The following is a 72,089-nucleotide window of genomic DNA, read 5'->3' on the forward strand; positions in this document are numbered from 1 at the left end:
CTCATTTGCGATGGATTTTGGCCGATTTGGGGCATCGAAACGAAAAAATTGCGGAAAAAAAATTATTTTTGATTTATCGAACTTAAAACGATATTTTTGTAACTAGTGCCCGTAGGACTTCATTCTGGGCGAGTTTGAAGAAATTCGATTTTTTCGCTATTTCCAAGTCTAGTTGATATTTAGGCGAAGCTGCTCTTAACAGCTACTAGCAGTGAGTCGGTTACATATGTGCTGACCGCAACGAGTATCAATCGAAGGAAGGCCGAAATGTATTTCGGATAGTGTAACGTTAGAAAATCGATGGTCGTTGACATTTCAACAACAACAACAACAACAACATCTTCTATTTAAAACACGGTGGGTTTTAAAGCTACAACCGCAGTTCATATATGAATTTTTTCATATAAACTTCACATCATTTCACTCCTCACGGGAAGATATGAACTCAACTAATTGACCTCGCTCCCAATGTGTGGCTTCATAGCTCAGTTGGTAGAGCATCGCACCGGTATCGCGGAGGTCACGGGTTCGAATCCCGTTGAAGCCCTGATTTTTTCAGGCTTCTTCTTTCCAATTGCTTAAATTGGAAAATTAACTACGATGATCATTCTTCACTTTCATCTACAACCGCAGTTCATATATGAATTATTTCATATAAACTTCACATCAATAAAAAGTAAGATATGTACAATATCGATTTGTTTACATCTAAGTGAGGGACAAATTGGCATGTTGTGACCCAATCGATATTGGTCGTTGACATATCGATTTGTGTTCATTTACTGAGTGACAAATTTGCATTTCTAACCCCTGACAATAGTCGTTTCTACGCTTCGCGTGAAACATGACATTCCCCACGCTGTATTCGTTACGTTATGCGTTGATATTATTACAATCACATCGCAATTTGTGTCAGTTACTCAAGTTTCACAACGTCTACTGCAACAGCCATAGAAAATTTACATTGTTCAGACGATCTGTTCCTTAAAACAAGGGGGAAATATTCAAATACAGGTCTTCCTTTTTCTCCGTTTCTCGTTTGCAGTAGCCCTTTCTTACTATCCAGTTGTATTTTTCTGGGTGATCTACAGTGCGATGCCTCTTCTACTGGGTTTTTTTCCCCGGAGCTTACATCTGTTTACATTCAGCCTCCCATAGTCTTTCTAGCAACGATCAGATTTTCACTCACAGTGAGCTTTGGCCACGGGGTGTACTTACGTACAAAACTAAAAAGTCACGAGTAACTCATGAACCGGGTTCGGCCTAGGCCTAGTCTCCTCCGCAGTCGTTTTTGGGATGTCACGCAACGTTCCCCCCCCCCCCCCCCCCAAAAGAAACGGCTTCTCACATTTGAACAACATTCCTTTCACGAAATTAGCCAATCGCTGCATCCGTTCCATTTTCAAGAACGTTTTCGCACCAAATTCGCCCTTTGAAACTTGTCCAATCAGAGAATGTTTTTTATCTTTGTATCCCGTCGTGGGAGATGTCACAGATAAACATACAGATTTCCGGCTTTTTATTCTATTTTCGGTCTGAATCTTAGAACTGATCTACTTGCTGAACTTTATTTCCTCTATGTGACTTCCTCTTTCGTGTTTATCTGTCGGGAGTGAGAAGGTGGGGTCGACCCAGGAAATATGCATTCCATGTTATTGCAAGCAAATCTCTTTCGTGTCATTAAACAACATAGGATGAGGCTTGTGCTTTGGTGCTGCTTCTACACTGATCTAGCCAAGAGGAGTTAGGAAATCTCTCGGTGACCCTACATTACAATGCACAATACAAATGAATATATAAAAGATCATGTATTTGAACTGCGGAGAAAGATATGAAGACATGATTGATCATCGCAGTTGTACAGACAACTTCCGCAGTTGTGTGTATAATTGCGATGATTAATCATGTCCTCGTATTACAATGTACAGTGGAATTTCGCGTTACAGACAGTTCATTATGCTGAGTGACACCGTGTTTGTTTTTGCGTGACTCAAAGGCATGGAAACAACCTCCTCTCTATTCAACTTCCATCACACGAAAAGAGAAAGTATTTTTTTATTATTATTATTATTTTATGGATACATGATAATAGCTGGTTTTCACATGACGTCACCAAAATTCGAACTACAAAACTATTGATCTTCCTGAGATTTTACTTGAATGATGTATAAGAGCAGCTGAAAACTAATATTCATACATATTTTCGCTCCGAATGGGTTCTTGGTTTTGTGATACGCCGGCTCTTGAATTTCTAAGTTTTTGCGTGACGCGGCATTTACATGACGGCCTAGAGAGCTATCATGATGGTTAAAAAAGTGACTTACTTCTGGTAACTTGGCTATCTGAACAGTTCATGTCTTAGAAAAAGTATTATTTTAATGTTTTAGAGTTTCTCGAGGGATAAATTCACGTTTTTGTACCAAAACTCAGTGACAGATGTTTCTGTTGGTTTCCGGCCGCCATGTTGGTGCCCATACGGATGGGCACCAGCATGGCGTCTCCATACAAATCTCTATAAATTTGGGTAAAACATTTCAGCGCATATCCCGCATAAGAAAAATTGCTGTGACCAGAATTTTGGCGAGAGTCTTTGCATATTTACCTTCTTTCCTTTCCCAGATTCTGGACTTTATCTATTGACCGGTTTGATTTTTATTTTGATCTATTTTGAATTGCGTGACACTGAAAACCAGAAATTATTATTATTGTCCATAAAAAAGTTCGCCTGATATAATGACAACATATTTAACAGGGCTGAAAATGTTTCAAAAATGGCTAACAAAAAAGTAAAAAACTAAACGTTTTCGACATAATGTCATCTTCAGGGTAAAAAAGCCGTCCGCTACTCGCATAAATTATATCCGTTAGGTAATACCCGATGAGAACAGTTTCGCCATGTAACAGTGAATTTGTTTTTTTTAACTGGGTTGCCATTGTTGGATCAGTAGGCCTTCTGGGATTCTTTGCTTGTGAAAAGATTGGGCAATGCAGAGTATGTGCTAGGTGACGTTCAAGTTCAGAGTCACTGCATGTGTTTTAATGGTCCACAATTCCCACCTGCAGAAGTTCCTCATGCATGGTCTCACCGATTACCTGTCATCGCAAGAACAGTATCCTTTATAGACCCTTTTCATAAATGGCTGCCAATTATAATTTCTTTGGTAGATATTAAAACTAGCCTGACTAACCTCGTTCTTGAGTTGATAATTTAAAAGAATTTTTACTCCCAAACGAGTTTAGTGAGGCTAATTTAAATACATACAAAATAATTTTAAGTTGGTAGTCATTTATGAAAAGGTTCTATAGACCATCCGTGGATTATGAGTGTTTTTGTCTTTAAGGTTGAAAAGGCTTTTGGTTTGTCTAGTTTGTCGAAGGGCAATTGCAATTGATTTGGATAACGATGTCAAAACAATTGAAACAATCTCTCTAAGTGCGGAATATCAAAGATCGTTTTAATTCCCAAAAAAGTGAACCGTAGTTTTCCGAAACCTTCAACTGAAGACGATAATTTGATTCCTAGTTTCCCGTTCGAAGAGCGCAACGAGATTTTTGACCAAACTTCCTTACTGCAATAGAAACGAACGACTTGGCAAAACTTCGCATGTGGTCTCTAGGGGAATTTTGTTTTGTTTTGTTTTCTGTTGTGGTGGTGGTGATAGCTACATCGGTGAGAACACGAGGAGACGTGACAGGCAGGTTCAGAGTCATTACATGTGTTTGAATGTTCCACAATTCGCACCTGCATATTCCTAATGCATGGTCGCACCGATTAGCTGTCAACGAAAGAGCAGCATCCTTTACAGACCACACGTGGTTCATGAGTGTTTTTGTCTTTATGGTTGAAAAGGCTTTTGATTTGTCTAGTTTGCCAAAAGGCAATTGTGATTTATTATGACAACGATGTCAAAACAATTGAAACAATCTTTCTAAATGCGGAATACCCAGATCGTTTTCATTCCCAAACAGGGAACAGTAGTTTTCTGAAACCTTCACCTAAGGACGATAATTTGATTCCTAGTTTCCTTTTCGAAGAGCGTAACAAGATTGTCACCAAACTTCCTCACTGCAACAGAAACGAACGACTTAGCAAAACTTTCACATGTGGTCTATATCGGTGAGAACACGAGGAATGTGCACGTGCGAATTGAGGAACAGTTTCAAATACATGCAATGACTCTGAACCTGCCCATCACCTACGCGAGAACTATTTGCATTCGTTTAGCTGGCGCATACTCTGCATGGCCCAATCTTTTCGCGAGCGAAGAATCCTATAGAAGGCTTAATGATCCAACAATGGCAACCCAGCTTAAACATGGCGAAACTCTTCCTATCGGGAATTACCTAAAGCGTAAAAGTTATATGAGTAGCGGACGGCTTTTTCATCCTGAAGAAGAAATTTTGTCGGAAAAGTTTGGGTTTTTTAACTTTATAGCCATTTTTAAGACACTTTTAGCCTTTGTCATTATTCTTCTTGTAATCGTGCATTTAAAATAAAAGCAATATTGGTAAGACAGTATCCAGTTCTCGACTTTTCCATACATAACGCACAAGCTGATATCCTGTTTAAATCCCATTTTTTTCGTAGATTGGTAAAACGGAGTCCACTTATCAACTTTCACGCACAAAGCTTGCGGGTTTACGAATGGCTGGTCAAGGTCTAAAGATAGTTGAGGGTTTTTCCCAGTTCCCAATATAGCAACGTAGTTTACATTTCATCTATTTACTCTTTGGAACGTAAACTGGTGAAAGTTAAACAATGCCACACATAAGGTAGTCATGTACCTTACTGCATTAGTGGCCATAAATTTGGTTTGAAAACAACCGTCCTTTGAAAAGCCTTAGGGTTTTGATTAAATCAAACAACGCAACCTCACCACGTGAAAGTACTTATTCAAACGTGATATTATCTACCTCACCTTCAAGGATGAGCGGCTTTGTTATCAAAGAAACGTCACTTGAAGCCATTGAGATTATTAAAATTTCCGAGTAAGGGTCAAGACGGCTATATGGTTATAAATAACTCATTCTGCAACTGATAAACAAAAGACAAGTCATATCACGTATCGCTTTTACGATATATATTTTGCTTCGGGCGCCACGTGCTCCAACCAGAAATGACGTTTGCTCATGGCCAATGATGCCAGACCTAAGCGAAAGAGACTACTTAAGTTTGAGTGGAACCGTCACAGTGGCTTCACAACATTTGGGCTGTAACGTTCAGATCAGTAGTTCAGCCATGAACTTTTCTTCAGACATATCAGGCGAGTTTGTTCTGGCCATTAACAGCAGCTACTCAACAGAACATTGTACGATAAACGAGGGACCAAGACCAGTTACCATAACAATACATGCCTTTACTCTGTTGGCATCTTTGGTGGGTAACATTCTCCTTATTACTGTCTTCATGAGAATAAGAGAATCGATCCTGCTTCTTATTGCTAACATGGCCGCTTCCGACCTTCTGGTGGCAGTGTTTCTAATCCCTCGTCTAATTACCAGAGAAATCATCGGTTCTAACGCTTTCCTAGTTCATGGAAATGGAGGCACGTTTCTCTGTAAGATGTGCACTTTCCTTGCCGACATATCATTGTCGGTTTCGACTCAGAGTTTAGTATTGATTGCCGTTGAGAGATTCCTAGCGATTGTGTTTCCAATATTGTATAAGAAACTCACCGTGAAAATACGTCGTGTTCTGGTCGCCTCTGCTTGGATCATGGCTGTAGCATTTCACTCGCCATATTTTTACACGTTTCGACTGGTAGCCGCTGATCCTAAGAATCCTGACTATCAAGAATGTCAATCTCGCTGGGATCCGGCTTTCGATCACAAGTCAGCAGAACTTCGCTACATCACATTTCTATACCTTACAGTGTTGCTTATACCATTGCTTGTAATATTAGTCTTGTACATTGCAATCCTAATCAATCTTCGAAGCGACAAAATGGAGACTTATAGAAGTGACAAGGGAGTGAGACAATGGAAGGAACGCAATAGAAATTTTAAAAGGATGGCTGTAGCTACTTTAACAGCGTTTTTAATGTGCTGGGCCCTCTTCATCGTGATTTCGTTTATCAAACTCTTTTCTCCGGAGGTTGTTCCTAAATGTTATAGAAGTTTCATGGTATTGGATTACATTTCTCGCGTATTGGCGAGCTCCTACTGTGCAGTTAATCCATGCATTTGCTTCATATTCGTGCGGAGTTTTTCTCGCGAATTGAGAAATATGTGTAAAAGAAAACATCAACAGCCTGTGATAACAAGCAGAAAGTTAAGGGTACAATCCAATTTGAGCAGCCGCGGTACATGTCAGACTGAGTTAATACGGTCCTATTCTCAATCCTCGCAAACAATGACGTTACTACTGAGGATTGACAACCATCATTCTAATGTCTCCACGCCTTCCTTTGCGGCAAACAGGGCAGATTCTTCTGTCTCCACCCCTTCTCTTGCGGCAAACAGGGCTTCCCATTGTACCTGAAGAAGACTGGTTTGGCCAGCCGAAATATAGTACACTTTCAAAAAAGATCATCCTACGTTGTGTCGGTTTCTTCTTTTCCATTCTACTTTTAAAACTGATGACTCAGCAGCGTAGAAGTAATCACACTTTTTATACTATTAGGGCCTGGGACTTTCAATCGACACTAGCTCTAAAAGCAATTTACCACTATGCAGCTGGAATTGTAGAAACTCATCAGATCGATAAATGTCTTGGAGAACAAAACTTATTCGACACTTTTTTTAAAACTTACATGTATGCTTTAATTTCTTATTCCTGTCTTTAATGGTACAGATAAATTGCAGATAAATATTGCAAAGCTCGTTTCAACCACTATTCCACTCAGTTTACATTTGATGCAGCATAATATCATAATCGCCTCCAACTTAAGGCTACCTCAGTTCTTACATGTAATGAACGAGTAGAAGGTAAAGTAAAGGCAAACCTTATTTGTTGAATCATGGCTAGAACGTGGCTAGAACGTCTCAATAGGGTTTGAACCTATAACTGTCAGCTGAGATCTGACGAGTTTTTTAATCGAGATAGCTGGAATATCTGAGATCTTTAAATTTACTGATAGGCAAAAAAAAATTAGCTGAAGTTTTAACTCATGGCCGCGCACGTGGGAAGTTTGGAGGGCACGAAAAAAAAAAAAGCCTAACAATTGATTGCGGTGCAGCCGAGAGTAACTCTCGAAGTCCAAAGTGCATCACAACTCGAGGAGGGTGGCAAAGGATTTTCGCTTGACGCGTGATGGCCCCAATATTAGCCGCGTGATGTGTGATGGAGCCCAAATTGGCCGCGTGACGCACAGCGTGATGGGTGATTTGCTATTTTTCAAGCGCGTGACGCGTGATTTACTAAGTAGATTTCCGTGAGTGAACGTTCTTTGACCTTTAAGGATACCATTCATTCAAAGTAAATAAACTCTTATAAAGATGAATAAACCGTGACGGCCATGAAACCGTTTTGCGGTCTTTCCGTCCTTTCCTTGACCTTTGATGTCTTTGAACTTCGTGGTAGGTCCAAAATATCGTCACACAATAGGCATAAGTTTTAATATAGACAATAAAATTATGTAGTTAAAACTTACGCAAGGCCAGGATTCGGAGACTTAAGATCTTCAGTGTTATTTTTGTCGAGCGCGTGGCTGTGGTATTGCGTCGAACAAGTCGGACAAGAACTCCTAAATTAAAGACTCTTTGATATACAGCAAGGTGGGTGTATAATTCAACAACAACAACAATATATTTCAGTGTTCCCATATGAGTACATGGTATTGCCTATTATAATTCTTTTTATTGATATACCATCTTGCACGAGGGTTTCACGCTCAAGAAGTGTTTTTCTTCTGCGAAATGTCAAAATTCCATTCCGTCTCATTTTGTTATATAAATACATTACATTTATGCCTTGGACTTTTTTTTTCCAATGCCTATATAAACGCAAACCATCGGGAGGAAAAAATAAACAGAGAAAAAATTTTCTTCAACTGGATTTCGAACTGCATGTCGCCGTCAGTTTTACGTGACGCGTGATGGGCTAAAAAACAAATTCAATAATGCGTGATTGCCACCCTCCTCGAGGAGACACAGCTAAAAGTACGAATCAATTGATTTAAAATTTTGACAATGGAAATGGCGAAGCGAAGTTCACTTTTCTCACGTCATGAACGTGCATTCTTGCAGATTATTATGCACGCTTACGCATACCGAGTTTGATAGCGCGACTTTTCTAGCTTTGTTGTAATGATATATCTTCAAGAAATATCACCCTCTTTCATTTTGCGTCTCAAAATTATCTTCCGACACTCAACACGAACATCTGTCACAAACTGTGATTTCTCAGGGTTAAACCTATCAGTGATTTTAAATACTGAGAAACCCTCCGATGGTTTCTAAAAGGGTTCGATTTGGCCGGATAAAATCACACACACAACAACTGCAATTCAACATAGCGAACCCTGACAAGAACTGGGCGCCTGACTTTAACGCGCATTTGTTAAACCGCTGACAATACATAACAAGTGAGTTCTCAGAATTTCGTTATACCCTGTTCTCCAGATTAAACGCCACTGGCGTTTAAATCAAAACAAGCCTTTATTTCATTCGTGCACATTCTACAAGCCCAGCTTTTAAAATAGGAAAGGGTTTTTATTGACCATTTTGACAATCGTATATAACTTATCATTATGTCCCTGAGATTATTACGCCTTGTATTTATGTTCGGAGGAGCTTGTCCGCAAATCCACCTTGGAACTCCGGACCCGGCGTTTGATCGAGATAAGCTATACCTAGGTTAATTAAAAATTTCTATCTGTGTTCGCATAAAAGGATAATTTTCCTCGAAAATTATTTCTAAGATCTTTAGTGGTTCAAAAACAATTCAGAAAATGACACCCCACCAACCAGATCTCTCGACAGGTGGAGAGAATATGCAAAGAGGAGATTAAGGGAGGTCGACAAAAACGTGCTTGAAACATGATACAAAAACTGAAGTCGAATACATTTGTATAAATAAACACTGTTTCATTTTCCCAAACTTGAAGATGTAGGCTCGTTGGCTAAAAGTGAAAAAACTAAAAGCATCGAATTGTCTCGTGAAAGATCAATTTTGGACTAAACCAAACAAAAAACTGGACCGGATGATCTAGTTGCCATGATTTATAACTTGCGGTCAAAACATGACATTTGAATATTTGAAAATAAACAGGCTCTTTAATGAATGCTACTTTTAAAAGGGATACTGTACTGAATAAATTTGAAATTTTTGCGTTGCAACTTATCTAATAACGAAACTGACCAATAATTTCAAACTGAGCCCCAACTGTCTACATGGTGTCTCCTATATAATTCCTTAAATTCATTGCGTGAAGAACATGTGACGGCATATTAACGAGACAAAGCGCTTATGATAAATATATTTCTCAAATTCTCGAAAAAAAAAAAAAAACTAAGGCCCAGTTCAGACGCCGAACTTTTCATGAGCCGAACTTAATTCGAATTTGGACCGACCCAAATTATCAAAAGCACACCTGTTGATTCAGACGTCGAACTTAATTCGCCGAACTTTATTTAGTTTAAACCAAAACACATCGAAATGTCAGCGATTTTCAGGCTAAGTAAAAACTGCTTGTAAAATACGTTATAATAAGTTATGCATTAGGTTCGGCTCATGAAAAGTTCGACGTCTGAATCAAAGCCGTTCCAAAGCCGAAATTCCCGGCTGAGCTAGGCGGGAAGAACGGCTGGGCCGTTCCAAATTCAAATAGCCGTTCTTAACTGATTCAGACGCCGAACTTTTCATGTACTTGATTCAATATATTTGGTTCGGCTCATGAAAAGTTCGGCGTCTGAACTGGGCCTTAGATTAGAAAGAAAAATTAGCAAAACCCCAGGCAGGATTTTTTCCCCTTTCCTTTGTTAATTAACTTCGATCTTCACATAGAACTGAAAAGAAAGCCTGCTTTTCATGAAGGCCTTTCAGATAGTAGATTCTGAAAAGGCTATGAAGTACAAGAGGGGGGATGTTTTCAAGACTACTGTACTTTCTATGGCGCCAGCTTCTGTTACACATATCATTGGTACTACATATATTTACATTATAGTGTTACGTATTTTGTTTAAATTATAATTATAGGACTTCTCTCGCTGCTGTCGCTCGCTTCTGGATGCCTCATTGCGGCAGCAAAATAAAACACAAAAATGGGAAACAATTTGCTGTCTGCAAGTGATTATATGAAAGATCACATATTTGAACTGCGGAGAAAATATGAAGACATGATTGATCATCGCAGTTACTAGTACACAACATAAGCAGTTAACTGCTTAAGTTGTGTATAACTGCGATGATCAATCATGTCTTCAATTTCCTGTTTCTCTTTTTTTCCACCTGATATCTTCATCTAGGAGATATAAGAGTGTTAATTAAGCTGTGCGAGCAAAGAGTCTTCGTCATAATTTTCCACCTGTTAAAACCAAAATTAATACGGAAAAAAATTGACTAAAAAGTTTCCTCTTTAAATGTCATAAAACTGTTTCGTTAACAGATTGTTTCATCAACCTAATGGATTTTAGCCCAACACGAATCCGACGCATAAAAATGAAGCAAATACATGGATTCACTATACTATGACAAAACGAAAGCAGAATAGCAAACTGTCTAAATATTGTAAAACGTAGACTGCAATGTGGGATTAAACTCGAGAAGAAAAGAACGAGAAATTGAAAGGCAATAAAAGGTAGCCAGCATAATGCAAAGGCCAAACCGATCACTACAGACATCTTCAGCAGTACTCTGTTCCTTTTCTTGTGTCGTTGACTGGCAGTGGAAGTACGAAAAGACCCCATTTTGTCGTCTCGTAGTTTCAACAGCGTTATAGTCTGAAGTATGCCCACTGTTATCAGCGGCACAATCAGAACAGTAACCAGTAACGCAGTGTAGTAGCGAGTATGTGTAGACTCGTGATTGAAGGCCGGCTCCCAGTTTGTGATACAAAAAGTTTCGCCATTTATCGTATCCAAGCGGAAAGTGTAGAAATATGGAGAATGAATTGCCATCGATAAAATCCAATTGCAAAAAATGAGAAACCGTCGCTTTTTGACCGTGATTCGACGATAATGGCTTGGAAATACAACTGCCACCAACCTATCAGCGGCGACCAAAATCAAGGTCAGTGTAGACACAGCAATGGAAACATCCGTGACAAAGACACAGATCTTACAGAAGAGCGTTCCAATCCATCCATGGACTAGAAAAGCCGTCGAGCCTTTGATTTGAGCCACAATCTCACGAGGAAAGTGAACAATGGAGACCAAGAGATCTGAAGCAGCTATGTTGGCTATCAAAAGGTTCATCACCAGTTTTGATTTTAGAGAGGCGAAGATAAGCAAGGAATTCCCTGCGAGTGAGGCAATCAAAACGACACTGTATATTGAGGCGTAAATCATCATCATAGCCTTAAAATCAGTCGACAGCAAACACGTTCCATTTTGGTCCTTATGGCTCTCAGTACCGTAAGCACTGAAAGAGAGTTCTGAGCTATTGTTGACGAACTTCATTGAAACAGGAACGAGCTCCTGAAAAGAACACCAAAAATGGTCAGCGAAACTGTAATGACAAGAACAGGCTATTTTCGATTCAAAACAGCATAATTTATCATCTTGGCGTTTTTGGAATTGATTATATACCTACAGCAGGTGTGATGAAAGACGAAAGTAGCCACATTATTGGTTCAGTATCATATTATCAAGATGACCATATTTGTTTAAGGGAACTTAGCTTGAAACTATTGAACTTTTTGCTCTGGTTGATTGTTTTACTTGCACTCCTATAAAACATAGACTTGAAGAGTGGCGCACGCTAGGTTGTGCCCACTGTCGGTGGGTGAAGAACGCCTGAAATAGTATTGGTGACACGGAGGATGATGTCCGAGGACAAAAGCCCACATAGCAGGAACAAATATGGTTTGACGGCTTTAGGTAGAAAAATTAATTGCTCTGCTTGTATTCTTACATGGTGACAAACGATAACGTACACATGTCAAAACTTCGAAGGGCATACGACTCGACAATCGTGCGTACGTGAACGCAGATGCAAAATTGTTGAATGAGAATTAATGTTCTTGTCAATTTTATGTCTTAATTTGTGAACCATCCAAAACATTTTGCTAAAAGCTTTCCTGTGAATTAATATACATGAGTGTTTTAATTTTTCATAACTGCATTGTATATGTGGTTCTAGAAACGCCTATATAGGAAAAGACTCAGGAAGTGGGTAGTGTTTCCACATGAAATCATAAAAGAGTTGAGTTTTGTATTTGTATTTTGTATTTGTAGTTGATTTTTCTTAAAATAAGCCACTTGAAAGAGCGATCCGATATATTAGCAATGAGAAACAGGTCGCCTTTTCTTTGAAGCATGCGTAGTAGGACTAGTGCGGCTATTGCAAACAATTACAACAGAGCCAATAGTCCTGTTTTTAAAGTAACTTGCCTTGGTTGCCTTGGAACCGCAAGAATGCTTAGGCCTATTATTGTGAAATTTAGAGAGAGATTATCGCTGATTGCACTAACATCATCGAAAGTTTCTTTCCTCTATGCACGTTGGCATATGTTTGCTAACTGGAAGCTTGAAATTCAAATGCATGGGCCGGGGCACAGGTGCCTAGATCTCAAATATCATTCTGTCATTGTGTCTTTTCTTACCACTGACAAGAAGAGCAACGATTGGGGATACAGTTACACAACGGTATATTCTTATGGGCTTGAATTCAAAGACGGATACAGAATGGCGTTTATTACAGATCTCAGCGCTCTGACATACAAAAGAGGCAACAGAATAATTCTGCACTGTGTTTACTAGTCTGTTGGCCCTTTCACCTTCAGTTTGTGTGGCTTCTCAATCGTTTCTAGCCTTGAAAGGCTGATCTTAATTGTTCATCACTTTGACACCATCTAAGCTATACTTGTCAAATTTTGCGACGTTCCCTAATGTTTAACAGAAAACATTTTCTATCGATTGTCACGTGACTCAACGTGTCTCTGGTAACAGCGTTTCAAATTGGTGTGTTGCCAAAATTTATGGTTTTTGAACCTTAAAACCCTATTTTAGTAAGATTTTGGGATTTTATTTCGAATTAGTCTCATTTCTTGACCTTTTAAGTTTTTTGTGATTGTGTTAAACCAATTTACTTGCCCTGGCAATTCTTAAAAACTTTAAAACTCTAAGATGGTGGACCTAGGATGTTGGACATTTTAAAATGTGACGTTATTTAGGGGTGATATGATATTACGACGACACGTAATTTCGTCTCAACTAGGCACGTCAAATTAGCTTGATTGCTATTGAGGAAAATAATTTGGAAATACTGATAGCGGAGAACAAATAGCCCCTTCCTCATCCCACCCTTTAAAGCTCAAGAATTCGAAAACAATGCAGAGACTGAAAAAGAATACATTATTGTAGGATCAACTGCAATAACACTCTTTCATAGGCCAGAGGGGGATTTTTAAGCCCCGCCAACTTTGAATGCTTGTGACTTTAAAAGTACTAAGGTAATGAACTCCAAATTTGATGACCTGTCCCAAAATGTATCTTAAATAACCTGGTTTGACATGCCATGGACGTTCCTATGGCAACCGTATTTTGATTTGCGTTCTTTCCAAATTTTAAATCTCGACAATCAGAGTGCTTTACATTAAAGGCAACAAAGCCAGGAATGGTAGTAGTTTGTTATTAATTTTTCAGTTTATTTTTCGTGATTCAGACCAGACCAAAACTTTAAAAATGAACTCAAGGGTGACCATCGCGTCCCAAACGTCTCCTTTGAGTAAAGCAACATGGGATTAATATATAGATTTAGCCAAGCTTAAAGCGGAGCTCCTAGACCGGGTTGTTAAGCAAGAATTTTGATTTGAATTTTGTAACTTTGCAGTGAGGTTTTCTCTATTTTGTTTGGCCATCTGTCTTGAGTTTGAATAATCTCAAAATACACAACACAAAAGCAGTGAAAAACATTTGTATACCAGAACTACTTATACTACTGTTAACTTTAATCCTGGGTTAGCATTAACCGGCTTCCGAACAACCCGCCCTTGTTTACAAAAAGTTAACCTGATATGAGCCCGCGATCCAATAGGAAACCAGCACTTGTGAGCGGCCAACTTAAAAAAAAAGCACGACCTCAATGAGCTCTAACCTTGAGCCCGCGACATGGTCACATGATACTGGTCAGCGGATACTTTGTTTTGAATGATGTCAATTGACCATAGCATGGATGTCCAATATCAAAGAAAGAGGCTATAAATCAAGGCTGTATGTTTCTGTCAACCTTTTAGCTGGAGTATGGCCGCCATCTTGCGCGACTCCGTCGTCGTCGTCGCTGTCGTGCGTACGCGCCCACGAGCAATACCGCTAGCCATGATAACCATGAAAAAATCTATTTATGTGTTTCCTTTCCTTTCCTATATGGGTATGGGGCTCCGCTTGACGGCCCTTGGGCCCCCAGGGCTCTGCTATGACATCATATCGGCTAAGAAAAGTTTTTACTTCCTATCAAAATACATAACCGCTTTGTCGGTTTTTAATTATTTCTGTTTCTACAATATCTTTACTACGATGAAATTCGGATCCGTCCAATCTATAAGCCATTAAAAACATTAACAAGTAGTCTATACGTGTTTACAGTCTGATGACGGCCAGTTATCAACGTCAACACTGAGCTTTGAAACTCGTTTTTGTTCCAACAATTTGCAGACGTAACGAGCTATGTTACAAACGTTAACTGGATTCTTTTGTTTTTTACGTTCAAGTGGCTGCAATTATTTCTGACGAATAAGTGACTCTTGTTCCCTCCACAAACAATACCCTATCGAGCGACACACCTAAAAACTTCAACTTCCGAAATGAGCGGACAGACATACTTCCTTTTTTATCTACGTTTTTTCCCCCAAAAAGCGTCGGCAATGACCATGTGACAAGCAGATTTCCCAAACACTAAAATGGCTACAGACTTCGAGGCACCAGTAGTAATGGACGCTCATATGAGCGGTAACCAATCAGGAGCCGAGAAAGACAATAGGCTATTGTTTGGAGAACAATGGATACTATTGTTCTCCAAATCCAAGATGGCGCCTTGAAAAATCGGACCAATCAGGAGCCGAATTAAGAATTCAAGAAAGCGGCACCCACGAAAGTCGGCCATGTTGGAGAACAGCCCACCCAGCCTCGACGGAGGGCTGGGATCGGTCTCACGGATTTCCATGGCGACACAAATCACGCCAGGGTCACGCAAAAAATGTCATGCAACTTCAAAATCGATACTTACAGTGTCCTGTGGTCCTAAATGACAGTGGTTCGTCCGACAAGTGGCCATGATGAAGACTGAGAGACTTGGGTCCGAGTTCTGACTATAAGGAGGCTATTCGAAAGCATCATGGGACGATGACATCAACGGGAACCAATCAAAGGAAAGAAATCAGAATGAATTAAAGTACTTACAGTGGTTGGCTTCCCCAGTCCCCCTCTCTTAAAGAAAGCACTAAACCCCGAGCGTGTCGATAAGTGAGGCACTCCCCTAGGTATTTCTAGGTAGAGATGAAAAAAGGAAGGAGGTACCCCCGAAAGTCAATGATCACACAGAATTGAAAACGAAAAAACTATTTTTAATCACTGAACAAGAGGTAGCAAATCCCAGTAACGTACTTGTTTTCCCTTGATCTCTTCCATTACGAAAGCAGAAGTTTGCGCTCAATACACATCCGAGGATTTAGAGTGAAGTGACGGGTCTGACACTTATGTACCTTTCTATTCGTTCCAAAGCATCCTGGGACGGTGACCTCATCGCGAACCAATCCTAGACTTGCCCCACTCCCTTCGCAGTCGAAGGGGTAAAAAATAGGGGTGCGGGGGTACTCCCCGTTCCAAAGCATCGTGGGACGGTAACCTCATCGGGGAACCCAATCCTAGACTTGTCCCACTCCCTTCTCGGCCGAAGGGGTAAAATAGGGATGAGGGGGTACTCCCTCTTAGCCTGCTATATATAACCTTCACACGTTTTGAAAGGGAGCAAACAAAGTTGTTGACTTACGAAATGGAAGTTAGAAGAAGTTGAAGACTACTAGGATTGACCCCCGAAGTAGATGAGTTCAAGGACAAATGTTTTATCTGTCAAGGCGACCTTGTCATTGACTCCTTGACTCGATGAAGTGCGAAAACTTATTGCTGTGGAAAATTTTTGCACAAGAGATGTTTGCGACAGGAGTTACAATATTCAGATAAGTGCGGACATTGCAAAACCTCAAATCCTCGGGGAATGAAGATGAGGAGCAACTTTCACCTTGGGAGGAGGTGGTACGCGCGAGGATTACCAACGCAACGAATGCCATCAATAGGTATCGGCAAGGGGGACGGCCTTATGATATTCACAATCGTAATATTGTTTCGTGGAGGACCTTGCCGTACCATGTGAATATTTCCATCTGGTTTTAAATTTTACAGTTGGTTTTCAGATGACGTCACTAAAATTTGAACTACAAAACTATTGATCTTCCTGAGATTTTACTTAAATGATGTATAAGAGCAGCTGAAAACTAATATTTATACAATTTTTTGCTCCGAATGGGTTTTTGGTTTTGTGATACACTACCCTTGAATTTCTAAGCCTTTGCGTGACGCGGAATTTACATGACGGCCTAGAGAGCTGTCATGATGGTTAAAAAAGTGACTTATTTCCGGGAACTTGGCCATCTGAACAGCTCAGGTCTTAGAAAAAGTATTATTTTAATGTTTTACAGTTCCTCGAGGGATAAATTCACGCTTTTGTAGCAAAACTCAGTGACAGATGTTTCTGTTGGTTTCCGGCCGCACATATGTTGGTGCCCATACGGATGGACACCAGCATGGCGTCTCCATACAAATCTCTATAAATTTGGGTAAAATATTTCTCCGCATATCTCGCATAAGAAAAATTGCTGTGACCAGAGTTTTGGCGAGAGTCTTTGCATATTTACCTTCTTTCAGTTTCCAGATTCTGAACTTTATCTATTGACCGGTTTTGATTTTTATTTTGATCTATTTTGAATTGCGTAACACTGAAAACCAGCAATGCAAGACACCATCTTCGTGCAGCAAAGGCGAAACGCTACCCTGTACATTCATGCCTATGTCAACTTGCCGTGGATGACCATTACGCAATCAATAAGACAGACAGTGTATGGAATGTTCAGTAGAAACATCCCCACGGAATTAATGCTCTGCGTACGCGAAGTAAAGTTTAAGTTATTGTTCCTGTCGTGGCTGCACTACGACGCTGAGGATGAAGTGATCATTAACAGATTAACTCTTCAGTCATCTTTTTCACCCCACCCCCCCCCCCCCCCTCCATTTACCCTGAAAGCACAGCTTGGGTGTGACGTGTAATTGTTATTGTAAATTAAAAAACTCGTAAAAAAAAACAAAACAAAAAACAAAAACAAAGCGTCTGAGTCTATAACGTTTATTGAATAATGATAATAAAAATAATAACATGAACTCCGAAAGAGAATAGGCCCTTTGCAAGATCCAGTCACATGGTACAAAATAACACATGCCAGTGAGCAAGTTGCGTAGTGGGACTTCCAAAACAAAGGCAGGTCCAGGTGGACTGGTACGAGTTGCATTGTTTTGGAAGTCCCACTGTGCAACTTGCTCACCAGCATGTGTGATTTTGTACCATGTGACCGGATCGTGCAAAGGGCCTATTGATTGCAATTTTAACTCTTTAAGTCTTAACCGTCGGTATTCCACAAAGTGTTGGGAACTAAACTCGTTTCCAGTTTTACAGACTCTTGCTCCCTGGCCCCAAAACGCACGATATTCTGCCCTAGTTTTCTTTGCTTTTGGTCATGAAGTCTTTACCTGATCCGTTCCTTATTCTTGGCATAATAACTTCTCCAATATTCGTTGATCCGCTCCCTGTTGTTTTTTACAGTATTGTCTTCGGTAATTTCTGATGTGCTCCTTGTTCCGTTGACAATAGGCTCTCTGGCTGCTGGCGAGTCGTTCCTTGTTGCTTTCATACCATCTTTTACGACACCACCACCACCGCATCCACCGTCACCACCACCACCTACACCACTACCACCACATTCACCACCACCACATCCACCACCACCGCCACCACCATCACCACCACATCCATCACCAACACCACCACCACCACATTTATCACCACATTCACCACCACCACACCTACCACCACCGCCACCACCACCACCACCACATTTACCACTACCACCTACACCACCACTACCACATTCACCACCACCACATTTACCACCACCACATTCACCACCACCACATCCACCACCAACACCACCACATTTACCACCACCATATCTACCACCACCACCACCACATCCACCATCACAACCACCACATACACCACCACCACAACCTCCTATACCACCACCCCATTCACCACCACTGCCACATCCACCACATTCACCACCACCGTTACATCCACCACCTACAACACCACCACCACCACTATCTACACCACCGCCACCACTGCCGCCACCACCTTCACCATACTCATCAACTCCATCATTAATCATGTATAAAAATAAGGATTAAATTGCCTCAATTCATTTTGAGTCAAACTAGCAAGGAGTCATGTCCCTTTATTGTCGATATTGTCATAGACTATTCTCTCGTGCAGACAGTAGAATTCGTCACGAGAAACATAGTTGTTAAAGCAGTGGATCAGAAAAAACACGAGAAGATGTCCCAAATATCACATTTCCTACCGAAAAGCACCATGTGATCCCTAGTAGAATAGAAATGGGAGAACCGTTTCGGTTCAAGACACCCTCCAGTATTTTGATCGTGGGCCCTTCTGGTAGTGTTTTACCGAATCGTTATTCTTGGATCACTTGGAAGAATTGTTTGTAAACTCTCCCCCTACGATTCATTATTGTTACGGTGCGTGGCAAGACGGATTTAGAGACATGGAAGACGCTGGTGTGCAATTTCAAGAAGGGATTCCAGAGTCAGACCATCCCAAGTCATGGTTTAATTTCCGAAGAGTGGATTACTCGTATTAGACGATCTGATGACAGAGGAGGTGACGACAAAGCGTTGCTAGACTTATTCACCAAACACTCTCATCATCAAAATATCACCGTGTTGTACTTGTGCCAAGACATGTTTCCACCAGCGAAATACGCCAAGAGTATTTCCAGGAACGCCCACTACATCGTAGCCTTCAAAAATCCAATAGATCAATTGAGGATAAAGAATTTACTGCTTGGAGCTTTTCCCACTTGCTGGCAAGACATGATGGGCGCCTATCAAAGAGTGACCGAACGACCGTTTGGGTACACGGTCCTGGATTTATATCCCGCCAGTGATGACAGGAAACGCGTGTTTAGTCACCTCCTGACACACGAAGGATACCCGCGCTGGCACCGAAGAAAGAGAGAGGATGTCTGATCATTGCCCAAAATGGTATTTTAAACATCAGTTTAATCGACTCTATTGGCCCTATGGAAGATAACAATGATGAGAACGTAGAAGAGGAAGAGGAGGTGGAAGAAGAGGAGCCTGAGGAGGAACAGGAAGAAGAGGAGGATAGTAGCAGCTCCGAAAAGGAAGAAGAAGCCGACGACGATGAACCAGATCCGTGGAGTCCGTTACCTCAAAACGTCGGGGAAGATCTCAAAGAACCCTACCTGAAAGAAGTCAGCAGTTCCTGGATAAAGGAAAATCCCAAAGCTATGCCGAAAATGTTGCTTTCAATGCCCTGTTACCTGTAAGTAAAAGAAGACTACGAAGGACTTACTTAGAGCGTCTGAAATGGTCTCACCGTATCAAACACGCGCAATACACCGTAGAGTCATGAAGACTCTTCGACGCTTTATTGAGCAAGACGACATGGATTTTGACGAAGCGGCCGAGTCGGCAGTGCAAAACGGAAATTCCTGTTAAACAGACTAATGCGGAAGAAGTTACTTCCCGACGATGATGACGAAGAGGAGGTAGAAGAAGAGGTTGAGACCTGAATTAGCCATGTGCCCCTAATAAGAGTGTGTGATTCTAGGGTTTTAGTCATTATTTGTAAGACGCCACACATGCAAGATGAATTGCTCCAATCAACTGTCAGGGAAAGACCAGAGGGTTGTCTGGGCCTAGCACAAAAAATATTATGCCAAGAACAGACAGCGAATCCTGGCCCAACAAAAGAGATATCGTGCAGAGAACGTCAAGATTCTCAAAACCCGTCGTAAAAGATGGTATGAAAACAATAACGAACGACTCGCCAGCAGCTAGAGAGCCTATTGTCAATGGAACAAGGAGCACATCAGAAATTACCGAAGACAATACTGTAAAAAACAACAGGGAACGGATCAACGAATATTGGAGAAGTTATTATGCCAAGAATAAGGAACGGATCAGGTAAAGACTTCATGACCAAAAGCAAAGAAAACTAGGGCAGAATATCGTGCGTTTTGGGGCCAGGGAGCAAGAGTCTGTGAAACTGGAAACGAGTTTACTTCCCGACACTTTGTGGAATACCGACGGTCAAGACTTAAAGAGTTAAAATTGTAATCAATTTTCTTTCGGAGTTCATGTTATTATTTTTATTATCATTATTCAATAAACGTTATAAAGACTCAGACTCTTTGTTTTTGTTTTTTGTTTTTGTTTTGTTTTGTTTTTAGGAGTTTTTGGAGTTACAATAAAAGTTACACGTTACACCCTAGCTGTGTCTTCAGGGTAAATGGGGCGGGGGGAGGGGGTGAAAAAGATGACTGAGGGGTTAATCTGTTGATAATAACTTTATCCTCAGCGTCGTAGTGCAGCCACGACAGGAACAATAACCTAAACTTTACTTCGCGTACGCAGAGCATTACTTCCGTGGGGATGTTTGTACTGAACCATCTGTCTTATTGATTGCGTAATGGTCATCCATGGCAAGTTGACATAGGCATGGATGTACAGGGTAGCGTTTCGCCTTTGCTGCACGAAGATGGTGAGTCTTGCATAAAATTTAAACCAGATGGAAATATTCACATGGTACGGCAAGGTCCTCCACGAAACAATATTACGATTGTGAATATCATAAGGCCGTCCCCCTTGCCGATACTTATTGATGGCATTCGTTGCGTTGGTAATCCTCTCGCGTACCACCTCCTCCCAAGGTGAAAGTTGTTCCTCATCTTCATTCCCCGAGGATTTGAGGTTTTGCAATGTCCGCACTTATCTGAGTATTGTAACTCCTGCCGCAAACATCTCTTGTGCAAAAATTTTCCACAGCATAAGTTTTCGCACTTCATCGAGTCAAGGAGTCAATGACAAGGTCGCCTTGACAGATGAAACATTTGTCCTTGAACTCATCTACTTCGAGGGTCAATCCTAGTAGTCTTCAACTTCTTCTAACTTCCATTTCGTAAGTCAACAACTTTGTTTGCTCCCTTTCAAAACGTGTGAAGGTTTTATATAGCAGACTAAGAGGGAGTACCCCCTCATCCCTATTTTACCCCTTCGGCCGAGAAGGGAGTGGGACAAGTCTAGGATTGAGTTCCCCGATGAGGTTACCGTCCCAAGATGCTTTGGAACGGGGAGTACCCCCAGACCCCTATTTTTTACCCCTTCGACTGCGAAGGGAGTGGGGCAAGTCTAGGATTGGTTCGCGATGAGGTCACCGTCCCAGGATGCTTTGGAACGAATAGAAAGGTACATAAGTGTCATCCGAGACCTGTCACTTCACTCTAAATCCTCGGATGTGTATTGAGCGCAAACTTCTGCTTTCGTAATGGAAGAGATTAAGGGAAAACAAGTACGTTACTTTGATTTGTTACCTCTTGTTCAGTGATTAAAAATAGTTTTTTCGTTTTCAATTCTGTGTGATCATTGACTTTCGGGGGTACCTCCTTCCTTTTTCAATCTCTACCGAGAAATACCTCGGGGAGTGCCCCACTTATCGACACGCTCGGGGTTTAGTGCTCTCTTTAAGAGAGGGGGACTGGGAAAGCCAACCACTGTAAGTACTTTAATTCATTCTGATTTCTTTCCTTTGATTGGTTCCCGTTGATGTCATCGTCCCATGATGCTTTCGAATAGCCTCCTTACAGACAGAACTCGGACCCAAGTCTCTCAGTCTTCATCATGGCCACTTGTCGGACGAACCTCTGTCATTTAGGACCACAGGACACTGTAAGTATCGATTTTGAAGTTGCATGACATTTTTTTGCGTGACCCTGGCGTGATTTGTGTCGCCATGGAAATCCGTGAGACCGATCCCAGTCCTCCGTCGAGGCTGGGTGGGTTGTTTTCCAACATGGCCGACTTTCGTGGGTGCCGCCATCTTGAATTCTTCCTGATTGGTCCGATTTTTCAAGGCGCCATCTTGGATTTGGAGAACAATAGTATCCATTGTTCTCCAAACAATAGCCTATTGTCTTTCTCGGCTCCTGATTGGTTACCGCTGATATGAGCGTCCATTACTAGTGGCACCTACTGGAATTCATCAGTCTCGAATCAGTCTTTCAGTTGTTTGTTTCTTTCAAGCTCAAGTCTCAATTTTAAGTGAAACTGTTTACCTTCAATGTCTTCTCTTTAAGTTTCTTTGTTATCAAATCGAATAAAATCTTATCAATGGTACCTACAGCATATGGCCAGCAGTATAGCATTACCTGACAGTGTTTTAATTAAATAAATTAGCTTTTGGTTGAGGAGGTCAAGGACGGCATTACCCAAAATCAGCACCAATCTTCTTTTTGAGGTAGGATGTGTTAGTTAATCTCTCTACTATTACAGGTTCCTTAACTTTTAGATGTCTTGCTTGGAACACTCCATTTAAAACGTAACAAAGAAAGCTGCTGATACCATTGTTAAAACACCACAACAATATCAACAACAAAATCAATTTATTTAGGTATTTCCATAGCAATAAATGGCATTACCTATTTAAGCTAATGAAAGAAAAATTCAAGTCTAGGCTAGGGACATTGTTTGGAAAACGAAAGCAGCAGTGGATCGACGTACAGTAGAACCCATGCCGTTAATTAACGAGGAACAAGACTTTAGCGTTAATATCTAACTCATCAAAGTACTACATTTGTTAGTTATTTCAATAAAGAACTTTAAACGTAAATTTTCATATAACTGGCATGAGAAAAGAAAGTGCAGTTCATTTTAACATTATTTGAATAGCAGAAAGAGCAGATTCTCTAATTAATGGAAGTCTTCAGTGTTGTGTGTCTACCCGTTTAAATAGGTAATTTATGATTCCCTAATCAAAATTTATAATAAAATGACAATAAAACTTCATGCACGAGAATTTGAAAAGCGATAAAAATATCTAAATATGCGAGTGTTAGACGTTTCGATTTCTCTGAGATCAATTTCAAGTTTTAAAGGGTGATTAAAGGTTTTCCACATATGGTTAAATTGAAGACATGGGAATTTGAAAAGCGATAAAAAATATGTAAATATGCACGCAGCACTATAATAAAACTAGTTGGGTTAACCTAACCAATACAGGTAAAAGTATACTGAAATGCTCCCATCGCTTTCGATTCACAAAAATCAAATTCTACGGGCAATTTCTGTACGAGCTAAGAGGGACTTAAATATAATTTTAGCACTGTTTTGATACAGACTTGATAGTTCCCCATTTAAACGTCGTAAAACTGTTTCCTTACGAGACTGTCTCATCGACCATCTTAATTTTAGCCCAGAACGAATCCGGTGCATAAAAATGAAGCAAATACATGGATTCACTATGCAATGACACAACGAAAAAAGAATGGCAAACTGAGTAAATATTGTAAAACCTAAACTACAATTTGGAATTGAACTCGGAAAGAAAAGAAGAATAAACTGAAAAGCAATAAAAGGTAGCCAGCACAATGCAAAAGCCAAAGCGATCACTACAGACATCTTCAGCAGATTTTTGTTCTTTTTCTTGCGTCGCTGAGTAGCGGTAGTGGAACGAGCAGACCCCATTTTGTGTTTTCGTAGTTTCAACAGGATTATAGTCTGAAGTATGCACACTGTTATCAGCGGCACAATCAGAACAGTAACTAGTAACGCAGTGTAGTAGCGGGTATGTGTTGACTTATGATTGAAGGCCGGCCCCCAGTTTGAGACGCATACAACATTACCATTTTCTGTTTCCAAACGGAAAGTGTAGAAATATGGAGAATGAATTGCCATCGCTAAAATCCAAGTAAGGAAGATGAGAAACCGTCGTTTAATGACAGTGATTCGGCGGCGATATTGGTCTGGAAATACAACTGCCACCAATCTGTCAGCGGTGATTAGAACCAAGGACAGTGTGGACACCGCAATGGTAACGTCAGCAGTGAAGTTGCAGGTCTTACAGAGGACATGTCCAATCCGTCCATGGACTAAAAAAACCGTCGAGCCTTTGATTTGAGACACAATCTCACGAGGGAAGTGAAATATGGAGTATAAGAGATCTGAAGCAGCTACGTTGGCTATCAACAGATTCATTGTGATATTTGATTTCAGAGAGGCGAAGATAAGCAGGGAATTCCCCGCGAGTGAAGCAATCAAAAGTACACTGTATATAGAAGCGGAAGTTCTCATGACGGCCACAAGATCAATCGACAGCCAACACGTTCCGTTTTGCTCAGGACTGAGAGAGAATTCTGAGCTGTTGTTGACGATCATCGTTATTGAAACAGGAACACAATCTGGGGAAAAAACAAACTGATGATTAACATACCTGTGAGAAGGATTGACTATTTGGCTTCAAAGCAGCATAATTTATCATATTTCATAAAATAACTGACATACTACGCGCTCTGATTGGTCAAAAAACCTCTCACTAATTGTACCGATAAACACATGGTTTCCGATACGCAGCACTACTTGAGAACTAGAGAACTCAGAGCACTAGTGAAAACATATGCTGTATATATTTTTTTTTCGCCTGAGATATCAATAACACGAATATCTTTGAATTCAACTTATACATAGAAATTTGTAAGAAAAGCAGGACCAGAATTTGAATGTTATATAATGCTTGATCTTTTTCAATTTACATGGCTAAAATTTTTACGCCGATTTTGTTCGCGCTTGACTTTAAAAGAAAGTAATAAGCGCTTTCAGTGCTTTCCAAGGTCTGTGGAGAACGCAGTTCAGACTACAGCTGGGCTTAAATGATGAATTCGGGTGGCTAAAAAAGGAAGTAAAATATTTCTTTTGAGTTACCATTAAGCTTAACAGTACTTTTAAGTTTAAGCTTAAATCAAATCCATGAATGCATAACACGATAAATGAATTTAGCCGGCCCAAGTAATGGTTATCATTCAGCAAAATACGGCGAAACACGGACTTCGTATCCTTTAATATAAGCAAATTAATTCGGAATAAATTTCAGCAGCAACTTTTCTAGCACTAACGTATCCTTCATTCCATTCGCAAACTTTTGGAAGTTGTCATTGAATCACTTCCCCAAGCGCATGAACTTTGTACTACTTGCAAACTTTTCGCAGAGTCTGTTACTTTCGTGATACTGATTCCGGCTACATATTCCTGCATTTGCCCGTCAAATTCCTTTTGAACTGATTAATACTCTCTCTGTCTTTCAGCAATAAACTTTTCCTTTCCTTTCCTTTCCTAGAATATTTATAGCGCTAAATGTCTTCGCGGCTTTGCTCTGCGGATTTTGTGCTGTGTTTTCATTCTGTCATTGATTTTCCTGCGTCATATGACGAATTTGTTGAGAATAAACAACTTGATCACGAAAGTAAAATAAATTTTCTTTTCTTTGGCAAACATTTTCCATAGCTGCTGTTCTTAAAAGCAATACACCACACTTTATATGGGTTTGTGGGGGTAAGAACCCTTGGGATGTTGGGAGAACACTCAAAACGCGTTCAAACACGTTTGTAAATCACTCGCCTAAAGGCTCGTGATTTGCCAACTTTTCTCGTCTTCTCCCAACATCGCGCGTGGGTCATTATCCCTCGAAACCTATAGAAAGTGTGGTCTATTGGTTAAATATAGTTTGCTCTGTGAGCGGGCAAGATGAACCAAATCCTGCGCTGTAATTGGCTACCCGAGCGGGCAAGATAGAGCTACAAAGGCTGAAAATATTCTTGTGAATATTCATGGATGATTGAGTATGACATTTCTGTTTTCGAATGTATTTGGTGCCTGGAAAGTTTAAAAGTAATTTGGGGGCCAGCCTACAGGCATTAAAACCTGGTATGACGCGCATAACTTCTTGCAGAAATGTTATTAACATTGAACATACGGCTAGTGCTGCTTTTGGTGCTTTTTGGCTAGTTTTGCCGTTCACAGAAAGGAAGAATTTCATTCGGTTTAGTTAAAAACATTTAATTGTATTATATTTTTAAATTATCAATACACAAAATTATATTTTTATCAAGACCTCAGTCTCTGGTTTATTCAAATTTCGGCCTCAATATATTCTTATAGAATGTATTCTTATATAAAACAAAGGGTGTAATTAAAAGGATTAATTAAAAATGATTATTTACAGTTCTAGTCGAAAGAAAAAGAAAAATATCAAGACCCATTCGTTATAAGCAACTCTAAATAAAAATGTCTTCAATTTGGACTTGAAACGTTCAAAATTGCCCTCGCCCTTATTGCTCTTCGGCAGTTTATTCTAGAGGGATGGCGCAGTGGCAGTAAAAGCTCTGTCGCCAAGTGTCTTCTTCATTAAGGATGGAGGTACTTGCAAAAGTTCAGGATTAGAGCGAAGACCATACGTGGAAAAATTCCTGACCTAAATAAGATTACAAACGTGGTAAGGTACTTGCCCATGTATGACCTTAAAAGTCATTAAACTCTTAAAATCAATTCGCAGTTTAACTAGTGCCAATGAAAGAGGTAAAACACGTGAGTTGCATGCCTAAAGCGCGGAGTTAAACAAATTAATTAACCTAGCAGCTGCATTTTGCGCGTTGCAGCTTATTGATATGAATAGTCGGTAAACCATAGAGAAGACTGTTGCAGTAATCAATGACTCCCATTATGAAGGCTTGCACCAGCACCTTGGTAAACTCCATCGTAAGAAACTTCCTGATGCGTCTTATATTATGTGCAGATGATAAAAAGCAGCTTTACGTGTCTAAGCAGTGTGCGTCACTGAGGCTGGTATCAAAGCAAGCTCCAAGGTTTCAACAGGAACAACGCTCACATCACCGACCAATAGCTTCTCGATATAAACTTTTCTGAGCTGTTGGCGTGTACCAATTATTAAGAATTCAGTTTTTCGTCATCCAACTTTAACTTATCAGTGAACATCCATGCTCAGATTCTCCTTATGCAGAGTTCCATGGCTTCAATTGCTTCGGATTGACTTGATGAAGTGTTAGGCGTGAAGCCCAACTAGAGGTGTGTATCGTCTGCTATCTTGCCTGCTCGTGACTACTCGCCGTGTCCAGCAAGAAAAATTTACCGAAAGCCAAAGATAAATCCTTTTTTGGGCAAGCTTGTTCGGCTGGATAATGGCCTCGTTTTTTGTGAGTTTATGGACCGAGACGGAGTCGAAGTCCTTAAGCACGAAATAAAACTTTGCCAATATCCAGCCATCTTGCCCTCACGCCTGGTCAATAACTCACATATCCTGGCGGCTTTTTGAATAGATTATTTACGGCACGTATGGTGCCTCAAGTACAAAAGGCAGCGCATGATTGGTTGCTATATTTTGGAACAACAAAAATTCCTATTCTGGTTGGTGACGTTCATTTGAGGTGCGTTTAGAGTTAGACGTCATGGCATACATGCACTTAAAAATATTTAGAATTCTGGAAAAGCTTCCATACAAGCAACGAATGTTGTGTCAAATCTGGTCAGGTGGAACCTATGATTACATGTATGATGCCGTGTAATTTGTAACATCTTCATGGGATGAATTTCTCCCCTTTTTATTTAAATCATTATTTACTAGTTTAGACATCATTGCGTGTATTACGAGGATGATTTCAGGCAGTGAATCGCTCGCAATTTAATCAATTTAAATAAAAGATTAAGAACAATCGTTCTAATGTCACTAGGCCTTCTCTTCCTGCAAACGGGGCTACTTTTTAAAATTGATGGCTCAGCATCGTAGATCATCGAAGTGGTGATCACACTTTTTAGACTGTTATTGACCTGACACCAGCTCTAAAAGCAATTTAATTACCATGAGCTGGAATTTTAGAATCTCATCAGATGGACAAATGTCTTGGCGAACAATACTTATCCGACACTGTTTTAAAACTAACATGTAAAGTATGCTTTCATTACTTATTCCTGTCTTTAATGGATGCAGATAAATTGCAGGTGTTTTAATAAATATTGCGAAGCTTTTTAAAATCACTATTCCTCTCAGCTTACATTTGATGCACCATAATATCGTAATCGCCTTCAACTTAAGGGTGCCTCAGTTTTTACATGTAATAAACGACGAGAAGGTAAAGTGAAGGTAAACCGTAGTTGGTGAATCATTGAATTTTTCTACCGTGGCTAGAATGTCTCGATAGGGTTTCAACCGATAACTGTCCGCTGAGATCTGACGCGTTTTTTTAATCTAGATAGCTGGGATCTTTAAATTTACTGATAGGCAAAAAAAAATGGCTGAAATTTCAAATCATGACCGCGAAAACGCCGAAAATGCAATTGAAAATAACCTCAATATCCCCGCCATCTAGACACCATTCCCTTAGTTTTAAGCTGAGTTCTACTTATCAATCGATTCATGCCTTACCATGCACCGTCGAAGTTTGAAGAGCACGAAAAAAGCCTAAGAATTGATCGTGGTGCAGCCGAAAGTAACTCTAGCCTCTTGAGAGCTCTCCAAAGTCCAAAGTGCATCACAACTCGAGGAGGCACGACTAAAAGTATGAACTGAATCAATTGATTAAAAACATCGACAATGGATCGAGATAAGCTATACGTAAGTTAATTAAACTGCACAAAATGTATATCAGTGTACAAATAAAAAGATAATTGACCCCGAAAATTACTTTTAAAATCTTTAGTGGTTCAAAAATTCTCAGAAAGTGACACCACACCAACCAGATCTCTCGACAAGTTGAGACGATACGCAGAGAAAATATTACACCAGGGCGATAAAGGGTGCATGAAACATGATGCAGAAACAGAAATCAAATATATTTATATATAAATAAACACCGGTTTATTTTCACAAACTTGAAGACGTACCAACGTTGGCTGAAGTCAGAAAGCCTGCTAAAAGCTGTATTTCAAGCATCTCGCATTGTCCTGGGAGAGGTCAATTTTTGGAATGAAACAAAAACAAACTGAGACCACAGCAGATGGTCTAATTTATGCTGAACTTGCGGTCAAAACATCACATTGAATATGATGAATATTTGAATATAAACAGTCTTTTTAATGAATGTTACCTTGAAAAGGTAAACTGAATAACTTTGAAATTTTTGTATTGCACGTTATCGAATAACGAAACTGAGCAATAATTTCAAACTACTGAGTCCCAGCTAACTACTGTGTAATATAGTTCATTACATGAACGAAGGCATACCAACAAAACAAATCGCTTTTGACAAATATATTTCTCAAATTCTCAAAAAGAAACTAAGGCCCAGTTCAGACGCCGAGCTTTTCATGAGCCGAACTTAATTCGGAGTTGGACCGACCTAAATTATCAAAAGTACGCCTGTTGATTCAGACGTCGAACTTAATTCACCGAACTTAATTTAGTTTGAACCAAAACACATCGAAACATCAGCGGTTTTCAGGCAAGGTGTATGCATTAGTTTCGACACATGAAAACTTCGACGTCTGAATCAAAGCGGCTGAGCCGTTCCAAATTCAAATAGCCGTTCTTAACTGATTCAGACGCCGAACTTTTGATGCGCTTAATTCAACGTATTAGGTTCGGCTCATGAAAAGTTCGGCGTCTGAACTGGGCCTAAGATTAGAAAAACATTTAGCCAAACCTTAGGCAGGATCTTTTTTCCGTTTCCTTTGTCAATTACCTTTGATCTTCACATAAAACTGAAAAGAAAGCCTGCTTTTCATGTGGGCCTTTCAAAGAGTAACTGACTGAATAGTAACACATGAATTAACATCTCAAAACTGAATTTATTCTGGCGTCTGGTGATCAAGTTTCAAATAAAGTGACACTGTTTACCTTTCATAATGTCTTCTTGTTGAAATGGCTTTTAAACTCGGTATATGTATACAGCTGCTAATTGCGATAAGCTACAAGCCAGATTGTTTCCAAGACGTTCTAACCTTTCACGAAAGTGATCATGAAACATGTTGTATTTTATAGATGCAAGGTAACCAACCAGCACATACCTGCTTTTTGGAACCTATAATCTTTTCACGAGATTGTCAAAAAGCTATAAAGTGTAATTAAAGGGGGATGTTTTCAAGAAAAGTACTGTAGTTTCTATAGCAACAGCTTCTACAACACATATCACTGTTAATGAACTGAACAACCCAAATCAATGTAACGCAAAGGATTTGGTCAGAGCAGCAAATCGAGAATTTTGGCTACATATTATATTATTACATATTTTGTTTCAATTATAATAAAGACTGCTCCCGCTGCTTTCGATCACTTCGGACTGCCTCACTGCGGCAGCAAACGAAAGCTCTTAAAATGGATGACAATTTGCTCTTTATTGAACAATTCACTTAATATCTTCATCTTGGTAATCTAAGAGCGTTTATTTTGCTGCGAGGGCAAAGTGACGGTCTTAATTTTAGCACTGTTTGGGCCAAGATTGAAAATACGGCTTGAATGTTTCCCCTTTAAATGTCATAAGGCTGTTTCGTTAACAGATTTTCTCATCAATTTTGGGTATTTTAGCCCAACACGAATCCGACGCATAAAAATGAAGCAAATACATGGTTTCACTGTGCTATGACACAACGAAAGCAGAATAGCAATCTGACTAAATACTGTAAAACGTAGACTGCAACGTGGGATTATACTCGAGAAGAAAAGAAGGAGAAACTGAAAGACAATAAAAGGTAGCCAGCACAATGCAAAAGCTAAAACGATCACTACAGACATCTTCAGCAGTACTTTGTTTCTTTTCTTGTGTCGTTGACTGGCAGTGGAAGTATGAAAAGACCCCATTTTGTTGTCTCGTAGTTTCAGTAGCGTTATAGTCTTAAAGTATGCAAACAGTTATCAGCGGCACAATCAAAACAATAACCAGTAACGCAATGTAGTAGCGGGTATGTGTTGATTCGTGATTGAAGGCCGGCTCCCAGTTTGTAATACAAAAAGTTTCGCCATTTCTTGTATCCAAGCGGAAAGTGTAGAAATATGGAGAATGAATTGCCATCGCTAAAATCCAAATGGGCTATTGACCAGTGGCCCTTGAGGGCGAAGGGTCTAATTGTTTTAGTATCACCCAACTAGTCGGACAGAAAGGGCAATGATAAAGTTAGCAAATGCAAGTTGAAGAAATATTTATTTGGGAATAAAACGAAAGAAAGCGTCACGGTCGATGGCGCCAATTTCGCTACTCGAGGGCTATTACTAATAGTCCTCTAGTAGCGTAGCCAATTAAAATGCAGGATTTGCAGTAGTCCACTAGATGGGTAATACTAATTCAGTGTGCAGAAGCTTGGTGTGGTCGACAAAATTCCTCGTTTCACCGAAGTTTTGAAAGAACATTTACAAACAAATGGATAATCAAATTCTTGAGAAGACTAAAAGGAGGCTATTTACAGTTTCTTGAATTGAAAAAAGCTCGAGAATTTTTGAAAGATACTTATAATCACGCGTACACAAATGTCAAATTGACAATTCAGTCCGCGCGAATTCTTTAAAGCGTGAAGTTTAATAGGCCCTTTGCAGCTAAGCCGTCACGTGACCTATTTTTCATAAAATTATGGGCTATAAAGTAACTGAAACCAGAAACTGCAAGGGACCGCATACGATAAACGCTGCCAACGTAGGATCTACAAGAGATGGTACTGTCCTCTGTTGCGATCCTACTTTATCGGTTCTTGTCATGTTGGTGTCTCGAAACGTTTTTCACGTAGTGTCAGCCTTGCAGTCTATTGCTTATAACGTAACGAATGCCGGAAAAAGCATGTCGAAAATATCAAAATGGCCAAGTTTGAGGCCCCGATCATTAAAGAATAAGATTTTACAACTGTCTGAGTTTTTAAAAGAATAAGAAGATTTGTATGGATAAAGTTGTTGGAGAGCAAGGTCTTGCTCTCCAGCAACATTTTCGATACAAATCCTCTAAATTTTCAGAAAATTCAAACCGTCGTATAAACTTACTCTTTAATGCCAGGGACCTCAAACTTGGCCATTTTGGTATTTTCGATGCGCTCTTTCCATTTCTGGTATTCTTCAAGTTATAGCCCATAATATGAAAAATTTTTACGAAAAATTTGGTCACGTGACCCCAGCTGCAAAGGGCCCATCAAGACCAGAAATAATTGGATTCGTTATTTGATGGAAATTTCAGTTAGGATTCTACTAAAACAATTAGATTATTCGCTCTCGATTTCTACGAGGTAATAGTTGATTCGGCCTTTGACCTCATCAACTATCATCTCATAGAAATCTCGAGCTCATAATCTAATTGCTGACTAGTTATGAACGAGAACACCGAGTTTTGAAACTTGCTTTTGTTGGAGCTCGAGGCGCCTACTGACGTTTCATCTGTCAGTATTTCAGGCGTCTGCTTGTTTTAAGTCTCAAGTCAACTTACAATGTTTACCTTCAGTGTCTTCTCTATAAATGCCCTATAATATATATTCTCGATACTTAACTTGAAGTTGAATATCAAAATCGAATAAACTATCATCAAAAGTAGCAACAACATACACTCAACAGCGAAGCATTACCTGACAATGTTTTAATCAAATAAATTAGTTTTTGATTGTGGAGGTCAAGAATATTACCCAGAATCAGCACCAATCTAGTTGCCGTTTATCGTTTGTTACCCTCTGTACCATTGCAGGCTCCATAACTTTTAGATGTCTTGCTGGGAACAGTTCCATTTGAGTTTTAATAGAAAAAGCTACTGATCAAATTGTTAAGTCATAACAACAGCAATAACAACAACAATAAAAATTTATTAAGAGTGTGTCCATGAGAAAACCAGGCAGAACCAGGCAGGAGGTGATACAGCTCAAATCACCGATTTCGCTCAAACTTGGCACAAATGTTGGGTTTGTTGAGTAAATGATCATGGCAAGATATTAGGTCAAAATATTTTATTCCCTTCAAGTTAGGGGGGGCCCCGTCCAAAAATGGCTATTTGTCACTAATCTATGCATATTTGATTACCTATCTTTGATTTAGCATTTCTATACAACAAGAAAGGCCATGTGAAAATGAAATCCACTGGATCATGTTCCACTTTTATCAGTCTCAAAGCACAGTTATTCAATTGAATTAGACAATTTGATTTCTCTCCGTGGCTCCATCTTAAGTCAGGTGCATATTTCGTGGTGTTGTGAATAGCCTTTAATTGATGGCAAATATCTGCATTGGGCAAAAGTAAATACACATTATTCTAACATGGATAGTGAGAGCAATCACTAAAGTTCCCAAAAGAGCCATAAAATGTTTGGGGACTTCAATATTTTTTCTGTGCTGGCATACTGTTTACATAGGACTTTTCGATTTTTGGCCATTTTTCTGTCTTAACATAACTCGAAATCAACAAGAAATATCTACATAAGTATTTCCCTATCAATTTCCAGTTTAAATTCGGCGAAAAGAAGCACTTGAGACAATTCTTTCATATATTTTCAGAGCTACATTTTGTGACATTCTCACGATATCAATAAATCGCGGTAGAAGAAGATTCAACGTATAAGTTCCCTCAACTTATGTTTTCAGGTGTAAAATAGAATGGAAACGCGATTTTGCGCTCTCGTTGATTCTTGGATTGCAAAATGTCCAGTTTTGTGTCATCTGTTCCGCTGCCTCGACCCGAGGTTTAAAGAGAATATCCATCGCCATCCCGCTTTCGTCATCAGAGATATCAACATTTGTCGAAAAAGCTACTCAAAATGCCGTTTAAAATCTAGGAAGAGCCATCACTGCTGTAAGTGTTATAGCATACAGATTTCTTTCAAAGCCCACCACAAAACATTCCGCCATCTTTAACGATATTAAGCGGTACAGTTTGTATCACCATACATGGCGTATCTACCCAAATCAAAGAAGACAACGCTGACTTTCAACCTCTAAGTTAAAGATGGCGGAGTGCTTTGTAACGGATTTTAAAAGCAATCTGTTTGTTCAATTGGTGGCGCGGGTCCAGTTGCTGACCTTCGCGTACAACGCTTTCGGTTTTAACGAATGAATTGTCAATTGTTTACAGACAATTGAAAATGCCTCCCACTCCTCAATATAGCAACGTAACTTAATTTTCATTCATTTAGGATTTGGAGGGAAAAAACAAAACTGGCGAGAACTGATAAAAAGCACCCATTAATTTGGCTCAGAAGTACCTGTCCTTGAAAGCTGTTAAGGGTTCTGATGGTAAATTAAATGGGAAAGGTAACCTCCTTAGAGTGAAAATACCTCATCAAGGGATGTCATCTGCCACAAGGATAAGTGGCATCGTGATATTGTAATCAACGTCACGTTGTAACCAATACAGTTCAGATAGTACGAGTCTAGACTGCTAGATGGATAAGTCAATCTGCAACTGATAAAGCAACAGACGACACAGACTGTGATTCATATCAAGTTGCGCTTTTATCGAGTTTCACGATGTATATTTTGCCTTGATCGCCGAAAACGCCAGCTGCGATAAATGACTTTTGCTTTTATGCCAAACGTAGACAACATGAACTATTCAAGCTTGAGTGCAGCCCACGCAGAATGTGCGATACATCATTTGGCCTTAAGGCTCAGGAATTCAGTCATGAACCTTTCTTCAGAGATGTCAGACGAGTTTGATCTGACAAAAAAATAGCAGTTATTCAAAAGAACATTGTTCCATATATAGTAGAGGGACTACTAAAACGCGTCAAGTTTTGCACGAATGTGTCATAATCCTAAAGTGTGAAATTATATTTACTGTAAGACAATTCCATCGTGTCAGAAAGATACAAAACATTTTAATAGTCGGCGATTCGGGAAATCGCGCGACTGACGTGAAGCATTTGGATTAAAAGAAAAAATAACGTTGAAACAATGCGTTTTCTAGGTTGGGGCGCAAACGCCAGTTTAAAACTTAGACTTTTTGATACATTTCTTACTCTTGTAAAGCTACGGAGCACGTATAGATGAAACGTTTTCGCTAATCTCAGTTATCACTGTTATTCAGTAAGCGAAGTGACTATGCCCAGCAGCCCAGAAATGCCCGAGAGTCAGAAATGTTCTCAGATTTTCCGCGGAAAGCCTAATTGAAACCTGTTTAGGGTATTCTCTGTATACATGTTTGTTGCTTAGCGATTCCAAAAATAATTTGAATTTTCTAGTATTCGAATTCGAAGATCATGTGCACCGACACTTTGAAAATCAGTTAATGTTGTGGGCAGTCAGGAAATTATCTCAAAAATTATGTCAAAGCTCTCAAGAGCGATAGAAATCTCGAGTACATGATGTAATTCTTTACGAGAAATGCCGAGCGATTCTGGAAACAGCACGACGGAAAAATCACTATCACGATTTTGTTACATATCCCGAAGCACTCAGCAACTGTATTGCATGGACTTCAGCCTGGATGAACCAGAAAAGGATATGTAACATGTTCCTATAATGTCACGCACGACGGTAAAATCACTATGACGATTTTGTTACATATTCCGAGGCGCTCAGCAACTGTATTGCATGGACTTCAGCCTGAATGAACCAGAAAGGATATGTAACATGTTCCTATAATGTCACGCACGACGGAAAAAATAACTAAGACGATTTTGTTACATATCCCGAAGCACTCAGCAACGGTATTACATGGACTTCAGCCTGGATGAACCAGAAAGGATATGTAACATGTTCCTATAATGTCACGCACAACGGAAAAATAACTGTGGCGATTTTGTTACATATTCCGAAGCACTCAGCAACTGTATTGCATGGACTTCAGCCTGGATGAACCAGAAAAGGATATGTAACATGTTCCTCTAATGTCACGCACGACGGAAAAATAACTATGGCGATTTTGTTACATATCCCGAAGCGCTCAGCAACTGTATTGCATGGACTTCAGCCTGGATGAACCAGAAAGGATATGTAACATGTTCCTATAATGTCACGCACGACGGAAAAAATAACTATAACGATTTTGTTACATATCCCGAAGTACTCAGCAACGGTATTGCATGGACTTCAGCCTGGATGAACCAGAAAGGATATGTAACATGTTCCTATAATGTCACGCACAACGGGAAAATAACTATGACGATTTTGTAACATATCCCGAAGTACTCAGCAACTGTATTACATGGACTTCAGCCTGGATGAACCAGAAAGGATATGTAACAAGTTCCTATAATGTCATGCACGACGGAAAAATCACTATGACGATTTTGTTACATATCCCGAAGTACTCAGCAACAGTATTGCATGGACTTCAGCCTGGGTGAACCAGAAAAGGGTATGTAACGTGTTCCTATAATGTCATGCACGACGGAAAAATCACTATGACGATTTTGTTACATATCCCGAAGCGCTCAGCAACTGTATTGCATGGACTTCAGCCTGGGTGAACCAGAAAAGGATATGTAACATGTTCCTATAATGTCACCTACGACGGAAAAATCAATATCGCGATTTTGTTACATATCCCGAAGCACTCAGTAACTGTATTGCATGGACTTCAGCCTGGATGAACCAGAAAAGGATATGTAACATGTTCCTATAATGTCACGCACGACGGAAAAATAACTATGACGATTTTGTTACATATCCCGAAGCGCTCAGCAACTGTATTGCATGGACTTCAGCCTGGGTGAACCAGAAAAGGATATGTAACATTTTCCTATAATGTCATCTACGACGGAAAAATCAATATCGCGATTTTGTTACATATCCCGAAGCACTCAGCAACTGTATTGCATGGACTTCAGCCTGGATGAACCAGAAAAGGATATGTAACATGTTCCTATAATGTCACGCACGACGGAAAAATAACTATGACGATTTTGTTACATATCCCGAAGCGCTCAGCAACTGTATTGCATGGACTTCAGCCTGGGTGAACCAGAAAAGGATATGTAACATGTTCCTATAATGTCACGTACGACGGAAAAATCAATATCACGATTTTGTTACATATCCCGAAGCGCTCAGCAACTGTATTGCATGGACTTCAGCCTGGGTGAACCAGAAAAGGATATGTAACATGTTCCTATAATGTCACGTACGACGGAAAAATCAATATCGCGATTTTGTTACATATCCCGAAGCACTCAGTAACTGTATTGCATGGACTTCAGCCTGGATGAACCAGAAAAGGATATGTAACATGTTCCTATAATGTCACGCACGACGGAAAAATAACTATGACGATTTTGTTACATATCCCGAAGCGCTCAGCAACTGTATTGCATGGACTTCAGCCTGGGTGAACCAGAAAAGGATATGTAACATGTTCCCATAATGTCACGCACGACGGAAAAATAACTATGACGATTTTGTTACATATCCCGAAGCGCTCAGCAACTGTATTGCATGGACTTCAGCCTGGGTGAACCAGAAAAGGATATGTAACATGTTCCTATAATGTCACGTACGACGGAAAAATCAATATCACGATTTTGTTACATATCCCGAAGCGCTCAGCAACTGTATTGCATGGACTTCAACCTGGGTAAACCAGAAAAGGATATGTAACATGTTCCTATAATGTCACGCACGACGGAAAAATAACTATGACGATTTTGTTACATATCCCGAAGTACTCAGCAACTTTATTGCATGGACTTCAGCTTGGATGAACCAGAAAAGGATATGTAACATGTTCGTATGATATGAACGAGCGAGGGAAAAATGACGATTTTGTTGTTGTTTTTGTTTCCTATAGTGTCACGCATTACTGAAAAATATGTGGTTTTTGTAAAATATCCTGTAGCACTCGGTAACGTAGAAATACTGCGAAGACGTTTGCGTGGGAAAACCAGAGCGGATTTATAATATGTGGCTACATGGTGATTTTACTATATATCTGGATTCGTCTTTCAGAAAACTGGTGTACCATGGACTTCAGTCTAGGGTCTAACCCACGGATGAAAATAGTGATTTAACATTTTAGTAGCTATCTAGTCCCCATACAATCTAAAAGCATGACAATGGGTGTAAGTTATGATATAAATAAAATATTAATCGGAAGACTTAACTTGGTGCGTTTGACTTGTTGAGTTTTGAAGCTGTTGTCTTGATTCGATGCTCTGGGAGGTTGGTCACGGGCAGCGCAAGCTGAAAACACTTTCTGGTTCTCTCCGTCGTTCTTGGGTGAATGAATTCATGTATAAATCAATCGTGGCTGGCGGTTTCGTTTGGTTTTCAACAGCTGTTTTATGGTTTAAGCGAAAACCAATCCAAATGTATACTCGGGGCAGCTCCTTTGTTTCTCTTCCCGTGAAAAGAAAACCCACGCGCCTTCTTTAACTCCTCAAGGCAAATTCGATTGGAAACTTGCTCAATTTCGCACAAATGCGTCAGAGAGACACCATATCTTCTAACTCAGAGGCACATCTCGTTTTGTATTCGTTTTCAACGACCGATGACGGGTTCATTCGAAGTCGAAGTCTTTTTTTTCATATCTGACCGCGCAATATTCCCGCGTTATGAAAATTTATTATAAAATATCAATTATGTGGCCAGATCATATCTGAAAATAACCAGGTTGCTTTTGTACACAATTACTCTCACTGAAAGCAATTATCGCTAACCACAATAGAACCGCAAAAGTCTTGCGATGACAGCAACCTAACAGATAAATGACATCACCCCATAGCAACCGGACCTGGCGAATTTTTCAGCTTCCGGTTAGCTCTGGCTCGTGATGGTATCTTTGGTAGGAAACATGTTCCGCATTACTGCCTTCATTAGAATAAGAGAACCGATCCTGCTTCTTATATATATCGCTAACATGGCTGCATCCGCTCTTCTGCTGGCAGTGTTTCTAATCCCTTGCCTAATCTTCAGACAAATCATCAGTTCGAACGATTTCCCGGCCGATGAAAATAGGAACATTTTTCACTGTAATATATGCACTTTGCTGAGCGATATGTAAGTGCCAAGTCAGGGTTTAGTATTGATTATCATTGAAAGATTCCTAGCGATTGCTATTCCCGTATTGTGTAAGAAACTCACGGTGAAAATACTTCGCTTTGTCTTCGTTTCTACTTGGATCATGACCAAAGAATTGTACTCGCCATATTTTCACTCGTCTCGACTAAAGCGCCCGCTCCTAGATCCATCAGAAGGAGGTCATCTCGGTACGACTTCCCATGGTGAAATCCGATGTCACCCGAGGTCACCGCCGTCGTTTTGCTACCCGAAAGAAAATCACCTTCGTTTAGAAATTTGACAAAATCTGATAGTGAAATAGATCTATCTTTTTATGCTATTTTTTAGTTATTTATTTTTTTCATTTCATTCAGCAAATCTTGCAAACCTCCTTGTCGTGGATGGCTGATCACTGCTACAAAGTCGCGAGATCGCGTGACAATCTCTCAAAAGGAGCTGGATATCGAATCACCGGATATGGAGACAGACCAGGAGAAAGACAGTGGTTCTGTTGAATGAAACATCAGACAAACGGCAAAATTTGCAACAGCTATAGTCCGACGGCATAATTCCAAATCTCAGGCACTTTTTTTGTTACAAACGTGAAATTAGGCACAGTGATAGCTCAAGCATTTTCAGACTATACAGACCTATACAGTGCCAGGCTGGACAGGCGCCAATTTCCATGGAAATGAGAAACTCAATCTATTAGAATTTACGAAATTCCTCGGCTGGTTTTAGTTTATCAGCAATACTTTTCATTTCAGTGGTTCTAGCTTGTTTTCCGTGTCCATTATGTTTTATGATATGCCACGTTACCCTTAGCTACGCGTTGCTGTGGAAACCAAAAAAAATTCAAAAGCCCACTGGTACTACTATAGAAACTGTAAAGTCGCGGATATCAAAGGCATTGCGACATTTGCCATACAGAGTATCGAGTGATCCGACATCCGGTAAACTGAATTGTTCCCAAAACACGCTATTTTGGGTGGAATATTGCTTCTCTTTCCCAAAGTGGTATTTCTTTCTCAAATGTACCACCAGAAATGATTTAAAAATATGTAACCTATCGATAACAAACTGGAGAGATTTTGTCGCGATTTAGGCATGGCATTTTTACAAATTTTTACGTGGGTTTTATGTAAATTTTTAAAAATCACTGCACCAGGGAAAACTGGGCTTTTTCGACAGCGCATGCTTGAAATAATAAATGTACCACCAAATTTTAATTAAAAACACATGAATAAGTTTGCAACATTTTGATATGTAATTCGTGGGAGTTGGCATGGATTACGGCGTGGCAAAATGACTTCGAAAATCTTCTATCTTGTTTTCTTTGTTGTATTTGCGTGTTGCACGACGGTGACCGCAATAGGTGATCATTCTGGAGGTCAAAATGACGATTCAAACGCGAAATTCAGCCAGGAGAATAGTCCTTCGTATACTTACGAGATCAACAAGTAAGTAAACTTATAAATATTTATTATATATATATATATTTTTTTTTTTCGAGCATTATCGAAACTTAATAATATTGCCCTCCTCTTTTTTTTCTTCTCACAGTTATTTAGTTTATATCATCCCGTCCAGTGTCAAACACATCCTGTTCTACTGGCAATTCTATTCTGACCTCCGGGTCTTCTTTCCTGCCAGACCACAGTTTTCGATTAATCGCTCTATATAAATTGCCGTGAAACATTTGCCTTCTGCCTTCTAACGTTTCGGCTGGAACATAAATTTTTTCAAGGCGGACAAATGATTCATCAAATTCATTTCCATAGCCAACAAAATGAATGTTCCTACATTTTTTCTTTGCCCACCTCGGTCACTTCAGTATCGTAGAGGCTGTTGTCCTTTTTTGGCTTTTTTTCATAGCACAAGGCATCAGTTGCTTAACTTCGTCAATAAAACGTTTTGGTGGCCGCGATTCTCTTTTTTGACGAGCCGCCATTCTGGATTTTCATCACACGGAGCAAGCGCAATAGTGCGACATTCATGTGAGAGTCACCAATATCAAATGTCCTACTTTGTGGGCAATGACTTTGATATAAGGCTCTTCATTCCGTCAAACGACTTCCGGTTGGGTAGACCATTATATATTATAAAACAGAGATTTGCACGTAGCAAATAAGTCAGTTTTTCCAAAGTTTTTTTTTTTTTTTTTGGAGCCACAATGGCCAAGCTCTTTACAGCTGACAGCTGCTGCTCGTAGTATAATCTATTGTAATCGTAACTGCATCTTCCCTTCTCTGCCGAGAGATCAGTCCCAATCTGTGTTCATGCAGGAAGCACAGGGGCTGTCCCCACACGTATCTCCAGGCACTGAGACGGGGACTTCGCTCGCCATGAACAAAACAATAAGGAAAAAGCTAATTTGTTGGCAATCCGGACCTCTTCGGCCACAAGGATATATAAGGAATCGTCACTAGATTAAGCTTATGGCGAACAACTGGCAAGATAATGAATTAGTGGGGAATGAACTTGTGCATTTCCTCAAGACATCGCTTCTTAAAGATTGCGAACCTTCGATCATTGCAATCATTTGTAGTTTTTTTAACTTTTTTTAATTTTTTTTTTCCATATTTGGAGCTGATACCAGCTTTTTAAATTTATATTTACTTATATTTCAACATTTAAGTGCCTTTAATAGCCAGTGGCTAGCAATATAATGCTATTTAAGACATTTTAGTGTTCCTGGCTTTTCTTTCGACACAGTAGAAAATTTTGCTTTAGTGGCGTAGTCGATTTTGTTAATTGCCACCACAGTAATGTGTAGAACGTGTGCACACTAACAAAGGAAGGTACTGCCATTAAAATCGATGTTAATCTGAAGCTGTTTTGTTATGGAATTCTAAGAAGCTACGATCAGAGAAAGCCACAGAATATGCCCTTGCTATTGCGTTATAATGCTATAATCAAATAAATTAGTTCTTTTAAGAAGATCACGAAAATTATCCTCAATCAACACCACTATGTTTCATACCTTTTCCCATAGAATGTGTTACTTTAACTTTCTGTCAAGACTTTTAGATGTCTTCATAGAAAGAATTCCATTTTAGCTCTAAAGTAGAAAGCTACTGATCGAAATATTTAAATAACTGATTACAGTTTGCCATCCCTAAAAGGGACACTGTCACGATATATTTGGTTAAAACTGTTATAAATTCACGAAATGGTCCCTAAATTTATGTAATAAGAACTTAGTTCTAAGTAAATGATTAAAAGCAATTTCTTGAAGAAAGTCCACACTGCAGCAAAATTTTTGCAAAATTTGAACAATTTTCGAGCCAACCTTGAACCCTTGAAAAAAACTGACATCCTGATGCTTTTTCAAAATACATATCACAATCCGATTCCATCTTCGCCTTCGTTAGCCATCCTCACCTCCTAATGGGTTTTAATCATTTGTCGAGTACTGCTCTACAAAGTAAAATCACTATTGTTCAGTTTCCAATGATCGATATATGTTGTTGAGATTTTCAAAATCATGCTTAAAATGGTAACAGTGTTTCTTTTAAGTCTTAATTTTTGAGCTTTGGTAGCATTTGCTGCCCAAAGCAAAGAGACTGAGTCATAATTTTAGTTCTGTTTGAATCTAAAATACAGAAGAAAAGCCTTTCCCCTTTGCAGTGCGACTACTCGAAACGGGACACTTGGTAAAGAGTTAACCAATGAGAGCGTTTTTTGAGAAAAAAGGCGATCTCTTTCTTAAATAAAACCAAAATTATTTAATAGACCTTTCCCGCATTCCAACAAACAACGGCGCCAAGTCGAGGTCAGGGTGGACAAAAATACAACAAATGTATGAAAATGTCCACCCCAACCTCGCTGTGGTGCTATTATTCGTACGCATTGAAGTGGAATGGGGGAAAGGTCTATTGTAGAACAAACAATAGTTCTATAACCAAAATTGGAATCCCGCTTGTGCGCTTTTCAACAGTTGTCGATAGAGAAGTCGATAGTATTTATGTACAGTATGTCAAACAGACCCTTACTTGCCCTCACGAAAAAGGATACTAATCCATTGTTTCCAGTTTACGTTTTGATTGACTAGTTTTCTTCTAGGTGGCCTGGTTCAAGTAGACGAGATGTAAATGTCATTAAACTGTCAAAAGACTGTTTCCTTCCCGTGTCTCTTTACCTTATGAATTTTAGCCCACCCCGAATCTGGCGCATAAAAGTAAAGCAAATACATGGATTCACTATGCAATGACACAACGAAAAAAGAATGGCAAACTGAGTAAATATTGTAAAACCTAAACTACAATTTGGAAATGAACTCGGAAAGAAAAGAAGAATAAACTGAAAAGCAATAAAAGGTAGCCAGCACAATGCAAAGGCCGAAGCGATCACTACAGACATCTTCAGCAGCATTTTGTTTCTCTTCTTGTGTCGTTTATTGGCAATGGGGGTACGAAAAGACTCCATTTCGTCGTCCCGTAGTTTCAGTAGCGTTATGGTCTGAAGTACGCACACTGTTATCAGCGGCACAATCAGAACAGTTACTAGTAACGCAGTGTAGTAGCGGGTATGTGTTGACTCATGATTGAAGGCCGGCTCCCAGTTTGTGGTACAAACAGTTTCGCCATTGAATGTTTCCAAACGGAAAGTGTAGAAATATGGAGAATGAATTGCCATTGCTACAATCCAAGTGCAAAGGATGAGAAACCGTCGCTTTTTGACAGTGATTCGACGATAATCGCTTGGAAATACAACTGCCACCAACCTGTCAGCGGCAACCAAAATCAAGGACAGTGTGGACACCGCAATGGTAACATCAGTAGTGAAGGCAGCTATCTTGCAGAGCACAGATCCAATCCACCCATGGACCAGAAAAGCCGTGGAGCCTTTGATCTGAGTCACGATCTCACGAGGAAAGTGAACTATGGAGAACAAGAGATCTGAAGCAGCTATGTTAGCTATCAACAGATTCATTGTGATAGTTGATTTCAGAGAGGCGAAGATAAGCAGGGAATTCCCAATGAGTGAAGCAATCAAAAGGACGCTGTATATAGAAGCATACGTTATCGTCATAGCCTTAAAATCAATCGGCAGCAAACACATTCCATTCTGCTCAGCACTGAGAGAGACTTCTGAGCTGTTGTTGACGAACATCATAATTGAAATAGGAATGTATCCTGCCGAAAAGAACAAAATTATCAGCGAAACTGTAATAACAAGAACGCTCTATTGTAGCTTCAAAGCAGCATAATTTATCATCCTGGTGGTTTTTGAATTTATGACATACAGCTGGTGTGATGAGGGACAACTGGTAGCTACAGAATTGCTTCGGTATCATATTTTCATGATTATCATATTTCATGGAAACTTGGCTGGGAAATTCAATAATTTCTATTCTGATATTTTTTTTTTACTTGCACTCTCATACACTATAGCCTTGTGGAGGCGTACACGCTAGCTTGTGCTCATTTTAGTCGGGTGCAGAACGCTCGAAATAGTTTTACTAAAACACTGGTGTATATTTGAGTTGAAAAGTCACGGCTCTGCTTCTATACAAAGAAGAATGACGCCCAAAGGCAATTGACCTTCAGTTAGCAAGAACAAATGTACATCTGCGGCTTGGCAGCTTTGAAACAGAATAACTTGTTTTTCTACCTGTATTCATACGGGTTTCAGACGGTAACCTACATATGTCAAAACTCTGAACATGCATTTTCGAAGGGCATACGACTGGAGAATGGTCCGTGAACACAGATGCAAACTCGTTTATTAACAGTTATTGGTCTCGTCAACTCAATATCGGGCTTTCCTATTAATGAATATTTTAAGCAAATTTTCATTACTGCATTATACGGTCCTAGAAACGCCAAGGAAAAGTTGAGATAGCGGTAGTCTTTCTCGTGAAGTCATAGAATAGATAATTTTTCAGCTTGAAATAGACCACTAGAGAGTGGAATACGGCTATATTAGCAACGAGAAACAGGTCGCATTTTTTTCACTAAGGCAGTAATAGGGATAGCTTCGCCAACGCAAACAGATACTAACAGAGCGAGCAGACTTATTTTTCAAGTAGCTTACCTCAGACCCACAAGATCGCCTACTACGGTGAAATTTAGAGAGGAATTAATGCTTATTTCACCAACATCAACTAAAGGCACACTGCCATATGCTCGCTAATCAAAGCTTGAAATTCAAATGAATGGAGGACAGCTGCTGTCTTAGAGAGTTCACTGTCAAGGTATCTTTACCACTGACAAGAAAAGCGACGATCGTTGAAAAGCCCTTTTTCCGGCTAAACTTTTCATTTACATCACAATTTAATGCTGGCATCCAGTGGGGTAATAATATCGAGCAATATTGTATAGTTTCAGCCAAAATTGCCTTCTATCCACATTGAAGTGTGTTGTCATGCAAATGATAAAAGTTAATCGTGAAAACAACTATTACCTAACTGTAAATTCTTAAGGTTTCAACTCAAAGATGTATATAGAATGGCTGTCATTACAGTTCTCAGTTGTTAAATATATTTAAGTAAGACGACAGAATAATTTTGAACTGTGTTTACCAAACGTGTTGACCCTTTCGCCTTGATCGTGTGCCTTCTTAATAACCCGTTCTAGTCTAGGGCAGAGCTTGCCCGCGCTGATTTTAAATTTTTGTCACATAGACAACATTCAAGCTACAGTGGCCAAATTTTGTTGAAGTTTCCTAATATTCAACAGAAAACATTTCTGGTGTTGATTGTTTGACTTGTTTGATTGTTTGACGTTTCTCTGGTAATGACGTTTCAAATGGGTGCTTCACGAAAATTTTTAGTTTTAATCTTCATTTCCTATTTAAGTAAGATTTTGGATTTCATTGGAAACTAGTCGCACTTCTTGCATTTTTTACATCCTTTGTGTTTCCTTTGAATCAACTTTTGGACCCGCTGTGACAATTCTGAAAAACTCGAAAACTTGTCCCAGGATTGCGGACCCAAGATGGCGGTCATTTTGAATATAATGTTTTAGTTGACAAGTAGTGACGCCTAAAGGAGTCAAATCTAGATGTATAAAATGCCAAACCAGCTTGGTACTATTGAGTTAACACAGTTGGAAATACAAAGGGGGCAGAGAGAGCCTTCCACCCCACCCTACTGGCCTGAGAACGCATAAATATTTACAGTCGCCTTGCCGACACCCCGCTATTACTGACGCTCGCTATTACGGGCAAAATCCAGCTCACCAGTGAAAGCTATAGACGTTTGACTGGAAATGGCTCCCGGTATTAAGAGTGCCTGCCTGTAAAAATCAGACAAATTCTTAATTTCGCGGCAAGGGTCGAAAATTCAATTTCGCTCATATTCTTATGGTAGATAGGCTAGGGCATGAAAAAAACTACTGGATAGTTTTTCTTGCAAAACATCCTTTTATTTCCAAGAAATAGGCAAATTACCAAATTCCGTTAAAATCGTCATTTGACGTACCATTTTACTGAACAAGTTTGAGAGCCTCGCATGCAAAACCACATCATTCTTCCGTCTTTAAAACACTCAAATATTTTTCTGCAATGTTTAAATGTGCACCGGGTTGATTTTAGGGATATTGCTTTTTATCTTTTTCTCAGCTCGTGAGCGGGCGGAATTCAAGAAATCCTGCAATCTGATTGGTTCCAGGAGCGGGCGGAATTTTCCCACCCGGACCGCCACAGCGGGCGGAATCTGATCTATTTTCGTGAACGAATTAGCGGTAATCGTCAATTTTTCGCCCTTTTTACACTTCCATCGACGATAAATCAGCGCAAGTTTATCTCTATTCACCTTTAAATGGCAAGAAAGTCACTGTAAGTAAATTCAATTGAGTTTTTTGAAGTTGTGAGAGTTTGTTTGGCTGTTTGTAGCTCGGCGCTGCAATGGCGAGTAATCCCGCGTGTCTCTCTCTATACAATTTTAATTAAAAAATGACTCAATTTCAGTCGAGTTTACCTCGCTGATCGTTGCTGTATTTGAGAGAATTTCTGTGGAATACACTTAACGAATTTCCTCGCTATTTGCTACTCGATTTACGGTAGAAAACTCTGATTTCGAGTGATTCGCAACGACTGACAGAAATTGTTTTTGTAGTACAACTTCAATCTTTGCACGAAATTTCACACCGGAAAAACACTTTCGGAGAACTTAACTGGTGAACTAAATGCCACTAAACATGTTATTGTCCGGCTTAGGGTCGGTCCGTATAGTGAAAAACTGTGACCTCGGGCTTGAAAAGGTCCAGTTTTTTCCTATACGGACCTCCCAGCCGGCCAATAACGTACATGTCTTTTTGGGTGCAAAAAATTTCGAAGACATGTATTTCTTTCACTTAAAAGTACTTCGTGAGTATAATTAATTTTCACCATGTGCGAAACCTTCAAATGGATTCAGCTTCTGGTGGTTGAATCGCGAAGGATGGTCTACAGATTCCTGTAAAAATTTCTTTGGGCAAATGATTGTGAGCGACGCGAGAGCTTTTCAAATTACGTGAAAAACGCAAGTATTTGACCATCCGTCGTCAAATTTCAATTTACGGGTTAGACGTATATTTTAGCATGCGCCACATGACTTGACCTATAATAAGTTGAAATAGACACAGAGCTGATAATTTCGAAAGTTCTAACCTTATTTGTTGTAAAAGGCAGGCCCAAAGCCGATTTGACGTGTTTCTAGTCGATCTCTCACCATTCGTCGCACATAAAGCAGAAGTTTGCTTTTGTTTACACAAGGTTAACGTCCGATGGACATCGCCCACTGTCAACCTATTATTGGTCGAATACTATGAATCTGTGACCATCTTTCTACGTATATGAACATTACTGCATCTAAGTCAAAAACGGCTGAGCCATTTGAGTGTAAAATGGGGTTGACCAACCTCGTTCCCAGGGTCTCTCATCTTACCGCCCCTCTCGTCGCTCGCTCCAGGGGCGGTAAGATGAGAGACCCTAGGAACGAGGTTGGGGGTTGGCTAGCCTACACGACTTCTACGGTTCGTGACACTTGTAGATTTGCCGTTCTCTGTTCGGTCACTCGACCTTTCTTGTCGCTTCACTCGTGTTCATGAAGGCACTTCATGTTGTGCAATAAGGAGGAATTTTAAGTTGTTATCTTGGAGTTTATTTCTTACTGGCTTTTCCAAAATATCTGGGAACTTCCAAATTGGAAAATTCCAAATTCAAAACTATTGAAATAAAAAAGAGTGCTTATAAATCATCTAAAAGCATTTCCTAGCCAACATGTCCCCAGTAGACACATTAACGACATAAACAAAAGTATAGGAAAAACGCAAGATTTTGATATTCTTATGCTTATGCTTATGTCGCGGCCGTCCATTCACCTATTGTTTATACAAAATATTACTTGGCGAAAGAATATTTTTTTATTACAAGGAATTTGCATGAAGACTAGATCAGAGAGTTAAAAGGATTGCGTGTGAAACGATCTTGGATTTTCGTATCTTTGACGACGATCCAAGGTGATTTTCACAAGCATTCAAACGGGCGACTGACTGAGTCTTCACATATAGCCTTGCATGAGCTTTATAACATATTGAAGTAATTTTACCTCCTTATAGTATTACTTTTCCTTATGTTCGTCCTGCATGGCTCGAAGAGAGCCAACTAAGTTAGTAGAACTTAAGTAGCCGGAATTCTACTAGTATACTAATGCAAATGCTGCAATCTGATTGGCTGAGCTATCGTACAATATTATGCAGCCAGAAGTATGCAGTTGCCGCAGGCCGTAAACGAAATAGCAATGTTTTCTTGTTTCTCGGAAGTTTTGGGTGAACATTTAGAAACAAAGGGATAATCTAATTGCAGAGAACACTCAAAGAAAGACGTTCACGGCTTCTGGACTTTCCAAAAAAACTCGAAATTGTTAAGCAAATTGATGAGCGCGCGCACCGAAGTTTGAAATTCAAGTGACAATGCAGTCCTCACAAGTTCTCTAAACGCGAAGATTATTACAAAGTAGGGAAATTGTTGGAAATAGTTCATTGAAAGAAATTTCGTTTGGAACTTTACTAAAACAATTACACTATTCGCTCTCGATTTCTATGCAAGTATCATCTCACAGAAATCTTGAGCCCAGTATAATGTTATTTTTCTTTAATTTGTTGTGGTGTATATCAAATCCGATAATTTGGTTGATCAAGGTGCTGTTAATTAGCTTTGCGCAGATGGTCGTGGTTGCAGCTGTGTTGTTCTAATTCAGGATTCAATAAGGAATATTCCTTCCCATTTAAATGTAGTAACAAAGTCACATATGCCTGATGCCTGAGGGGTGAAAGAAAAATGAAAGGCGCCATTAAAATAATTTTACAACTATAATTTGAGCTACGACTCGGTAACTTCCTTTCCCATCGTAGAAAACGCAAATCAGTATTCTGGCAATCAGCTTTCTAGAATCCTCCTAGTATATGGGATTTTGGCATGAAAACCACTCATTATTTCTAGACATTTTTGCGTCCTTATTCATTATCTATTTACGGTTGGCCGTTCTTCTCCGCGCCCCGGTTGCTCTGAGAGTGTGGATAACGCTATCCACTGGATAACTCGTTATAATTATAGTGGATAAGCGTTGACAAAACAAACTACGCCATCCACAGGATAATGATTTATTCGCTGGTTAGCGATATCCACGCTTTACACAACTGTGAGCGCAGTTTGTCAAACGATGGGAAACGACGAGCTTTCGCAACGTAATCATTTACTACTGATCACTCAGCGTTGATCGCCAGATACTAGGGTAACTTCATATATATTACTTAAGAGTTATTGTTCTGAATTCGTGTGGAAAACGTGACTTACTGCTCTGGATGAGTTTTTCTTTCAACAGTCCCCTTTGAATTCATCTAAAGCTTCATTACAGTCTGGTTAATTCCCTGTTGAGGAATTAGAATTGATGAGAACTGTGGCTTTTACGTTTGAAGAAGACGTAATTATTCAAATTGGTATAGAATATGAAAATTAGCAACTGCATTGCAAAAAGAAACGCTGTAGGTCACAACTCCTTAGACTTAAGAGGGCCACTTAAAAATCTTTTTTGTTTCTGCTACGGTTGAATCCCACTCGAAACCTCAAGAGAGAGGCATTAATTTTGGGGGGGCCTTCCTAGAAACCGGAAAACCGTTCAAACGTCATTTCAAAACCAAAAAACCGCCAAACATGATGAAAACATTTGAATCTATCAAGCTTGACACAGTGACGAAAGAAGTGTGTTCTTTTCCGCTTATAAGGGATCAAGAGAGTTTCATGTGAAATCTTCGATCGAGATGCCGTTCTCTTCCGGGAGAACCGTACGAACACCACGAGACCCCGTGTGGTGCCTCTGTGTTAGAACGCAGAGATCCAGGCTGACTTCTTATGAGACAGAAATGTAGCGGAAGACCCAATCATCGTGAGCGAGTGATTAGGGTGGCTAGAAATCCTGTTCTTTATTCGCACACGTGTTTTGAAGTCTTTGAGTGACCAGCTCTCCTCCTCAAAGAATCTGACCCACGATCGTACTAATATCTAAGACTTGGGAGAAATTGAACCTGGCAGTTACTTGCCCTAATTGATGACGAGCATGACTCAATTGACAAACCGGGGCAACTCAAGCAATCTCTTTCCGTGGACAGGATCCGAGTCATCTTCGTGCTCATTAGCATGCGTGTGAGACATTTTGCATCAGGCTGACTTCGTGGCTTTCAGGAGCCAACCTCTACGCTTACGCTGCCTCGAGTAGACTGATGGGGTGGAATAAGTGTAAATTCTTGTATACTGTCATTTGCATAATCCCCAGGGTACAATTACCAATGTAAACTGAGTTTGCATGCTGAAAAGGGTTACGTAACGGAGGTTGCAAGAAAGGGAGGGGGGCTCCTTTTCTAGTTTGTTGTTCATAATCCGTCTGTGGTTTATCATAATAACTTTTTTGGTATTTTTCACCTTAGGAGAATATCATGCATGTGTCCTTTAATTTGTAAATGTATTATGTTGTTACAGGGTACCGTTTCGTTTCTGAGGAAACGAAACAACAACAGGTTATTTTTGTGGAACATGTTTACCTTGTGAATTACAAGCGTTACTGGCTGGCAACATTCATACTCACTGTGTCAATAAATCACTCTGAAACGGAAAACAGTACCATTTCTTCGTTGAACTAAACAAAACGAACTGCTTTCATGGGCTTAAAATATCGCATTAGTGGACAAATCGCGTGGTCTGGCGGTCTCTCTACATCCAAAATAAACTTGCTTTTCCTTTTCCGAATAGAACTCCATTGTGTAGTTTTCTTGTGTATTTTAATAACGAGAAACGAGAGTTTCAGTCGTAGTTCCCCATTTTCGAATAAAGCAGCAATTGAAATGTTCGGAACGCCACCGTTTTGTTGCGATGACCGAATTCCACCGTATTTACATTAACAATTACGAACTTTACTCTGATTGGATATTACAAATCACTATGTAAATAGTTCACCCGTGAACTGAAAACAATACTGTTTCGTTTCTGAGGAAACGAAACAAAAACACCCAGCCTGACGCGAGATACATGAACAACGTGATCCCGCGTAACGTTCCCGCGTAAAATCGTCTCCCCGCGAGAACTTTTCGTAACGCGAAAGAAACTGGTAACGAAAGGAGAATCCAACATGGCGGCGGGAGTTAGCAGTTTTGAGGAGAATTATAAACTTATTTTGGTGCTAAAGGTACAATGAATATGCCATCTATGGCATGATTTGTCTTTTAAACATATTATCCCTCGTCTGGTTGGGATATGAGGGTAAGAAAAATGGTTTTGGTGGCTGCAGAACAGTAAAATGAAGACTGCTTTTTCCACCGCTCACACGGTACAGCTCACTAAGAACAGCAAAACTCCTAAAGGTAAGCTTAGGCCCAAAAGCTACTGTTTTCGAAAATTGATATTTCTTCTATTGTTTTGCACTTGTTATTGCTTAAGTAAGCTTTTAATTTCGTAGAGTAGTTTTGTGTTGCGCTTTAATATTAATAATTTATACAGCATGAAATTCAAATTCTTACATGTACATCTCGCACGTGCCCGCCGTTGTTTTGAGCAACAAGGTTCCGAGAATGACGTTTGTCAGAGATTATAACTTATAAAATGAATTTCCAAAGCCTCAAAAATTCTCTCAGACAATACCGTGCTGAAAAATGCTCAGAAAATAAAAGGTGCTAAAAGTATTGATTTTAAAAAACACAAAGGGGCGCCATCTAATGTGCATAAATGTTGCACGTGGAAGCTAAACTTCTGTAAACTCGTTGGAGTGTCATTTTACTAGAACGTGAGCTGTAAAATATTGTTCAATTTGTATAAAAAATAATTGGAATTATCATTTAACAGATGTTGAGTTAGAATTCTATGAGTTACATGTAACACAATTTATTACAATATTTGCTCTGTACCTGTATTAATTAATTTTTGTATCTAACAATTAGACTACAAGCCCGAGTTTTTTATGAGCAAATAGTCAACAAGGTGTAGCCAAGTTGATTCACGCTCATAGAAACCAAGGGCCAGTAGTCTAAAAATTTTGTTATAGTAGCGTAGAACTTCTAAACGATTACAGCACAAAACCTACGATTTCAGTTAAGCTTGAAATTAAGAATAATGTTCAGTTTCAAGAGCAGCATATGCGTGATTGTTGTCTATCAGTATTTATAGTTCACCACTAGATTTTCTACAATTCGTATTGGTTGAAATTGATCACGTGACATGACAGTGTTCATCAGCAGAGAGACACTATCTGCCCATAGTGCCCATCAGAGGAAATACCGGTATGGATAGTACTCAATGTTGAAAATTTTTCCATAAACAAACAGACGCATAAAAATTTGAAAGGCACAATTTGTTCGGTTTTTGTCCGTTTTTTTTCTCAAGTTTTACGTAAGCATGAAAACACATCAAAGCAATGGGTTTAAAAATATTCTGTACATGGGGTTCAGAGCCACCCTAAATTTTCAAAAACCACTGGTCTCATATCTTTGCATCAGTAAGTACTGGGATGTCCTGCTTCCAGAAATTAGACAATTCATGGCACTTGTCTTTCCCATAAACACCTTTCTTATCGCGCACCACTGTCATCTTGGAAAGTTTGTAACAGATGACAAAATATGTTGCAATGACTCTTGCAATCTTATGTCATGTTGTGTGCAGTAGAAATGCACAGTTTTTCTGATATATATATAAATATATATATATATTTTTTCTCAGACCAAGGACAGACTGGATAAACAAGACAAGAGGCAACAAAAAATATAATGAAGCAAGGGAGCTTTAGAATTGTTGATGGATTGAACGTCTAAATGCAGCATTTTTAACTACAAGAAGCCAAAGCAGTCACCTTGACTGACAAGGTAAATATAGTAATTTTCATGCGCTTTAGGAAGGCGTGGTTACCATAATGGTAAGTGCCCTGGACCCTGGATTGATGGGCCCAGGTTATAGCCCTGATTGGGAACATTGTGTTGTGTTCTTGAGCAAGACATTTCACTCTCACAGTGCCTCTCTCTACCCAGGAGAACATTGTGTATAAATTAGTTCTGGCAAATTTAATGCTAGGGGTTAACCCTGCGATGAAACTTTCATCTTTCTCTAACACATGACTATCCAGTGCACAAGTCTTGACAAAACAAACCGTGCTATCCGCTGGAAAGTGATTCATCCGCTTGAGAGCATTATCCACCTTTTGAACAACCTGGGCCTGGTTGACGTTAATGAAGTGTTCTTGTTTCTAACATTTGTTAAATCTACTTCAGATCATCTGGATGGACAGTGTACAAACCTTGATAGACAATGGAGAAATGTTGAAGGACAGTGGAAAGCCCAAAATGTGCAGACCCTTGCCCAGCAGGTAACTCAATGCTTATTTTGTAACCTACTTTGCCAGACATTCCTTATCAAATTGTTAGCTGGGAAGAATCCCCTGATGGCTCATGTTGAGTGCTTTGGAACAACTAACTACTGGCATATTTATTTTTAATAAATTATTGTAAGCACATTTCGATTTGTAGAGCAGTTTTCAATTGAGTGTCGTAAAACCAAAACCAAAGTAATCACTCTAGCCAATCACAAAGGACACAGATAATCCAATGAACCAATCAAAACTCGAAGTAATTACATGTAGCTGACGCAAAGCATGGGAAAACGAGTGCGAGTGTGTCACAATTGGTTTTGGTTTTACTTCTGATTGGACAGAAAAGTGGCACCAGTTCTTTAAGCCAATTGTATTGCATAGTTGATGCAAAACCAATTACTTTTCGACAGTAAAATGAAAACTGCTCTAAATGCACTTTTATTATTTTATTACTCTCCTACAATACAAAAAGTAGTTGTTGCTAAGTGTGGAACACATGCTAATATGACTTCAAAGCTGTCCATTCAACCAAGGAATCTTTGGTAAACAGTGTTCAATTTGAAATTTTAAGAATTCACGATTGAATCCAAAAACAGATTTTGCATTTCTGTACTAAACAGATTAATCCAAGACCACTTGGATCATGGTGCATCAATTGAAAGAAACCATTTAGAATCCACTCTGAGCAAGGAATCAGTTCCTTTCTGAATTAACAAAATTCAATCAATTTCGGTTTAGTGTACAGTTATGAATTTGTCATTATTTTTCCTAAAATTCATAACTTTCATTGCTCCTGGAGCTTCCGAATTCTCTTGCACCTGAATAATTTCGCAAGCTTTGCTACAAACAAGTGAATTGATCGAGAAACCAAAACAGACTGGTATGTACTTGTATGCAATGTTTTCGGCCATGAGAGGCCAAGTTTGCATCCAAGACCAGTTGTCCCATAAAATCTAATTAAAATTTTCTCCCTTCGTCAAGCGCAAAAACTGCAAATTTAAGCTCCGTTCAATCCTTGTCATTACTACTTATGACACCAATTTTAAAGTTTAAAAAGCACTAACAAGTGTAGCAACCCCACTAAGGGCTAATCTAATTTTGGGGGTTACAGTCAAACTTTGATTATCCCAACTCGTGGGACCAAGGTAAATAGCATAATGATTTTGAAATCAAGAGTCTGAACAATCAAAAATTATATGAATGATAATGAGACAAAAGTAAAACCAAGTAAATTTTAAAAGCAGTACATGTGTTAATAACACCAAAACAACTTTGAGCTAATTGGATTATAATTCCGTAGTGTTAAATCCACTTTTTCACTTTTGATACATGTGAGTGCTGTTTTTTGGTCTGCAAAACCAAACCAATTGTAAATAAAACATCTATCTTTCTTGGTGTCTAGAGCGATTCCACAATAATTTATCACTTTGGTTGTTTCATCAGAGGATGCTAGACAGCTGAGGTCATTACAAGACAGCATGGACTTTGGAGAGACTAGAAAAAACCAAGAGAAGACAACAAGATGGTTTAAGTTGATTGTGTATAATTTAAAAATTTTTTTTTTTGGCTCAGCCCGGGAGGCCTTTGAACGTGGGGTACAGCTGGCCCGGGGTTTTCCTCCTAGGGGCAAGTGGACGTACAGGGAGGTTTTTCACCCAGCTGTTGTTCCACAGCCCCTGTTCAGGTTACAGGTGTAGTTGGTTATTTCTTTAGCTTGATAGACTCTTGGCTAACTGCGTGCATTGGTTTTGAGCAAGTCAACCCGATGAATTCTAAAACATGTACATTCACTAACTTATAAGAACAAACAACTCTCAACTGATGCTAACGACTGCATCGCTTGTACTTGTTTTTTATCCAGCAAGTGACTTTTCAATACCTCAATGAAGTGATAGACAATTAACTGTGACTCAAAACAGAACCTATTGTATACACACTTAACTAACACTGGATGGGCTGAATCTGACAACAACAACTACTTACATGTATTACTTACAGATGACTCATTCATGATCTCAACAAACCAGCCAACAAACTTTTACTTCAAATAGCAGACCCAACACAAACTTGACTTACAATAGATGGTCTGAAACTGACACCAACAACTACTGACACCTTACAAATGATTTATTTGTGACCTCAACAAACCAACCAACAAACATGAACTTAAAACAGAACCAGTACAAACTTGACTAACAATGGATGGATTGAGACTGATATCATCTGACACCAAGATCTACTAGCTTACACCTTACAATAATTATATTATTCATGACCTCAACAAACCTAAAAGCTACTCGTGACTTCAGCACTTCAGTGTAGGATAATAAATTACAAGACTGTTATTGACACTGCCAGGTACCACTGACTGCTTCCATGATTGCCACATAGGGGGTCCTCTGGATTTCAAGTGATAGGATGATCAAAGGATTTTTGTGTATTGGAATTTTCAATTCTGAGTGTTTCTTGGGTGGGAAAATTTTGACAAGTATTTTTGGGGTGGCTTGATTAAGTAGGGATTTGTTTAGAGTATTCAAAATAATCTGAAGATTCATGGTACTGCCCCAGCAGCATAGTTCTGCAAATGAAGTACAACCAATAGTAGATGTTCTTGGGTGTCCCTAGTGAAATTGCAATTTAAAAGTAGATTTAAAAATCTATTTACAATAAAGAAAGGTTGTGCTTTTTCTCCTTTTCAACTGGCAAATTTTGTTTGAGGAAAAGATAAATTCAGATGAATTGGTGAATAAACAAACACAAAGTAACATAAAATTTCTAATTTTTTTTTGTTTGGTCTGTTTTTTGTTTTGTTTTGTTTTGTTTTGTTTTTTTTGGGGGGGGGGGTTTGTTTTTCTTCATGTTATAGCATTTAATTCTTTCTTGAAATTTTTAAGGCTCAGATATTCAGCACATTATTTTCTTGGGGTTGATATTTGGTCCAGGGATTAATTAGGGGTTTGTTTGAAGCTCTAGGGATTTTTTGGATTTCAATTTTTGCCCCCAATTTGATCATCCCTGACACTTGAAATCCTGAATGCCCCTTTGAGGAATGTCAAAACTTTACAGACTACAGAAACTGCACAAGCATCATACCAATGCAAGGATTAGCATTGAGTCGATAGACAGATAATATTATTGTTACATGTAGGTGTGTGTGCCACCATTGTTCAAACAAGTGCCTTTTTTTGAAGAAAAGAAAAACACCCAAGCTGTACTCTGGATGTGATTATTTGGCTCATCATTGAATGGAGTCAGAAGTCTCTGTTACTCTATGTACATGTAGTTTTTACTGCAGTGTGCAGAATAAAGTAATTTGATTAAAAACAATCTTGTTTGTTTCCTGATGAGGTCCCTTAGGATGTAGATTGTAATGTTTTGTCTGCTTACTACAAGTCTTCATAGTCTTCATCTGGGAATGAGGGGTTGCAGAAAGTAGTCAAACACCACAATCTGCATGCTATGGTGACTGCATCACGAGACAGACAATTACTCACTGGATGCACTTTCTTCAGAGAACTACATGCTGCAGCAGAGAGCTATGACTCCAATCAATAAACCAGTTGATCATGAAACCCATTCCACTTGGCTGATTTGAATCCAGTGAACAGTAAATTTTACTCTTGCACTTGTTTGTTTCTCTTAAGTTAGGTTTGAAGGTCCCAGCATAAGAGTCCTTTGAGCAGTGGTTTTTTTTTTTTCAGCCTTTATGTAGATGTGTAAAGTACGGTTGCTCCTAGACAAAGTCTCAACTACTACATGTAATTGTTTAGAAAAGTCAACCAAAAGTTGCAAAAAAAAAAATTCAAACTCAATTTTGAACAAACAAACGGTAATAGCACTAGCATCAATACAATAGCAATAGCATCTTATCTTGTCTTCATGCCTTTCTAATGGGTAGCAATTGATCATTTTGAGAGACAAACTAAGACAAATTTATTAATTTTCCTTGTCATGCATGAGCATTTGGTCAATTGTTGTGATGTGTCTGGTTCACTCCGTGAGGAGGAACTAGTTGCTGATCATTTTTGGGGCATAAAGGTAAAATAAAAATTAACGGCAACAAATGATGTTCAACTTAATTTCAAGACTTTTATTTCTTCAATTCAAAATTAAGATTATTTGCAAACCACAAGAAATGTAGCTAAAAATAGCCTCAAATTTATAATTTGCAAATTTATGGCTAACAAAATAGGGAAATTAAACAGGAAGCCTGTTAAGGTAACTGCGTAGTGACGTTTTATCTCAAGGGCACATACTAAGGTTTCATTCTTAGCCTAAACTGCAAGATTAGAGGGCTTCAGCAGGACACCCAGTTTTACAGTATTTAATAATTCCTGCTTTTGCATTAGGGTTTGCCTCATTACAGGCTAAGATAAACTACTTTTAAGCGAGAAAACTCTTAAAATGTAGCTGGCATATTGTTCACTGCTTAAAGGGAAGCTTGCTAAATGATTAATTGTGATTTTAGAGTATTTCTTTTTTATCAGTAAAATATTAACTGTCTAATGAACTCTAACAACAATCAGCAACGTGCTGCCACTCAACCTTATTACCTACTGTATCTTTAATAAAATCGTAAAATAATATGTTTGTTTTTAGTATAGTTTGTTAAAAGTTTTATTTACATTGACTCACTACTTTTGAAACAGACAGTCATGAGTAATTCAAAAATAATAATAATTTTTGAATTACTGACTCACCAGGGTATTTACATGTTCCGCATTACTGCCTTCATTAGAATAAGAGAACCGATCCTGCTTCTTATATATATCGCTAACATGGCTGCATCCGCTCTTCTGGTGGCAGTGTTTCTAATCCCTTGCCTAATCTTCAGACAAATCATCAGTTCGAACGATTTCCCGGCCGATGAAAATAGGAACATTTTTCACTGTAATATATGCACTTTGCTGAGCGATATGTAGGTGCCCAGCCAGGGTTTAGTATTGATTATCATTGAAAGATTCCTAGCGATTGCTATTCCCGTATTGTGTAAGAAACTCACCGTGAAAATACTTCGCTTTGTCTTCGTCTCTACTTGGGTCATGACCAAAGAATTGTACTCGCCATATTTTCACCCGTCTCGACTAAAGCGCCCGCTCCTAGATCCATCAGAAGGAGGTCATCTCGGTACGACTTCCCATGGTGAAATCCGAGGTCACCGCCGTCGTTTTGCGAGGACAGGAAGTTACCCGAAAGAAAATCACCTTCGTTTAGAAATTTGACAAAATCTGATAGTGAAATAGATCTATCTTTTTATGCTATTTTTTAGTTATTTATTTTTTTCATTTCATTCAGCAAATCTTGCAAACCTCCTTGTCGTGGATGGCTGATCACTGCTACAAAGTCGCGAGATCGCGTGACAATCTCTCAAAAGGAGCTGGATATCGAATCACCGGATATGGTGACAGACCAGGAGAAAGACAGTGGTTCTGTTGAATGAAACATCAGACAAACGGCAAAATTTGCAACAGCTATAGTCCGACGGCATAATTCCAAATCTCAGGCACTTTTTTTGTTACAAACGTGAAATTAGGCACAGTGATAGCTCAAGCATTTTCAGACTATACAGACCTATACAGTGCCAGGCTGGACAGGCGCCAATTTCCATGGAAATGAGAAACTCAATCTATTAGAATTTACGAAATTCCTCGGCTGGTTTTAGTTTATCAGCAATACTTTTCATTTCAGTGGTTCTAGCTTGTTTTCCGTGTCCATTATGTTTTATGATATGCCACGTTACCCTTAGCTACGCGTTGCTGTGGAAACCAAAAAAAAATTCAAAAGCCCACTGGTACTACTATAGAAACTGTAAAGTCGCGGATATCAAAGGCATTGCGACATTTGCCATACAGAGTATCGAGTGATCCGACATCCGGTAAACTGAATTGTTCCCAAAACACGCTATTTTGGGTGGAATATTGCTTCTCTTTCCCAAAGTGGTATTTCTTTCTCAAATGTACCACCAGAAATGATTTTAAAATATGTAACCTACTATCGATAACAAACTGGAGAGATTTTGTCGCGATTTAGGCATGGCATTTTTACAAATTTTTACGTGGGTTTTATGTAAATTTTTAAAAATCACTGCACCAGGGAAAACTGGGCTTTTTCGACAGCGCATGCTTGAAATAATAAATGTACCACCAAATTTTAATTAAAAACACATGAATAAGTTTGCAACATTTTGATATGTAATTCGTGGGAGTTGGCATGGATTACGGCGTGGCAAAATGACTTCGAAAATCTTCTATCTTGTTTTCTTTGTTGTATTTGCGTGTTGCACGACGGTGACCGCAATAGGTGATCATTCTGGAGGTCAAAATGACGATTCAAACGCGAAATTCAGCCAGGAGAATAGTCCTTCGTATACTTACGAGATCAACAAGTAAGTAAACTTATAAATATTTATTATATATATATATATTTTTTTTTTTCGAGCATTATCGAAACTTAATAATATTGCCCTCCTCTTTTTTTTCTTCTCACAGTTATTTAGTTTATATCATCCCGTCCAGTGTCAAACACATCCTGTTCTACTGGCAATTCTATTCTGACCTCCGGGTCTTCTTTCCTGCCAGACCACAGTTTTCGATTAATCGCTCTATATAAATTGCCGTGAAACATTTGCCTTCTGCCTTCTAACGTTTCGGCTGGAACATAAATTTTTTCAAGGCGGACAAATGATTCATCAAATTCATTTCCATAGCCAACAAAATGAATGTTCCTACATTTTTTCTTTGCCCACCTCGGTCACTTCAGTATCGTAGAGGCTGTTGTCCTTTTTTGGCTTTTTTTCATAGCACAAGGCATCAGTTGCTTAACTTCGTCAATAAAACGTTTTGGTGGCCGCGATTCTCTTTTTTGACGAGCCGCCATTCTGGATTTTCATCACACGGAGCAAGCGCAATAGTGCGACATTCATGTGAGAGTCACCAATATCAAATGTCCTACTTTGTGGGCAATGACTTTGATATAAGGCTCTTCATTCCGTCAAACGACTTCCGGTTGGGTAGACCATTATATATTATAAAACAGAGATTTGCACGTAGCAAATAAGTCAGTTTTTCCAAAGTTTTTTTTTTTTTTTTTGGAGCCACAATGGCCAAGCTCTTTACAGCTGACAGCTGCTGCTCGTAGTATAATCTATTGTAATCGTAACTGCATCTTCCCTTCTCTGCCGAGAGATCAGTCCCAATCTGTGTTCATGCAGGAAGCACAGGGGCTGTCCCCACACGTATCTCCAGGCACTGAGACGGGGACTTCGCTCGCCATGAACAAAACAATAAGGAAAAAGCTAATTTGTTGGCAATCCGGACCTCTTCGGCCACAAGGATATATAAGGAATCGTCACTAGATTAAGCTTATGGCGAACAACTGGCAAGATAATGAATTAGTGGGGAATGAACTTGTGCATTTCCTCAAGACATCGCTTCTTAAAGATTGCGAACCTTCGATCATTGCAATCATTTGTAGTTTTTTTAACTTTTTTAAATTTTTTTTTCCATATTTGGAGCTGATACCAGCTTTTTAAATTTATATTTACTTATATGTCAACATTTAAGTGCCTTTAATAGCCAGTGGCTAGCAATATAATGCTATTTAAGACATTTTAGTGTTCCTGGCTTTTCTTTCGACACAGTAGAAAATTTTGCTTTAGTGGCGTAGTCGATTTTGTTAATTGCCACCACAGTAATGTGTAGAACGTGTGCACACTAACAAAGGAAGGTACTGCCACTAAAATCGATGTTAATCTGAAGCTGTTTTGTTATGGAATTCTAAGAAGCTACGATCAGAGAAAGCCACAGAATATGCCCTTGCTATTGCGTTATAATGCTATAATCAAATAAATTAGTTCTTTTAAGAAGGTCACGAAAATTATCCTCAATCAAAACCACTATGTTTCATATCTTTTCCCACAGAATGTGTTACTTTAACTTTCTATCAAGACTTTTAGATGTCTTCATGGGAAGAGTTCCATTTTAGCTCTAAAGTAGAAAGCTACTGATAGAAATATTTAAATAACTGATTACAGTTTCCCCTCCCTAAAAGGGACACTGTCACGATATATTAGGTTAAAACTGTTATAAATTCACGAAATGGTCCCTAAATTTATGTAACAACTACTTAGTTCTAAGTAAATGATTAAAAGCAATTTCTTGAAGAAAGTCCATACTGCAGCAAAATTTTAGAAAAATTTCAACGATTTTCGATCCAAACTTGAACCCTTGAAAAAAACTGACATCCTGACGCTTTTTCAAAATCCATATCGCAATCCGATTCCATCTTCGCCATCGTTAGCCATCCTCACCTCCTAATGGGTTTTAATCATTTGTCGAGTACTGCTCTACAAAGTAAAATCACTATTGTTCAGTTTCCAATGATCGGTATATGTTGTTGAGATTTTCAAAATCATGCTTAAAATGGTAACAGTATTTCTTTTAAGTCTTAATTTTTGAGCTTTGGTAGCATTATTTTGCTGCCCAAAGGAAAGAGACTGAGTCACAATTTTAGCTCTGTTTGGATCTAAAATACAGAAGAAAAGCCTTTCCCCTTTGCAGTGCGACTACTCGAAACGGGACACTTGGTAAAGAGTTAGCCAATGAGAACGTTTTTTGAGAACAAAGGCGATCTTTTTCTTGAATAAACCAAAAGTATTTAATTGTAGAATACAAACAATAGTTCTCTAACCAAAATTGGAATCCCGCTTGTGCGCTTTTCAACAGTTGTCGATAGAGAAGTCGATAGTATTTATGTACACTATGTCAAACAGACCCTCACTTGCCCTCACGAAAAAGGATACTAATCCATTGTTTCCAGTTTACGTTTTGATTGACTAGTTTTCTTCTAGGTGGCCTGGTTCAAGTAGACGAGATGTAAATGTCATTAAACTGTCAAAAGACTGTTTCCTTCCCGTGTCTCTTTACCTTATGAATTTTAGCCCACCCCGAATCTGGCGCATAAAAGTAAAGCAAATACATGGATTCACTATGCAATGACACAACGAAAAAAGAATGGCAAACTGAGTAAATATTGTAAAACCTAAACTACAATTTGGAAATGAACTCGGAAAGAAAAGAAGAATAAACTGAAAAGCAATAAAAGGTAGCCAGCACAATGCAAAGGCCGAAGCGATCACTACAGACATCTTCAGCAGCATTTTGTTTCTCTTCTTGTGTCGTTTATTGGCAATGGGGGTACGAAAAGACTCCATTTCGTCGTCCCGTAGTTTCAGTAGCGTTATGGTCTGAAGTACGCACACTGTTATCAGCGGCACAATCAGAACAGTTACTAGTAACGCAGTGTAGTAGCGGGTATGTGTTGACTCATGATTGAAGGCCGGCTCCCAGTTTGTGGTACAAACAGTTTCGCCATTGAATGTTTCCAAACGGAAAGTGTAGAAATATGGAGAATGAATTGCCATTGCTACAATCCAAGTGCAAAGGATGAGAAACCGTCGCTTTTTGACAGTGATTCGACGATAATCGCTTGGAAATACAACTGCCACCAACCTGTCAGCGGCAACCAAAATCAAGGACAGTGTGGACACCGCAATGGTAACATCAGTAGTGAAGGCAGCTATCTTGCAGAGCACCGATCCAATCCACCCATGGACCAGAAAAGCCGTGGAGCCTTTGATCTGAGTCACGATCTCACGAGGAAAGTGAACTATGGAGAACAAGAGATCTGAAGCAGCTATGTTGGCTATCAACAGATTCATTGTGATAGCAGATTTCAGAGAGGCGAAGATAAGCAGGGAATTCCCAATGAGTGAAGCAATCAAAAGGACGCTGTATATAGAAGCATACGTTATCGTTATAGCCTTAAAATCAATCGGCAGCAAACACATTCCATTCTGCTCAGCACTGAGAGAGACTTCTGAGCTGTTGTTGACGAACATCATAATTGAAATAGGAATGTATCCTGGCGAAAAGAACAAAATTATCAGCGAAACTGTAATAACAAGAACGCTCTATTGTAGCTTCAAAGCAGCATAATTTATCATCCTGGTGGTTTTTGCATTTATGACATACAGCTGGTGTGATGAGGAACAACTGGTAGCTACAGAATTGCTTCGGTATCATATTTTCATGATTATCATATTTCATGGAAACTTGGCTGGGAAATTCAATAATTTCTATTCTGATATATTTTTTTTTACTTGCACTCTCATACACTATAGCCTTGTGGAGGCGTACACGCTAGCTTGTGCTCATTTTAGTCGGGTGCAGAACGCTCGAAATAGTTTTACTGAAACACCGGTGTATATTTGAGTTGAAAAGTCACGGCTCTGCTTCTATACAAAGAAGAATGACGCCCAAAGGCAATTGATCTTCAGTTAGCAAGAACAAATGTACATCTGCGGCTTGGCAGCTTTGAAACAGAATAACTTGTTTTTCTACCTGTATTCGTACGGGTTTCAGACGGTAACCTACATATGTCAAAACTCTGAACATGCATTTTCGAAGGGCATACGACTGGAGAATGGTCCGTGAACACAGATGCAAACTCGTTTATTAACAATTATTGGTCTCGTCAATTCAATATCGGGCTTTCCTATTAATGAATATTTTAAGCAAATTTTCATTACTGCATTATACGGTCCTAGAAACGCCAAGGAAAAGTTGAGATAGCGGTAGTCCTTCTCTTGAAATCATAGAATAGATAATTTTTCAGCTTGAAATAGACCACTAGAGAGTGGAATACGGCTATATTAGCAACGAGAAACAGGTCGCATTTTTTTCACTAAGGCAGTAATAGGGATAGCTTCGCCAACGCAAACAGATACTAACAGAGCGAGCAGACTTATTTTTCAAGTAGCTTACCTCAGACCCACAAGATCGCCTACTACGGTGAAATTTAGAGAGGAATTAATGCTTATTTCACCAACATCAACTAAAGGCACACTGCCATATGCTCGCTAATCAAAGCTTGAAATTCAAATGAATGGAGGACAGCTGCTGTCTTAGAGAGTTCACTGTCAAGGTATCTTTACCACTGACAAGAAAAGCGACGATCGTTGAAAAGCCCTTTTTCCGGCTAAACTTTTCATTTACATCACAATTTAATGCTGACATCCAGTGGGGTAATAATATCGAGCAATATTGTATAGTTTCAGCCAAAATTGCCATCTATCCACACTGAAGTGTGTTGTCATGCAAATGATAAAAGTTAATCGTGAAAAAAACTATTACCTAACTGTAAATTCTTAAGGTTTCAACTCAAAGATGTATATAGAATGGCTGTCATTACAGTTCTCAGTTGTTAAATATATTTAAGTAAGACGACAGAATAGTTTTGAACTGTGTTTACCAAACGTGTTGACCCTTTCGCCTTGATCGTGTGCCTTCTTAATAACCCGTTCTAGTCTAGGGCAGAGCTTGCCCGCGCTGATTTTAAATTTTTGTCACATAGACAACATTCAAGCTACAGTGGCCAAATTTTGTTGAAGTTTCCTAATATTCAACAGAAAACATTTCTGGTGTTGATTGTTTGACTTGTTTGATTGTTTGACGTTTCTCCGGTAATGACGTTTCAAATGGGTGCTTCACGAAAATTTTTAGTTTTAATCTTCATTTCCTATTTAAGTAAGATTTTGGATTTCATTGGAAACTAGTCGCACTTCTTGCATTTTTTACATCCTTTGTGTTTCCTTTGAGTCAACTTTTGGACCCGCTGTGACAATTTTGAAGAACTCGAAAACTTGTCCCAGGATTGCGGACCCAAGATGGCGGTCATTTTGAATATAATGTTTTAGTTGACAAGTAGTGACGCCTAAAGGAGTCAAATCTAGATGTATAAAATGCCAAACCAGCTTGGTACTATTGAGTTAATACAGTTGGAAATACAAAGGGGGCAGAGAGAGCCTTCCACCCCACCCTACTGGCCTGAGAACGCATAAATATTTACAGTCGCCTTGCCGACACCCCGCTATTACTGACGCTCGCTATTACGGGCAAAATCCAGCTCACCAGTGAAAGCTATAGACGTTTGACTGGAAATGGCTCCCGGTATTAAGAGTGCCTGCCTGTAAAAATCAGACAAATTCTTAATTTCGCGGCAAGGGTCGAAAATTCAATTTCGCTCATATTCTTATGGTAGATAGGCTAGGGCATGAAAAAAACTACTGGATAGTTTTTCTTGCAAAACATCCTTTTATTTCCAAGAAATAGGCAAATTACCAAATTCCGTTAAAATCGTCATTTGACGTACCATTTTACTGAACAAGTTTGAGAGCCTCGCATGCAAAACCACATCATTCTTCCGTCTTTAAAACACTCAAATATTTTTCTGCAATGTTTAAATGTGCACCGGGTTGATTTTAGGGATATTGCTTTTTATCTTTTTCTCAGCTCGTGAGCGGGCGGAATTCAAGAAATCCTGCAATCTGATTGGTTCCAGGAGCGGGCGGAATTTTCCCACCCGGACCGCCACAGCGGGCGGAATCTGATCTATTTTCGTGAACGAATTAGCGGTAATCGTCAATTTTTCGCCCTTTTTACACTTCCATCGACGATAAATCAACGCAAGTTTATCTCTATTCACCTTTAAATGGCAAGGAAAGTCACTGTAAGTAAATTCAATTGAGTTTTTTGAAGTTGTGAGAGTTTGTTTGGCTATTTGTAGCTCGGCGCTGCAATGGCGAGTAATCCCGCCTGTCTCTCTCTGTACAATTTTAATTAAAAAATGACTCAATTTCAGTCGAGTTTACCTCTCTGATCGTTGCTGTATTTGAGAGAATTTCTGTGGAATACACTTAACGAATTTCCTCGCTATCTGCTACTCAATTTACGGTAGAAAACTCTGATTTCGAGTGATTCGCAACGACTGACAGAAATTGTTTTTGTAGTACAACTTCAATCTTTGCACGAAATTTCACACCGGAAAAACACTTTCGGAGAACTTAACTGGTGAACTAAATGCCACTAAACATGTTATTGTCCGGCTTAGGGTCGGTCCGTATAGTGAAAAACTGTGACCTCGGGCTTGAAAAGGTCCAGTTTTTTCCTATACGGACCTCCCAGCCGGCCAATAACGTACATGTCTTTTTGGGTGCAAAAAATTTCGAAGACATGTATTTCTTTCACTTAAAAGTACTTCGTGAATATAATTAATTTTCACCATGTGCGAAACCTTCAAATGGATTCAGCTTCTGGTGGTTGAATCGCGAAGGATGGTCTACAGATTCCTGTAAAAATTTCTTTGGGCAAATGATTGTGAGCGACGCGAGAGCTTTTCAAATTACGTGAAAAACGCAAGTATTTGACCATCCGTCGTCAAATTTCAATTTACGGGTTAGACGTATATTTTAGCATGCGCCACATGACTTGACCTATAATAAGTTGAAATAGACACAGAGCTGATAATTTCGAAAGTTCTAACCTTATTTGTTGTAAAAGGCAGGCCCAAAGCCGATTTGACGTGTTTCTAGTCGATCTCTCACCATTCGTCGCACATAAAGCAGAAGTTTGCTTTTGTTTACACAAGGTTAACGTCCGATGGACATCGCCTACTGTCAACCTATTATTGGTCGAATACTATGAATCTGTGACCATCTTTCTACGCATATGAACATTACTGCATCTAAGTCAAAAACGGCTGAGCCATTTGAGTGTAAAATGGGGTTGACCAACCTCGTTCCCAGGGTCTCTCATCTTACCGCCCCTCTCGTCGCTCGCTCCAGGGGGCGGTAAGATGAGAGACCCTAGGAACGAGGTTGGGGGTTGGCTAGCCTACACGACTTCTACGGTTCGTGACACTTGTAGATTTGCCGTTCTCTGTTCGGTCACTCGACCTTTCTTGTCGCTTCACTCGTGTTCATGAAGGGCACTTCATGTTGCGTAATAAGGAGGAATTTTAAGTTGTTATCTTGGAGTTTATATCTTACAGGCTTTTCCAAAATATCTGGGAACTTCCAAATTGGAAAATTCCAAATTCAAAACTATTGAAATAAAAAAGAGTGCTTATAAATCATCTAAAAGCATTTCCTAGCCAACATGTCCCCAGTAGACACATTAACGACATAAACAAAAGTATAGGAAAACGCAAGATTTTGATATTCTTATGCTTATGCTTATGTCGCGGCCGTCCATTCACCTATTGTTTATACACATATTACTTGGCGAGAGAATCTTTTTTTATTACAAGGAATTTGCATGAAGACTAGATCAGAGAGTTAAAAGGATTGCGTGTGAAACGATCTTGGATTTTCGTATCTTTGACGACGATCCAAGGTGATTTTCACAAGCATTCAAACGGGCGACTGACTGAGTCTTCACATATAGCCTTGCATGAGCTTTATAACATATTGAAGTAATTTTACCTCCTTATAGTATTACTTTTCCTTATGTTCGTCCTGCATGGCTCGAAGAGAGCCAACTAAGTTAGTAGAACTTAAGTAGCCGGAATTCTACTAGTATACTAATGCAAATGCTGCAATCTGATTGGCTGAGCTATCGTACAATATTATGCAGCCAGAAGTATGCAGTTGCCGCAGGCCGTAAACGAAATAACAATGTTTTCTCGTTTCCCGGAAGTTTTGGGTGAACATTTAGAAACAAAGGGATAATCTAATTGCAGAGAACACTCAAAGAAAGATGTTCATGGCTTCTGGACTTTCCAAAAAAACTCGAAATTGTTAAGCAAATTGATGAGCGCGCGCACCGAAGTTTGAAATTCAAGTGACAATGCAGTCCTCACAAGTTCTCTAAACGCGAAGATTATTACAAAGTAGGGAAATTGTTGGAAATAGTTCATTGAAAGAAATTTCGTTTGGAACTTTACTAAAACAATTACACTATTCGCTCTCGATTTCTATGCAAGTATCATCTCACAGAAATCTTGAGCCCAGTATAATGTTATTTTTCTTTAATTTGTTGTGGTGTATATCAAATCCGATAATTTGGTTGATCAAGGTGCTGTTAATTAGCTTTGCGCAGATGGTCGTGGTTGCAGCTGTGTTGTTCTAATTCAGGATTCAATAAGGAATATTCCTTCCCATTTAAATGTAGTAACAAAGTCACATATGCCTGATGCCTGAGGGGTGAAAGAAAAATGAAAGGCGCCATTAAAATAATTTTACAACTATAATTTGAGCTACGACTCGGTAACTTCCTTTCCCATCGTAGAAAACGCAAATCAGTATTCTGGCAATCAGCTTTCTAGAATCCTCCTAGTATATGGGATTTTGGCATGAAAACCACTCATTATTTCTAGACATTTTTGCGTCCTTATTCATTATCTATTTACGGTTGGCCGTTCTTCTCCGCGCCCCGGTTGTTCTGAGAGTGTGGATAACGCTATCCACTGGATAACTCGTTATAATTATAGTGGATAAGCGTTGACAAAACAAACTACGCCATCCACAGGATAATGATTTATTCGCTGGTTAGCGATATCCACGCTTTACACAACTGTGAGTGCAGTTTGTCAAACGATGGGAAACGACGAGCTTTCGCAACGGAATCATTTACTACTGATCACTCAGCGTTGATCGCCAGATACTAGGGTAACTTCATGTATATTACTTAAGAGTTGTTGTTCTGAATTCGTGTGAAAAACGTGACTTACTGCTCTGGATGAGTTTTTCTTTCAACAGACCCCTTTGAATTCATCTAAAGCTTCATTACAGTCTGGTTAATTCCCTGTTGAGGAATTAGAATTGATTAGGACTGTGGCTTTTACGCTTGAGGAAGACGTAATTATTCAAATTGGTATAGAATATGAAAATTAGCAACTGCATTGCAAATAGAAACGCTGTAGGTCACAACTCCTTAGACTTAAGAGGGCCACTTAAAAATCTTTTTTGTTTCTGCTACGGTTGAATCCCACTCGAAACCTCAAGAGAGAGGCATTAATTTTTTGGGGGCCTTCCTAGAAACCGGAAAACCGTTCAAACGTCATTTCAAAACCAAAAAACCGCCAAACATGATGAAAACATTTGAATCTATCAAGCTTGACACAGTGACGAAAGAAGTGTGTTCTTTTCCGTTTTTAAGGGATCAAGAGAGTTTCATGTGAAATCTTCGATCGAGATGCCGTTCTCTTCCGGGAGAACCGTACGAACACCACGAGACCCCGTGTGGTGCCTCTGTGTTAGAACGCAGAGATCCAGGCTGACTTCTTATGAGACAGAAATGTAGCGGAAGACCCAATCATCGTGAGCGAGTGATTAGGGTGGCTAGAAATCCTGTTCTTTATTCGCACACGTGTTTTGAAGTCTTTGAGTGACCAGCTCTCCTCCTCAAAGAATCTGACCCACGATCGTACTAATATCTAAGACTTGGGAGAAATTGAACCTGGCAGTTACTTGCCCTAATTGATGACGAGCATGACTCAATTGACAAACCGGGGCAACTCAAGCAATCTCTTTCCGTGGACAGGATCCGAGTCATCTTCGTGCTCATTAGCATGCGTGTGAGACATTTTGCATCAGGCTGACTTCGTGGCTTTCAGGAGCCAACCTCTACGCTTACGCTGCCTCGAGTAGACTGATGGGGTGGAATAAGTGTAAATTCTTGTATACTGTCATTTGCATAATCCCCAGGGTACAATTACCAATGTAAACTGAGTTTGCATGCTGAAAAGGGTTACGTAACGGAGGTTGCAAGAAAGGGAGGGGGGCTCCTTTTCTAGTTTGTTGTTCATAATCCGTCTGTGGTTTATCATAATAACTTTTTTGGTATTTTTCACCTTAGGAGAATATCATGCATGTGTCCTTTAATTTGTAAATGTATTATGTTGTTACAGGGTACCGTTTCGTTTCTGAGGAAACGAAACAACAACAGGTTATTTTTGTGGAACATGTTTACCTTGTGAATTACAAGCGTTACTGGCTGGCAACATTCATACTCACTGTGTCAATAAATCACTCTGAAACGGAAAACAGTACCATTTCTTCGTTGAACTAAACAAAACGAACTGCTTTCATGGGCTTAAAATATCGCATTAGTGGACAAATCGCGTGGTCTGGCGGTCTCTCTACATCCAAAATAAACTTGCTTTTCCTTTTCCGAATAGAACTCCATTGTGTAGTTTTCTTGTGTATTTTAATAACGAGAAACGAGAGTTTCAGTCGTAGTTCCCCATTTTCGAATAAAGCAGCAATTGAAATGTTCGGAACGCCACCGTTTTGTTGCGATGACCGAATTCCACCGTATTTACATTAACAATTACGAACTTTACTCTGATTGGATATTACAAATCACTATGTAAATAGTTCACCCGTGAACTGAAAACAATACTGTTTCGTTTCTGAGGAAACGAAACAAAAACACCCAGCCTGACGCGAGATACATGAACAACGTGATCCCGCGTAACGTTCCCGCGTAAAATCGTCTCCCCGCGAGAACTTTTCGTAACGCGAAAGAAACTGGTAACGAAAGGAGAATCCAACATGGCGGCGGGAGTTAGCTGTTTTGAGGAGAATTATAAACTTATTTTGGTGCTAAAGGTACAATGAATATGCCATCTATGGCATGATTTGTCTTTTAAACATATTATCCCTCGTCTGGTTGGGATATGAGGGTAAGAAAAATGGTTTTGGTGGCTGCAGAACAGTAAAATGAAGACTGCTTTTTCCACCGCTCACACGGTACAGCTCACTAAGAACAGCAAAACTCCTAAAGGTAAGCTTAGGCCCAAAAGCTACTGTTTTCGAAAATTGATATTTCTTCTATTGTTTTGCACTTGTTATTGCTTAAGTAAGCTTTTAATTTCGTAGAGTAGTTTTGTGTTGCGCTTTAATATTAATAATTTATACAGCATGAAATTCAAATTCTTACATGTACATCTCGCACGTGCCCGCCGTTGTTTTGAGCAACAAGGTTCCGAGAATGACGTTTGTCAGAGATTATAACTTATAAAATGAATTTCCAAAGCCTCAAAAATTCTCTCAGACAATACCGTGCTGAAAAATGCTCAGAAAATAAAAGGTGCTAAAAGTATTGATTTTAAAAAACACAAAGGGGCGCCATCTAATGTGCATAAATGTTGCACGTGGAAGCTAAACTTCTGTAAACTCGTTGGAGTGTCATTTTACTAGAACGTGAGCTGTAAAATATTGTTCAATTT

At 39.3% G+C, this 72,089-nt stretch overlaps 5 protein-coding genes, 2 long non-coding RNA genes and 2 pseudogenes across 8 annotated transcripts in view; 4 read left to right on the forward strand and 5 right to left on the reverse strand.

The window, feature by feature from the left end:
* Positions 1 to 4,982: 4,982 nt before the first annotated feature.
* On the forward strand, positions 4,983 to 6,854 carry LOC145497482 (prokineticin receptor 2-like). Its single transcript, XM_081477286.1, has one exon. The coding sequence runs from the start codon at positions 5,138 to 5,140 to the stop codon at positions 6,479 to 6,481; it is 1,344 nt and encodes a 447-aa protein (XP_081333412.1). The 5' UTR covers positions 4,983 to 5,137; the 3' UTR covers positions 6,482 to 6,854.
* A 3,014-nt stretch (positions 6,855 to 9,868) lies between these two features.
* LOC145496584 (QRFP-like peptide receptor) lies at positions 9,869 to 11,559 on the reverse strand. The gene has a single exon (XM_081476290.1). The coding sequence runs from the start codon at positions 11,557 to 11,559 to the stop codon at positions 10,525 to 10,527; it is 1,035 nt and encodes a 344-aa protein (XP_081332416.1). The 3' UTR covers positions 9,869 to 10,524.
* A 7,514-nt stretch (positions 11,560 to 19,073) lies between these two features.
* On the forward strand, positions 19,074 to 20,287 carry LOC145497528 (uncharacterized; annotated as a pseudogene).
* Positions 20,288 to 23,323: 3,036 nt separating this feature from the next.
* On the reverse strand, positions 23,324 to 59,372 carry LOC145496583 (neuropeptide Y receptor type 1-like). The gene is made up of 2 exons (XM_081476289.1): positions 59,023 to 59,372; positions 23,324 to 24,701 (listed from the first exon to the last, which is right to left on the reverse strand). Exon 2 carries the CDS (start codon positions 24,676 to 24,678, stop codon positions 23,569 to 23,571), a length of 1,110 nt encoding a protein of 369 aa, XP_081332415.1. The 5' UTR covers positions 24,679 to 24,701; positions 59,023 to 59,372; the 3' UTR covers positions 23,324 to 23,568.
* LOC145497346 (substance-P receptor-like) lies at positions 30,751 to 32,994 on the reverse strand (annotated as a pseudogene).
* LOC145496587 (neuropeptide Y receptor type 1-like) lies at positions 41,990 to 50,068 on the reverse strand. The gene is made up of 2 exons (XM_081476294.1): positions 49,973 to 50,068; positions 41,990 to 44,328 (listed from the first exon to the last, which is right to left on the reverse strand). The coding sequence occupies exon 2, from the start codon at positions 44,306 to 44,308 to the stop codon at positions 43,328 to 43,330; it is 981 nt and encodes a 326-aa protein (XP_081332420.1). The 5' UTR covers positions 44,309 to 44,328; positions 49,973 to 50,068; the 3' UTR covers positions 41,990 to 43,327.
* Positions 51,186 to 56,833, forward strand: LOC145496598 (uncharacterized). The gene is made up of 4 exons (XR_014050573.1): positions 51,186 to 52,029; positions 53,378 to 53,520; positions 53,923 to 54,017; positions 55,464 to 56,833. It is a non-coding gene; the product is annotated as an uncharacterized LOC145496598 (long non-coding RNA).
* Positions 59,373 to 62,751: 3,379 nt separating the features above from the next.
* LOC145498283 (QRFP-like peptide receptor) lies at positions 62,752 to 63,981 on the reverse strand. Its single transcript, XM_081478186.1, has one exon. It carries the CDS (start codon positions 63,919 to 63,921, stop codon positions 62,941 to 62,943), a length of 981 nt encoding a protein of 326 aa, XP_081334312.1. The 5' UTR covers positions 63,922 to 63,981; the 3' UTR covers positions 62,752 to 62,940.
* A 7,469-nt stretch (positions 63,982 to 71,450) lies between these two features.
* LOC145498110 (uncharacterized) overlaps positions 71,451 to 72,089 on the forward strand; it is a 5,033-nt gene continuing 4,394 nt past the window's right edge. For both annotated transcript variants that reach the window (XR_014050781.1, XR_014050782.1), the window contains exon 1: positions 71,451 to 71,644. This is a non-coding gene — a long non-coding RNA (uncharacterized LOC145498110). The remainder of the gene's footprint in view (positions 71,645 to 72,089) is intronic.

This window comes from Orbicella franksi, chromosome 9 (genome assembly GCF_964199315.1).
Source record: "Orbicella franksi chromosome 9, jaOrbFran1.1, whole genome shotgun sequence".
NCBI classification, from domain to species: domain Eukaryota; kingdom Metazoa; phylum Cnidaria; class Anthozoa; order Scleractinia; family Merulinidae; genus Orbicella; species Orbicella franksi.

Bases quoted from the DNA above. Each gene is read 5' to 3' on its own strand.
- LOC145497482 (XM_081477286.1), top strand. From the start codon at position 5,138: ATGATGCCAGACCTAAGCGAAAGAGACTACTTAAGTTTGAGTGGAACC.
- LOC145498283 (XM_081478186.1), bottom strand. From the start codon at position 63,921: ATGATGTTCGTCAACAACAGCTCAGAAGTCTCTCTCAGTGCTGAGCAG.
- LOC145496587 (XM_081476294.1), bottom strand. From the start codon at position 44,308: ATGATGTTCGTCAACAACAGCTCAGAAGTCTCTCTCAGTGCTGAGCAG.
- LOC145496583 (XM_081476289.1), bottom strand. From the start codon at position 24,678: ATGATCGTCAACAACAGCTCAGAATTCTCTCTCAGTCCTGAGCAAAAC.
- LOC145496584 (XM_081476290.1), bottom strand. From the start codon at position 11,559: ATGAAGTTCGTCAACAATAGCTCAGAACTCTCTTTCAGTGCTTACGGT.